The sequence below is a fragment of the Ylistrum balloti genome, unplaced genomic scaffold, assembly GCF_031769215.1.
Source record: "Ylistrum balloti isolate Yb309-2 unplaced genomic scaffold, AGI_CSIRO_Ybal_v1 Utg370370, whole genome shotgun sequence".
NCBI lineage: Eukaryota > Metazoa > Mollusca > Bivalvia > Pectinida > Pectinidae > Ylistrum > Ylistrum balloti.
In genome coordinates, this window is record NW_026782260.1 from 2,100,098 (window position 1) to 2,172,186 (window position 72,089).

The 72,089-nt window shown below is 34.8% G+C and overlaps 1 protein-coding gene across 1 annotated transcript; it reads right to left on the reverse strand.

Moving 5' to 3' along the window:
• Positions 1-25,330: 25,330 nt before the first annotated feature.
• Positions 25,331-50,839, reverse strand: LOC132554028 (protein Wnt-10a-like). Its single transcript, XM_060218325.1, has 5 exons — positions 50,655-50,839; positions 38,143-38,405; positions 28,836-29,101; positions 25,952-26,098; positions 25,331-25,645 (listed from the first exon to the last, which is right to left on the reverse strand). The coding sequence occupies exons 1-5, from the start codon at positions 50,837-50,839 to the stop codon at positions 25,331-25,333; spliced, it is 1,176 nt and encodes a 391-aa protein (XP_060074308.1).
• Between the last annotated feature and the right edge of the window lie 21,250 nt (positions 50,840-72,089).

Below are 72,089 nucleotides of genomic sequence, written 5' to 3' on the forward strand. Positions count from 1 at the left end.
GTATGATAATACTTTGTGATACATGTGCGCGAGTCTGTGACCTCCCTCAGTACTGACCCACTGCGGCGTATCCAGACGGCGCCCTTGACCAGCCGTCTGAAAAAGGTTGTTTTCTCTACTACTTTGGAATTTTGCTGTGTGTAAGTGTCGATTTATTTATCTGGGTCCGAGATGGTTTTCGATCACATATGTTGAATTTTCTGCCTTCATGGGATTACGTGACGATCATTTAGTCGGACCTCGGATCTCCCGCCCCTTTCTCCGATATACAATGTATCCAATTTTATTAACGCAATGTTCCGTGGTCTCTATGGTTACAGTATCCCTAAGATGGACTAGGATATTTCGGAGAATCTTGTATGGTTCATGGCTGTTGCGATAAAATGTCGACGGTGAATCCCATGAATGGGTTCTCTCAAACATTTGATATAAGCTATGACTAAATGTCCTTTCATTTTGTTTCGTTACCTTGGTGTTTCGTCTCTTTGTCTCTTCGTTCCTTTTCCTAAGTTCATTTTTAACTTTCTGAATTGCCTGGTCGGGATATCTACATGGTGACCGCCTTATATTCCGTAGGCCCGATAGTCCGAATTTACCGTGCATGCTTTCTTCTACATTTTTCTCGCGCCATTTCTGTTAACATTCCTGTAGCTTACAAATATAAGACGCCTTTTACTTACCTGTTATCGTACAAGATAAAAGAATAGAGTTATTTTTTTCTCGCGATTTTTTGTGCCAAAACCTGTGATAAATGTTAGGAAGATTTCTGTTATTATTACTTAACTATTTTCTCTCTAAATTTCGTCATTATTTCATTTACAGTTAAATAAGAAACAAAAATACGTAACCATTTTCGGACTATCGGGCCTTCGGACTATCGGGCCTTCGGACTATTAGACCTTCGGACTATCGGGCCTTCGGACTATCGGGCCTTCGGACTATCGGGCCTTCGGACTTTTAGGCCTTTGGAATATAAGGGTGTCACCATCTACATAGCGCTATGAGTGTGATTTTGTTCTCACTTCTTTTCTTTGTTGAGGAGACTTGTACAACGCCCAACTTCCGGTGTAAGGTGTGGCGGAACCGGACGTTCAGGTATTGGCCCGTGTGTGCCTTTTCCCTATAAACAAATCCTTAGATGGCGCTATCACCCTGCTTCACCTTAAGGGTGCCAAGGAATGGCAGAGTGACATCGATTTCCTCTTATCGTTTCGAAGTCGTTGCTATCGACGCTTTCTCCGATGTCTTCATGAATAAGTGGACCACAATCGGACTCACATGACTGCAGCTGACTGTGCGAATTACCAACATGAAGAAAAAGACTTTGCTATGGAAAAGGAATATGTTTTATTATTTTATAGGGACAGACAATTATATTACAGGGTTAGATAAATCGTATTTTGGTAAAGAGGTAGACATAGTGTACCATTACTTCTAGATAGACAGTGTAATATCATATGGAGATAGACAGAGTGTAATATTATAAAAGGATTGACAGAGTGTAATATCATATAGGGATAGACAGAGTGTAATATATAGGGAAAGACAGAGTATAATATTATATAGGGATAGAAAGTGTGTAATATTATATAGAGATAGACAAAGTGTAATATTATATAGGGATAGACAGGGTGTAATATTATATAGGGATAGACAGGGTGTAATATTATAAAGGACAGAATGTAATATTATACAGGGACACAATGTAATATTATATAGGGATAGACAGAGTGTAATATTATATTGAGATAGACAGAGTGTAATATTATATAGGGATAGTCAGAGTGTAATATTATATAGGGATAGACAGAGTGTAATATATAGGGAAAGACAGAGTGTAATATTATATAGGGATTTACAGAGTGTAATATCATATAGGGATAAACAGACTGTAATATTATATAGAGATAGACAAAGTGTAATATCATATAGGGATAGACAGAGTGTAATATTATAAAGGGATTGACAGAATGTAATATTATATAGGGATAGACAGAGTGTAATATTATATAGAGATAGACAGAGTGTAATATTATATAGGGATAGACAGAGTGTAATATTATATAGGGATAGAAAGTGTGTAATATTATATAGGGATAGAAAGAGTGTAATATTATATAGAGATAGACAAAGTGTAATATTATATAGGGATTGACAGAGTGTAATATTATATAGGGATTGACAGAATGTAATGTTATATAGGGATTTACAGAGTGTAATATTATATAGGGATTTACAGAGTGTAATATTATATAGGGATAGACAGGGTGTAATATTATATAGGGATAGACAGGGTGTAATATTATATAGGGATAGACAGGGTGTAATATTATATAGAGATAGACAGAGTGTAATATTATATAGGGATTTACAGAGTGTAATATTATATAGGGATAGACAGTGTGTAATATTATAAAGGATAGACAGAGTGTAATATTATATAGGGATAGACAGAGTGTAATATTATATAGAGAGTGTAATATTATATAGAGATAGACAGAGTGTAATATTATATAGGGATAGACAGAGTGTAATATTATATATGGATAGACAGAGTGTAATATTATGAAGGATAGACAGAGTGTAACATTATATAGGGATAGACAGAGTGTAATATTATATAGGGATAGACAGGGTGTAATATTATATAGGGATTTACAGAGTATAATATTATATAGGGATTTACAGAGTGTAATATTACATAGGGATAGACAGAGTGTAATATTATATAGGGATAGACAGAGTGTAATATTATATAGGGATTGACAGAATGTAATATTATATAGGGATTTACAGAGTGTAATGTTATATAGGGATTTACAGAGTGTAATATTATATAGTGATAGACAATGTGTAATATTATATATAGTTAGACAGAGTGTAATATTATATAGGGATTTACAGAGTGTAATATTATATAGGGATTTACAGAGTGTAATATTATATAGGGATTTACAGAGTGTAATATTATATAGGGATTTACAGAGTGTAATATTATGAAGGATAGACAGAGTGTAATATTATATAGGGATAGACAGTGTGTAATATATATGAAGGATAGACAGAGTGTAATATTATATAGGGATAGACAGGGTGTAATATTATATAGGGATAGACAGAGTGTAATATTATATACGGATTGACAGAGTGTAATATTATACAGGGATTGACAGAGTGTAATATTATATAGGGATAGAAAGAGTGTAATATTATATAGGGATAGAGAGTGTAATATTATATAGAGATAGACAGAGTGTAATATTATATAGGGATAGACAGGGTGTAATATTATATAGGGATAGACAGTGTGTAATATTATGAAGGATAGACAGAGTGTAATATTATATAGGGATAGACAGAGTGTAATATTATATAGGGATAGACAGAGTGTAATATTAATAGGGATAGACAGAGTGTAATATTATATAGGGGTAGACAGAGTGTAATATTATATAGGGATAGACAGGGTGTAATATTATATAGGGATAGACAGGGTGTAATATTATATAGGGATAGACAGAGTGTAATATTATATAGGGATAGACAGGGTGTAATATTATATAGGGATAGACAGGGTGTAATATTATATAGGGATAGACAGGGTGTAATATTATAAAGGGATTGACAGAGTGTAATGTTATATAGGGGTAGACAGAGTGTAATGTTATATAGGGATAGACAGGGTGTAATATTATAAAGGGATTGACAGAGTGTAATATTATATAGGGATAGACAGAATGTAATATTAATAGGGATAGACAGGGTGTAATATTATATAGGGATAGACAGGGTGTAATATTATATAGGGATTGACAGAGTGTAATATTATATAGAGATAGACAGGGTGTAATATTATATAGGGATAGACAGAGTGTAATATTATATAGAGATAGACAGGGTGTAATATTATATAGGGATAGACAGGGTGTAATATTATATAGGGATAGACAGGGTGTAATATTATATAGGGATAGACAGAGTGTAATATTATATAGGGATAGACAGGGTGTAATATTATATACAGATAGACAGAGTGTAATATTATATACAGATAGACAGAGTGTAATATTATATAGGGATTTACAGAGTGTAATATTATATAGAGATAGACAGAGTGTAATATTATATACGGATAGACAAAGTGTAATATTATATAGGGATTGACAGAGTGTAATATTATATAGGGATTGACAGAGTGTAATATTATAAAGGGATTGACAGAGTGTAATATTATATACAGATAGACAGAGTGTAATATTATATAGGGATTTACAGAGTGTAATATTATATAGGGATTGACAGAGTGTAATATTATATAGGGATAGACAGAGTGTAATATTATATAGGGATAGACAGTGTGTAATATTATATACAGATAGACAGAGTGTAATATTATATAGGGATTTACAGAGTGTAATATTATATAGAGATAGACAGAGTGTAATATTATATACGGATAGACAAAGTGTAATATTATATAGGGATTGACAGAGTGTAATATTATATAGGGATTGACAGAGTACAATATTATATGGGGAGAGACAGAGTGTAATATTATATGGGGAGAGACAGAGTGTAATATTATATAGGGGTAGACAGAGTGCAATATTATATGGGGAGAGACAGAGTGTAATATTATATAGGGGTAGACAGAGTACAATATTATTTAGGGAAAGACAGAGTGTAATATTATATACGGATAGACAAAGTGTAATATTATATATTGGTAGACAGAGTAATATCATATACAGATAGTAAGAGTGTGTTATGGTAGAGATATAAATTCTGTCCTTACAATAAAACACTCCATCACTATATAATAATACATTTCGTATATATGAATACTTTTTTATGTGAAACCTAAACCGTATTCAATCAGATCATCTTCGATATCGATTTCCATTGACATTATTTACACTACATCAGCGTATTCTCTTATCCCACCTAGAAATAAATCAACTGAATTCCTGCGTTATTGATCCAGCAGAATAGCTGAATAATTATTATCCAATAAAGCCGCCTTCTACATGGAAATGACTCATTTGTTAGATCTCTGTGTACGTAGGAACCAGTAACACATAGGCATTACCAGAACAAATGAAAACTTCCTGGATATCTGATGATTAAACAAAATAAATGAGCAAATTATTATACTACAATAAAGGAAACCTGATGGACACTGCGCTAGTATTAGATAAATACTAGATACTAGATAGACACTGTATACTAGATACTAGATAGACACTGTATACTAGATACCAGATAGACACTGTATACCAGATAGACACTGTATACCAGATACCAGATAGACACTGTATACTAGATACCAGATAGACACTGTATACCAAATAGACACTGTATACCAGATAGACACTGTATACTAGATAGACACTGTATACTACATACTAGATAGACACTGTATACTAGATACCAGATAGACACAGTATACCAGATACCAGATAGACACTGTATACTAAATACCAGAGAGACACTGTATAGTAGATACTAGATAGACACTGTATACTAGATACCAGATAGACACTGTATACTAGATACCAGATAGACACTGTATAGTAGATACCAGATAGACACTGTATACTAGACACTGTATACTAGATAGATAGATAGACACTGTATACTGATAGACACTGTATACTAGATACCAGATAGACACTAGATATAGACATAGATACAGATAGACACTGTATACTAGATAGACCCTTTATACTTTATACCAGATAGACACTGTATACTAGATACCAGATAGACACTGTATACTAGATACCAGATAGACACTGTATACTAGATACCAGATAGACACTGTATACTAGATACCAGATAGACACTGTATACTAGATACCAGATAGACACTGTATACTAGATACCAGATAGACACTGTATACTAGATAGACACTGTATACTAGATACTAGATAGACACTGTATACCAGATAGACACTGTATACTAGATACCAGATAGACACTGTATACTAGATACCAGATAGACACTGTATACCAGTATAGTAGATACCAGATAGACACTGTATACTAGATACCAGATAGACACTGTATACTAGATACCAGATAGACACTGTATACCAGATAGACACTGTATACTAGATACCAGATAGACACTGTATACCAGATAGACACTGTATACCAGATAGACACTGTATACTAGATACCAGATAGACACTGTATACTAGATACCAGATAGACACTGTATACTAGATACCAGATAGACACTGTATACTAGATACCAGATAGACACTGTATACTAGATACCAGATAGACACTGTATACCAGATAGACACTGTATACTAGATACCAGATAGACACTGTATACTAGATCCATAGCATGAATTTTTTAAAACAATGGGGATATTCTTTATATTTTCACAGCGGGAGGTCTGTTGAGACAAATCAGATTGTTACATTTGAATATTAATTCTGCATTTTACACCCAGTGTTGCTCAGTGGTAGCAGTTTGAAGTTTTCACTAACCACTGGTCAAATCCAACCTTTGAGCACGCCGGACCAGATGGACACTATGCTAACCGAATACATGTGACCATATCAGTACTCAATAATCGATGATCTTTAAGGATGCTTAACTCTTGAGATTCCAGAACTACCGAAGTGTCCACCACGATGACCGATAGACATCAAAGGTGACCTAGACATTGGAAATGTCCACAAGACCGGAAGGTTTTGCTGTTTATAATGCCCGCCACTTGACCTATAAGTAGAGAACCCTTTATCTAACCAACGTCTTAGCCGTGGCTTTTCCTTTAAATTGACCATCTGCCAAAAATCTTATTAGAGATATTTCCAAGTGTGCTTTCGCTGCGGAGATGGTGGCTGATGTAGAGAGCAAGCCATTCCTAGCAAGCTTCCTGCAGTCAGCTTAGAGCCAAACGTCCATACAATTGTGAAGTCACTACAAAATAAACTCGATATATTTGTCTTGCCTCAGTTTTCTAATACTTAATCAAAAACTGTCAGTGTTTTGCTCACAACGTAGGAAATGAATTTGCCCAAGATACATCTTCTTGGAAAGAACCATAAGCTGACTAGTCAAGTAATGTAATCATGACGGATAGTTTAATACTTGTACGAACATTGCCCTGGAAATCATTTAATATCTTGGTGTGAGGCATTGTCCGAATTAAATGCAGAATACTATTACATCGACTTAATTCAGAAAAATTGATTTCTATATTACTTCTTTAGTCATGGCAATAATAAGAAGTAGCTTTTATGACACGCACAGAAAAACCAGATGTAACCATCACGACCTTAACACAGAACTTGAGGCAATCATTACAACACTAACACACAGAGACAGAGTTACGACACTATCACTGAACAAGACGCAACCAACACGACACTAACACAAAACCAGTGTTAACCAACACGACACTAACATGAAACAGAGTTGGCAATCACCGCACAAACACAAAACCGTGTAAAAGAAGTTCTTATAACACAACCAGCAGAAGATTAGTGTGTGACATTTCGATGACAACGTGGTCACCTTCATCTTATAACACAACCAGTAGAAGATTAGAGTGTGACGTTTCGATGACTACGCGGTCCCCTTCATCTTATAACACAACCAGCAGAAGATTAGAGTGTGACGTTTCGATGACTACGCGGTCCCCTTCATCTTATAACACAACCTGCAGAAGATTAGAGTGTGACGTTTCGATGACTACACAATCACCTTCATCTCATAACACAACCAGCAGAAGATTAGAGTGTGACGTTTCGATGACTACACGGTCACCTTCATCTCATAACACAACCAGTAGCATATTATTAGAGAGTGACGTTTCGATGACTACACGGTCACCTCCATCTTATAACACAACCAGTAGAAGATTAGAGAGTGACGTTTCGATGACTACACGGTCACCTTCATCTTATAATACAACCAGTAGAAGATTAGAGTGTGACGTTTCGATGATTACATTGTTATCTTCATCAGACAAATAACCAGTGCGAAGCGTACTACTACTGACGTATTTAGTGTGACGAGATGGTAAAGAATCAACAATCTTTTTCGACTGTATTTATAATCCTATGTACATTATGATCGAAAAACGTGACGAGATGGTAAAGAATCAACCATCTTTTTCGGCTGTACTATAATCCTATGTACAATATGATCGAAAATTGTGACGAGATGGTAAACAGATGATAGGAAAAATGTATTCAATAAGGTACCAATGTACTTTACTGCAGCTTCGTACGTGACACATCTTTATGACAAAGTACGGAAGCTGGAATACATCTTGTGTCGACAGCATATCTGACCAAACTAGAAGTCGTTTCATCGGTCAGTGACTTGTTTCCCAGATAACAATACATGGTGATTGAGGGAGGTAGATTTAAAGGACACCACGAGTGTGTACCGGGATTTAGTCACTATGGCTACTATTTTGTGACGTGGTTGACATTACGATATGGAAAACACCGAAAGGTGTCATTCCAGTTTCATTTATTACAAACTGAAGCCATCCAGCGCTGGAATGTATAGTTACAACGAGGCAGCGGTCAATTTATCCAACAGTGAATTGATTTGTGAACACATTTTGGTCAGACATTGACCGTCTTATCAACTTCCATCTGTGATAAATCGTGTAAGACTACAGAGATTAAATAGGATTTATGTTTCAATAGCGATAATATCTGCGTATTTTAGAGGTGTTTCCCGAACCGAAGAAGTGGTCAAGCTGGACATTGGAAATCTGCTGTGAATATCGGTGTAGTATAGAAACCACCTTGCTACTACAGGGGTTACAATCACGTTCGCTCTCTATACCATTGAAACATGTCATTGCAAAATTGAGGACACAACTGACGTAGTTTGATTGGCTCCAGGAGACAAAAAAATAGCCAATCACAGGCTCCCGTGCTCTTTGAAGATTACAAAAATTCGATACTCAACTTCCAAGCCATTATGATATACCGTTATGCAATCTCGAGATTCGTTGCACATCAACGGATCAAACTAGTCTTTTCGTCTGTCTACAAGGTGTTACGCGGGGAACCTTCAATTTTGCCTTGACATGTTCCAGGGGTGCAGAGAGCGAAAGTGATTGTAACGAAACGTGACCGGAAGTGTTAAAACACGTGCAACCAATAAAAAATAATGTTTTTTACCGTGTTATCCCCTTTAATAATGAGACTTATGTAGAAATGATACAAAGGATTATAAACGGATACAGACAAATTAAACAAAACGAACATGAAATAATTATGGGACATATATAAAATTTAAATACAGATAAATAAAGAAAGGTAAACAAAAGGCAAAAATTCGGGAAAATATAACTTAAGCGGAAAATAGACTATGTACCTCCCTTAATGTAGGGAATAATGAAGAATAGAATAAAACTGAAAGTCAACTAGAGACATATACATCCACAAAGCAATACGTGGGCACGTAATGTTAATATCAAAATAGTGGGAAGAAGGTGTGGAAAAAATACAACATAAAAACTATTTTCTGTCATTAGAGGGAAACTAGACACGCGCAAAAATCAATTTATTACGCATAAACTATATGAAAGATGGAAATATTTTATCACAACAGTCCGATATACAATACAGGGGAAGCGAGTTCTATGAACAATGACATACATCTATAGACCCAGACATACCTCAAATATATTACTACATCAACAAAATAAAGTTGGTGAAATGTTTACCAGAAAAACTGAAGCTAACAACTGCGAAGGATTATAAACAATGAAAGTAAACAAATCACCAGTGTCGGATTGTTTGACAACAAAACATTTTGATCTGATAAGAACTCTATATACCAAATTTGGTCAAAACTCCTTGAAAAAAAATCAATAACAATTGAAAATCAATTTTTGCATTCTCTTCAACCTCTATATACAAATTAAGGTAAAAATCACACTTCATCTAAGTGGTACCCAATAAGAGACCAAAATTTACTTCAGCACAGTTGTCATGACACTGAAACCTATACAGTGATGCTTGGCATCCTTTAAAGCCCCAATAAACCAAATTTGGTCAAAATCAAAATCAATATATAAATTTTGACCAGAGGTCATTATTTGCCTTAGTATGGTTGTCATGGCAATGAAACACATACAGTGATTTTTTGTATCCCCTTATATTCTTTTATCACACACTGGGTCGAAATCGTATAATTTCTAAATTTTGACCAATAAGAAGCCAGGATTGTGTTGCCATAGTAATTTTTTTCTTAAACACGTAATGTAACCAAGTATAGGTTTTAACTAGTTTTATAATTTGGTCATAGTCAAACTATGAAATTTGTTGAATGACCAAGGAGGAATGGTTACGTGTAATCAACTTGTTTACAGTTACCAGTTACCATAGCAACCAAAAAAGCAAAAAAAAAAAATTTTTTTTTTAAATTGATATTCGAAATTGTACTGAACAAAGGTATGAACCAAATTTCAATTGGATGCTAGGGAAATGGTTATTTCTCATAATTCATAGCCATACGAAATCGTATTCATTTCGCACAAAATGGGAATAACCCACTGAAAAGGGGAGGGGGGATGTCTACAGGGGGCAGATCTCCATATCGTGCTGGCTATTTCCACAAGTTTTTAATAAGATCAGATGTAAATTGCAAAAATCGCTCAGGAGGCACATCTCCATATGGTTTTGACCATTCCCAACATTTTTTTTTCAAATCCATTGAAAACTGAGTGAAATGCATAACCGGACAAAACTCATTTTCCATATTGATATAAACGGGGGATAACTCTCTGAAAAGGAATAAAATGTCTACGGACGGACGGACGTACAGGGTGATTCAAGTATACCCCTACCCCTAAACCCATCCCACCCCCAACTTTGTTGCGGAGGGTATAACGATCCATATTATCAAGGTAACTTTCGACCAATTCAGTACTCTTCTAAAAACCGGCTATAAATTAACCTGCTGCCTAACACGAAGAATTTAACCTTTTCCTAAAATGATAAATACAGACCAAAATGGTTTCGTCAAAGGAAGAAAACATTCATTAAAGTATAAGAGTCCTACACGATATAATTGATAGTTTAGAAAATTTTATGTAGGTACAGCTGTATTATTTTTAGATCTCTCGAAAAGCAGTCGATATAGTTGAAATCAATTACATGTTTGCAAGTTTGAATTAGAAGTAGAAAATAAAAGTATTACAGTTAATACGGGAAAATAAAATAAAAGATAGCATCGTTAGATCTCAAGCTTAATGGTTCAAGACGGGGAAAACTTACCAATTTTTTTTCAATTTAGAAAACAGGAATTTTTATTCAGAAATAAAACCTAAATTACAATGAGATGATGGGAAATTTATAACAAACCAGGAGGATATCTTACAAGACGTTTACACATTTTATGAAAGGCTGTATGAATTTGATAGTGAATTAGAATAGTTAACTAAAGTTAATTTTTGGAACCTTTTGATATCAGTAAAATTAATAAGTATGATTCACAGAAGATGGAAGGTCTAAGGAGCGTAGTGTGGCCCTTAGATATAAGTTTAGAGCCAAACTATGGAGAAAGGTGGAAACAGTAGCCGAGTTTGGCTATTCCTTAAGAAGCCTTAAGGGTAAGCACTGTTAGCTTACTCTGAATTGTCTTACACATCTAGAGACTCGGGCAGTAGATCAATCCGTTACTCGGTTAAAGGATTTTGAGACGAGGAAAAAAGTAACCTTCAGTAATCCCGAAACGTCAGATGAAGTCATTTCACCGACTGTAGAAGTTGAGGCAGTGTCAGGTGGCTCAAATGATCTATAACAAGACAGCAAATGCTTTCAGAGAATCAGGGGAGATAACTCCCACAACTGGAACTTGCTATTTGTGTCAGGATATAGGACTTTTACTAAAGGTCTGTGTTAAGTTCAAAATTCTCAGGGAGAGGAAGTAAGAGGTAGGGCTAGAGGCCAAGAGTCCATCCACTGATAAAACTTCTAAAAGTTCGGCAAAAAGTGGAATTCAAAATATGAGCTGCTGATTTAGAAGGTCAGAATCAGACGAAGGTTGTCTTTACGCACATTTGAGGGTGCACAATGTGTTACGTAGAAGACTGATAGACACTAGGTCTCCTATACTGTTCTCTTAAATGCAGAGTTAATGAAGTTAGGGCTATTTAGTCGCTGAAGGGTTTTAAGACAAATCTCGCCACAAATTAGAGGTTAAGGGATGTGTACCCTCAAGTTTTCAAACAGATTTCTATAATTTCGAACAGACTTTTTATTATAGCTACCCCTATTAGTCTGACAGGGATACTGCGAAGAGATTTCTTTTTAGGAAATATCAGTGTTCCATTCAAGTAGGAAAGACATTTCTAGTAACTAGTCAAGTAAATGTTCAACTGAGAACACAAGGAAGTAGTAGTGACAAGGAAGAACCACCTCCGGACAACAAATGCACAGTACCACAAAATCGGAGTCGTAAGTCAAACAGGTTAAAACGAAACCTCAAACAAACCTTAAGCTGCAGACACAGAAAACGATGAGTGTGTAAAAAGTGGTGTGGGAGACAATAGTTTACCGGGTGTATCTAGGATTTCGGGTAAGAGGGGCGCATTTTTCAAACTGAAAAATATATCCACCCCTATTTTAGGACTAAGACGTCGATTAGAAAAAAATACTTTCTGGATTTTTCCTGGATAAACTTTTTGCCGCTATATTTTGGAAGAAACAGAGGAAACCTTCTCAAAACGGGGATTGGTTTTCCTTGGTTCCTGGTGTTTGGTTTTCCAGTTTTGGGTATAATAGACAAAAAATGGCTACAACAGAGTAAATATGTATCAAAATTTCATATGCTAGGTTTTCGTTATGTTTGTTTTGTTTTGAAACTGAATGGAAAAGTAACTTGCGGTCGATATTTCAAAATTATAAATTAAGCTGGAAAAGTTTGCAATTCTAAATTTTAAAAAAATGCAATTCTAAATTATAAAAAAATGCAATTCTAAATAAAAAAGAAAAAGGGACCGTGCTGTGTATGAATAATACGATACCCCTGTCTTTAGATCCATTCTTTCGTATTAAAAAATGAGAACTGCAGAGCATCTTTAGGTAGTGAATGTAAAGAACTGTATTGTTGAAATTACAAATAATAAATTGTCTTTTTTAAAATTTATTTATGAATATTAACATATAATGTCTCCAGTTCGTATGGGATGGAACAAACACAAGGGATAGCTTAGTACTGAAACCTTATGAGAGAACATGCTTGGCTTACAATATTTCTACTCTATTAATAATTTGATTCTTGTGATCATGATTGTAAGGACTGTGACTGTAATGATACTTCTATGTAGGGAGAGGTATAGTCAGATCTGTCGAGTAGTTATGGTAGGAAAGTCAAGGGTTTGGTATCCTCCGTAGCTAAGTACGATTACATATATATATTTCCTAAACAATGTCAGGACGCCCGGGGAATATAGTGTAAATATGTAGTGTAAATGTATAACGTAAATATGTAGTGTAAATATAGTAGTTTAAATATGTAGCGTAAATATAGTAGTGTAAATATAGTAGTGAGCTGTTCGTTGGGTATAGTCAGTGTATCTATCAATCCAAGGGAGATAACCTGTATACAATGTAGAAGCAATCAGCTTTGAACAGGGATTGTGGTGAATCTCCAAGACATGTAATCAGTACTACCGAATTTTGTATCAATAAAATGTTCATGAAGAGTGACCAGACCAGACACTTTCCATTGTTCTTCCAGGGACGGATAGCCGACCGAGAGGGGAGCTCCCCATCTTCCCAACAGCGGACCACACCAAGATGGAGGCCTAACGACAGATCTTAAGGTTTCCCAATGATTAAACGTTGTGCTTTTCAACACACACGGATCAAGCTTTATTCGTGTGTCGGAGCAAATAACATTTGCAAAATATGCGTTAAGCATCATATTTTCATCTTTCATGGAATTAGTCAGTGTTATTGAAATGTTTTTGGACTTGCCATATGGAAATAAACATAAGGATCTGACCTGTGCAAAAAAAACTGTACCACTTTAAGACTAACTAAAAAGGAAAGATATTGCCAAATTTATTGGGGGAATTCTGTTGTATTTCACAGTGCCAATTTAACCATTGTATTACAGAATATTGTTAGGTTAACTGTATGCATACATGAACTTGTATACTTGTATATACACTCTATATGGTTGTCAACTGGTAACGCACTCGCCTTTCACTTAGCAGTCAGAATTCTCCCACATTAAGACCTCTCGCGCGCTTCAATTCGAGCAAACAAGAGTGATTGATAAAAGCTTAAAGCTTGTTTCAAAATTGTTGTAAAATAAATTAAGTTTACATTTTATGTCCGTGAAAGTTATCTGTAGAAACATTAATGTGTTATTCGTTAGTTTTAAACACTCTTGATGTCATTAAATTAAGGCGTTTTCCTTATTTGGAACATGATAATAGTTTGTCTAAAAATTGAGATAAGGAGTACGGTTCTGAGAACGTAATTCTGTGACCGTTTTAGTGTGGTGTCTGTATCCTTTGTTGTATTTCGCAAAGTATGCCAAACTTCTGTATAAACTCTTTGCACAACGAAATTGTCAGTTTTCTGGTTGAAAATATTGACCCACCAGTGCGTGCATTTTTCCCTCTGCGTCTCGTGCTTGCAAAGTTCCATTAACAACTTTCGCGATATCATCATTTGTGTTTTGCTCATAATCGGGCTTATATTCCTCAATATTGACGTCAGCTGGCCCTTCGGGCTCTATCCCGATAGAGTCGGTTTGTTCCATTAAAGCCTTGATAGCACTCTACTCTATATCGCTTGTCATATTGTCGCGAGATCGAGATCTCTCGGAAAACTCAGCCACTTCCTGCTGCCGCCTGAAAATGGTTCTAAGCTACTTCGTAAGGACAATGGAAAAATTCTAGAAGCAGTCAATTTCATCATTTTTTTTTTAAATAATGGTTAAATATGAAATAGGAGTATATTATTGAAATATTCCTATAAATAATGTGTAGAACACTGTTTACAAAAAATCTTAGTAAAAAAAATAGATATACCTCACATACACATCAGACTCTTCCTGTGGTCATGAGCCATGACTTTGTCGGATCAGTGAGTCTAATCTATTTATAGAAAGCAGTGGAATCGCAATCTTATCAGTAGTGAAGAAAACACATCATGACATTAGTTTTATCATACTGACATGGGGAAATCTGGACTGTCAATAACATAAAGCATGCCAAATAACAATAACAAACTGTTACTTGATTAAGCGTTTTTTGATGAACTGTCAAAGTTTTTTTTTTTCGTTAAATAAATCAAACTGATTGCGAAATTAAATTCTGTCAGCGTATATCTGTGTTGTTTCGTTAATAGCGGTCCAAGCAGTTGAAGTCTTTGACTGGCTAGACCAGGAATTGTTTATGAAATATCGACCGACTTAATCAGCTGACGTTGCGTATCCAGTGAACCTTAATATCGCCTGTAAAGACCTGCAGTTAATATTTGTATGTGAGACAGGAATTATTCCTAAAATGTTACATTTAAAAAAATAGACGAACAAATTTGTCTACATAAACGAAAAAGTCAGAGATCACGGAATTAACAAGTGCAACATTTTATTTTGACAGCAGAAATAGACACGATAAAATACCAAAGTTTTAAATCATAAATTATTTTACACTATATTTTAGTATGCAAAACCTTTCTAACCTTTTGGTTTCTCCCCAAAGAAACATGTAATACCAGGAAATGTTTCAGTACGCTTAATTTGGAGGCGGACAACGGCCATCAAATGCATATATCTTCGAGCTTTGAAGTCTTTACTGTAAAGCGTTCTGGTAACGCCCGTTCGGGAGCTTCGTGGCGCGTTCTATTTGGACGTTTTAGTCTTGCGATGTGACCAACATGCAGCGAAAATCTTTTCAGATTTTTTTCTCTGACTATTTTCGGTTGAAAACAACTAGCCAACATCTAATGAAAACGGTCAAATTTGCCAGCGACTGATTGTTATTGAAAACCCTGTTCCATTTGACAGTGAAGTAATTTTCACAATCATTTGTATTATTCTTGAGAAAATGAGTTTCACTTTTCATTGGCTAATGAGGTTGGTCAGTGCTTAGTCTAATGGACAACACTGACTACAGTCTAGAAATGAATGATCTTGAGGATTGTAGTAGCTCATTTGGTCAGACAGAGGATTGGCATGTAGACAATATATAACCAGCTGAATATCTGAGGTGTGTGGTTCGACTGTCAAATACAAAAAAAGCAAGGCTCTACTATGTAGCTACAAAGCCATGTATACATTCCCTTTATTGTACATGGTCGTCTTTGATTTGATGCAAAATAAGTGAGAAAAAATGTCAACTTTAAAATAGTGATACTCTATTCCGTAAAATTTATTCAATTTGTTGTAAATAAGTTCTTGCTAACAATTATCATATCATAGATTATTGACTATATTCACATATACATTGTACCTTGTGTTTGTGTACACAGGTTGTTAAGAATGGTCCTTAGGCCAAAGGTTAATAAAATTAAATGAAACTGACTATTAATCATTTTTAATTGATAAATAAGTAGATTTGATACCAATTACCAGAAATGATATATTTAATGTAAACTTTATTTCATTCCAAACAGAAATATAAAGCAAGTATATCATCGAAGGAACAGGAATTGGAAACAAGTTGATAACAACTTATATAAATCCGTTTCCATAAATGATATATTTTCTAGAATATGAAGATAGGTTAATCTCAGGTAAATCTCAGAAAAAAATCCAGGTAAGAAAAAGATTGCTTATATGACAGAGGGTATGATTGCCTTGTTATATTTCTAATAAAACAACACCATCCTATTGGTTTTTTTTAAATGGCACTCACAGAGCACTTCTTTGGATAGGTCTGATAAGGATGTTTTCCGAGTGCCAACATCCTTCATATTTACTAGTGTTGTTCCGATTTTCAACTTTTCTAGTATAGGTTGGTTATGCTAGTTAACTAATTAAGTGACTACAATCTTTCATGATCAATTGTCTGTAAAATAAAAAGTGACATTCACGTTTCCCCGTCTTCAGAAGAAAAAAGTCTCGAATCTCGATCTTGTCTTCAAACGTTACAAAGTGATCAAGCGTCTGGTTGAACGAGACAGGTCAACATTACCGCTTAAGCGCTTAACAAATATCATGCACTTGTACAGAACACGCTAACTTTAAAATTCTTCATTTGAATATGATGTTATCAATTTATTATTACAGAAGTGGAAATGCATATCCTTCCGATAATCGATTATGAGTCGATCATCGATCGATGGAGATTATATGATGATCTATCATGTAATTGCAACCGATTTCCAGCACACCATCATGACTGTGACTGGGCTAATGAGTGGGTTCTATTGGCGAGGGACCTGAAAACACTGTGTCATTGTTTTATTTCAAAAGTCCCCTGTTATACCTGACATATAGATTTAGCTTCTAGATTTCTCCGAGACAGACAAGCAAAATGACATCAACGAGTTCTTCACTCAACTTTCCAAAATATGTCTGAATATGAGAAATTTCTATTCAGGAACATGAGAGGAAATAACGGAATTATGGGATACCTAGGTATCAATTTTAATCATTAGCTCTTTGCTGGCTCTGAATGCTTGTTCAATATATTTATAATATGTTGTGAGGATCAAGTCTAGTTTCATAATCAATAATTGCCAATAAGTATGATAACTGATCGATTATCAATTACAAAATTGATTTTATGCCTTAACTGCAAAGTAATATGTTATTTCCTTGAAGTTGTTTTTTTAAGATAATTTTTGTAGATGCTGCGTCTGTTACTATCTGTATTACTTTTAAAATTGTCTTTCACCATTTTACAGTTGTAAATGGATGTTGACTTCTACAGAAGAAATTATAATAAAATGATATCTGCATTCGTTAGATCTCCGAGTTCTTCGGGAACTCCACCAATTAATCATCTTTGCAATTTGGCATCAATTAATGTTCTATTTTAGGCCCATCATTGATAACGGTTGTTTCATTGAAAGTTAAATTTTCTAAAGACATATATATATATCTGTCTATGTAGCCGTGTGGTTCGAGGAGGAACAACCAAAATTTGATGGTATTTATGACCATGGTCCGAAGACCTGAAACGACAAATACAGTAATATAACCTTATTTACGAACAGGTATATAATAACTCACACGCTCTATCAAAGTTTACGGCGAAAGTATTAATCGTGGTAACAGAATATGATTAATTTAAAGATAAATAACTTACCAGGGACGCCAGCCTGAGATGATACTGTAAGACAGTGACACTCAACAGGTACGGTGTTGTCCTGTCGAGGCATGAAGTCGGAGTACGCAGTACCAGGTAGGAGATAGCGGGGACTGGACAAAGGGCGTATAGATCGTGATGGACGTGCACACACACACACACACACAAACACACACATATATATATACATCATTCTAACCGACTTACGCATAATTCAAATAGAATGTTTTCATACACCTGACTGTATATATATATTGTCTGTATTTCCGGTTTCTGCTTGAAAAAAATCAGTATCGGTATATTTTTATGTAGGGATCTAGATGTTTGCACGCCTTTTTACTTTTGCATTGACTTCCTAAATATATTGAGATATATTTATTAGGGAATAGTGTCAGGCCAGGCAAAAGAGATGTAAGCTTGTCCAGAATAAGATTTAAGGAAATATATTTGATGTAAGTTGACAACTAAACGAACATGATTTTTTATAAACCAACTAAAATAACAAACTGAACGAAAATTCCAGTAACTTTCCATGGCCTGATGACTTTCATCTTCCCAGTAACTTTACATGGTCTGATGACTTTCATCTTCCCAGTAACTTTACATGGTCTGGTGACTTCCATCTTCCCAGTAACTTTAGATGGTCTGGTGACTTATATCTTCCCAGTAACTTTACATGGTCTGGTGACTTCCATCTTCTCAGTAACGTTACATGGTCTGGTGACTTCCATCTTCCAAGTAATTTTACATGGTCTGGTGACTTCCATCTTCCCAGTAATTTTACATGGTCTGGTGACTTCCATCTTCCCAGTAAGTTTACATGGTATGGTGACTTCCCAGTAACTTTCCATGGTCTTATGACTTCCATCTTCCCAGTAACTTTACATGGTCTGGTGACTTCCATCTTCCCAGTAACTTTACATGGTCTGGTGACTTCCCAGTAACTTTACATGGTCTGGTGACTTCCCAGTAACTTTACATGGTCTGGTGACTTCCATCTTCCCAGTAACTTTACATTCCCAGTAACTTTACATGGTCTGGTGACTTCCATCTTCCCAGTAACTTTACATGGTCTGGTGACTTCCCAGTAACTTTACATGGTCTGGTGACTTCCATCTTCCCAGTAACTTTACATGGTCTGGTGACTTCCATCTTCCCAGTAACTTTACATGGTCTGGTGACTTCCATCTTCCCAGTAACTTTACATGGTCTGGTGACTTCCATCTTCCCAGTAACTTTACATGGTCTGGTGACTTCCATCTTCCCAGTAACTTTACATGGTCTGGTGACTTCCACCTTCCCAGTAACTTTACATGGTCTGGTGACTTTCCAGTAACTTTACATGGTCTGGTGACTTCCATCATCACAGTAACTTTACATGGTCTGATGACTTCCACCTTCCCAGTAACTTTACATGGTCTGGTGACTTTCCAGTAACTTTACATGGTCTGGTGACTTTCATCTTCCCAGTAACTTTACATGGTCTGGTGACTTACATCTTCCCAGTAACTTTACATGGTCTGGTGACTTAACCATCTCCCAGTAACTTTACATGGTCTGGTGACTTCCATCTTCCCAGTAACTTTACATGGTCTGGTGACTTCCCAGTAACTTTACATGGTCTGGTGACTTCCATCTTCCCAGTAACTTTACATGGTCTGGTGACTTCCATCTTCCCAGTAACTTCACATGGTCTGGTCCATCTTCCCAGTAACTTTACATGGTCTGGTGTCTTTCCATCTTCCCAGTAACTTTACATGGTCTGGTGACTTCCATCATCCCAGTAACTTTACATGGTCTGGTGACTTCCATCTTCCCAGTAACTTTACATGGTCTGGTGACTTCCCAGTAACTTTACATGGTCTGGTGACTTTCATCTTCCCAGTAACTTTACATGGTCTGGTGTCTTTCCATCTACCCAGTAACTTTACATGGTCTGGTGACTTCCATCTCCCAGTAACTTTACATGGTCTGGTGACTTCCATCTTCCCATAACTTTACATGGTCTGGTGACTTCCCAGTAACTTTACATGGTCTGGTGACTTTCATCTTCCCAGTAACTTTACATGGTCTGGTGTCTTTCCATCTTCCCAGTAACTTTACATGGTCTGGTGACTTCCATCTCCCAGTAACTTTACATGGTCTGGTGACTTCCATCATCCCAGTAACTTTACATGGTCTGGTGACTTCCCAGTAACTTTACATGGTCTGGTGACTTTCATCTTCCCAGTAACGTTACATGGTCTGGTGACTTCCATCTTCCCAGTAGCTTTACATGTTTTGGTGACTTCCATCTTCCCAGAAAGGCGTGGACAGTTTGTTGGACAAATGTCTGTAGGGGGTTTTCTCTGAATGACAACAGTTTTAGGGAACAATGGCATTTATCTACCATTCTCTATAAACTGTCCTTTTTTCACCAGGATTTTTACATGAGATTTACCTGTGTTTCGCAGAAAACATTTCTTCATATATAATGAATGATGATTTTTAAAACATTTTTGAAATGTTGTTATATATCGTAGTAGATGTTATAAATTTCAAGTTGAAAATTAACAGCCAAATTTGAAGTTTTGAATATATATTTTCCATGAAATTGTCATAGCAAAAGACAATGGCTTGTGCGGAACATTGAAATACATGTTGGTTATATACAGTGTACATATTTTCGACTGTTAAGAAATGACAGGATTCAGTTTGGAGATCACAACAGAGAAGCCATGATGCACACTTGTCCACTTGTGTATTATGCTGAGTCTGCATTGGATCTGATGACTACGAATTTGTTATTCATTAAAATCGGCCTTATTGGTGTTTACTGTGAGTCTAACGATTATATAATTGCTTATTCGTCAAATTTAGGAAAGTCTTCACGCTTTTATCTTATCAAAATGTGTTACTAAGTGCACAAAGTACACTTAGTATTATACTGAAGTGAAGAATTTCATTTCCTCATGTGCAGCAACAAATTTAAAAAGTACTCCTCCGTCGGACTAGTGACCTGGTAAAAAGTACTCGTCCGTCGGACTAGTGACCTTGTAAAAAGTACTCGTCCGTCTGACTAGTGACCTACTAAGTACTCGTCCGTCGGACTAGTGACCTGGTAAAAAGTACACGTCCGTCGGACTAGTGACCTGGTAAAAAGTCCTTTTTTCCGTCGGACTAGTGACCTGTGTAAAAAGTACTTCATATATAATGAATGATGATTTTTAAAACATTTTTGAAATGTTGTTATATCGTAGATGTTATAAATTTCAAGTTGAAAATTAACAGCCGGTTTTGAATATATAAAAAGTTATCGTCTGTCTGACAAGTGACCTGGTAAAAGGTTATCGTCCGTCGGACTACAGAGAAGCCTAGTGCACACTTGTCCCTTGGTAAAAAGTACGAATTTCCTCCGTCGTCTAACGATTATATAATTGCTTATTCGTCAAACTAGTGACCTGCACAAAGTAAAAAGAATTTACTCGTCCGTCTGACTAGTGACCTACTAAGTACTCGTCCGTCGGACTAGTGACCTGGTAAAAAGTACACGTCCGTCGGACTAGTGACCTGGTAAAAAGTACTCGTCCGTCGGACTAGTGACTTGGTAAAAGGTTATCGTCCGTCGGACTACTGACCTGGTAAAAAGTACACGTCCGTCGGACTAGTGACCTGGTAAAAAGTACTCGTCCGTCGGACTAGTGACAAGGTAAAAAGTACTCGTCCGTCGGACTAGTGACCTGGTAAAAAGTACTCGTCCGTCGGACTAGTGACCTGGTAAAAAGTACTCGTCCGTCGGACTAGTGACCTGGTAAAAAGTACTCGTCCGTCGGACTAGTGACCTGGTAAGTACTCGTCCGTCGGACTAGTGACCTGGTAAGTACTCGTCCGTCGGATTAGTGACCTGGTAAAAAGTACACGTGACATGCCACAATTACATTTATCTCAAAAGCATGCGCAGTCACCTGTGACGAGTAATAAACTATATATAACATGTAAGGGATATTGATAAACATATTTTAGAAATGAGAGAAAATTGATTTCATCTTTACATCTTTTAAAATTCTATCTATAACTTATGGGACGAGATAAATTTTATCAACATTGATTACACATGCCTCAGGCAAATCCAGTGCTGTTATGTTTACAAAGTTATCTTATTGGTTGTATAACTAAAAGTGCCAGATAAAAGATACATTAACAATATTAAAAACATTAACAACGATAAAAAAGATATTTTTAATCATTCAAACATTAAAACATTTATCAAATACACAGAAATGTACATCCTATATTGATAATTATTTCATGTACACATTTAAAGTGCAATAACCAATGTAGACCACTTGGAAACAGCACGGTGATAAAGTAATAGTTCTATAACTATCAGAGGAGTAAAGTCATGAAGATTCACCAACAACACATAATTGATAAAAACAGGACACTTGTGCTATCTATTGTTTATTTGAATATGAGAAACTGACGTGGTTGTGCTATACCCCTTTCACCGTGGATAGTTCCGACTGGCCTCCCGTATGTTGTTCATTGAGGTAGTCACCAACTACTGCATAGAGACCCCGTCCCGGAATGACCCTGGCTGTTAAGAGGACGATAAACCCAGGAAACAAATTATTGGTTTGTTTACGTTGATATCACATACTACCGATATTCAATAGTGGATAATATTGAAACAATTATTTTCGTTTGTGTTAACTACCGGTATTTCAATCCCAAAAGGTCACAAGGACATTTTTTTTTTAAACTTTTTAAGTTATTTGAGATTGACCTGCTTTAAAACTGATATTTTTCTAGAATATCCCGGCAGTAAGGTTCTAGGGGAACGATTCAAACGGTTATCTCTGAACAGAAATTTTGACATAATTGCAAATACATTGATGTTTATGCTCGATTTTATCCAGTTCTTGTGCAAACATGTTCACATCTTTGATACTCCAGGGGTTACATTTTCTCTCTCTGCATCCTTGGATCATGTCATGGTAAAATTGAAGGTTCCATGTGCGACATTTTGTGCACAAAAAGAGATTAGTTTGACTCTTTGATGTAAATCAAATGAATCTCGCGGTCGGATAACGGTATGTTGTACTGGCTTTGAAATGGAGTGTCGTTCTTTGTAATTTCCAAAAGGAGCGTATCAACCTGTGATTGGTCAGTCTTTTTCTCCTCGAACCAATCAAATTACTTCGCTTGTACCTTCAATTTTGCTATGACATGTCCCAGGAGTGCAGAAAGCGAAAGTGATGGTTACGCCTGTAGTATCGAGGATGACATGGTCATCACTTATGGACTCTTAAAAAAGCAATATAAACCGTGATTGTTTAAATAAATAAATAATAATAAGGATGATGATAAAAAAAGCCAAATAAACATTTGCTTGAGTGTTGTAACAATATAAAAGTCTGACTGTTTATGTAGCATCACAATGGAAATGTGATGACGAGGTTAGAGAATGACTGTTATATTGTTAAATGGATGTTCAGGAGTCCCGTGTTGTTATATAACACACCGACCAAACATCGTCCAGTCAGGTGGAGGACGTGAAATTCTTATGATTTATAACACAACAATCTACTTTGTATGTCGGTAGATTCGGCATGATAAATTCAAGTATTGTTCAAATTACTACAGTCATAAATTATATCTTGTGAACAATTTATATTATTCAAAAATTTCATAAAATTCATATATTTCTTTAGATATAACATATCTCTGGCCGGGTTAACGTGCGCAACATGAAACGTGCACGCGTATGTAAATACGGGTGGGGTCATTAAAACCCCGAATTACGCGTGAGGGTTTCACTTTTCGTGAAACGTTCCATATTAACGGACAATTCAAACATACTACCAATGTAATAAAGGTTATCAAGTACATTGTATACCATAAACATTAAATAGAGACTAAAATGTACAATCTTCAGATACTGTTTTCGTATCTATGATGTCATTGGGTTAAAGGTTAACTTCCTGGAATGCATCTGTACATTGTGGATTTATCACGTGACTTGATAGGATACATATGTATGTACTAAATTAGGAGTGATCATGACTTAGTACAGTTCATCAACGACTCCCACGTACTTCCTGAAGTGTACATCAGTACATTTCATTTATGTCTCCCGTGTACTTGGTGGACTACACTTAATTGATGACTCCCGTATAATTCGTGAGGTGTAATTTGGAACACTAATTGTTCCTGCTTACTTAGTGAGGATTGACTTGGCACGTACTTCGTGAGGTGTGGCTTAGAAGTTCATTTAGGTGAGTCGTGCTTTGCAAAGTTCACTATTTGCTTCCGTATACATGTGACCTGGAAAAGTTCATTACAGGCTTCCGCGTATTTCCTGAGGTGTGACTTGGTACAATTAGTTGGAGACTCGCCAATTTTGTGAGGTGTGACTTGGTACCATGCATTGTGCACTCCCGCGTAATTCGTGAGGTGTGACTTGGTACAATTAGTTGAAGACTCGCCAATTTTGTGAGGTGTGACTTGGTACCATGCATTGTGCACTCCCGCGTAATTCGTGAGGTGTGACTTGGTACAATTAGTTGAAGACTCGCCAATTTTGTGAGGTGTGACTTGGTACCATGCATTGTGCACTCCCGCGTAATTCGTGAGGTGTGACTTGCTAAGAGTTCATTTATAGCCACTTCCTGCTTCGTGTGGAGTGTTCTTGTCTGGTACTACTTTTTTTTTAATTTTGTCATTGTTGACATCGGCATTTGTGTATTATAATAGCACTTAGAAAGAGTACAAATAGTTTCAGGTAACAAATATTTGTTCCATTTAAAATATCGGCGCCATTTTATTTTCTATAGCATTGATCACCCGATTTCGTTGTTAATATTATATGCGTTCCATAACGTCACAGACCACCTAGGAAACACCAAACGAGAACATTTATCTAAAAATATATCTCGAAGAATTCTTGTCATCTTCGTCATCGATTCTGTCGTGCGATATAACCTTATAACATATGTTATTGCAGTTGATGACGAGTTTCAAAATGTTCACATTTGTATACAAAAATCTCGTTAGGTATTCGTTGTCAGTGCCACAGTTATCACTTACATACTGTCACCCATTCATTGTACGAACAAGTTTTGCACACGACGTAACAACACCAGTGGAACTTGCAGTCGCATCTTTCAGTACGTTTGACTCGGAGGGTGTTGTAGCCACGCCCACAACATAGCGTTTGACAGTTGTTCACACCGGAACTAGTTTTATTACACAGTCGACCAGAGGTTCCTATGGAGTCAACGCGAGGGTTGACGTCACAATAATTAGGGGATCTCTCGTAGAATATCAGATCTGACTTTCGAGTGTTGCGTCTAATTCGACGGTACCTCGCTGCGGCCGCATTGAGAATATTCACCTGGAAAATACAGAACAGGACACTATTGGTAACTGTTATGTACAATTTTGAAAAGTAATAACTTAGAATATTTACAAACAATGAATACACAGGAGATCTCTTATATCAGAGTTTTGATCTTTAATGAAATAAAGAATTTGGTAAGATTAATCCATTCACACAGTAAAATTTCGAGATGTCTTAAAATTCTATAGGAGTTGCCTCCCTTAGACATAAAGATGTAGATTGTAAGCAATGGCATACTCCGTCCGCCCTTTAATTCCCATGAAAGGAAGTGAGAAGATAGAATAATGTCATTCTCTTTACCTTTACCTTTCTCGCGGCGTCATACTTCTTTTTTAGCCGGATTCCAACCTCCCGGAAATCGGGTGTAGATTTCCAACATGTCTGAATCTCACAACTCCCAGACATCCCGTGGCATTTGCACTTCCGGCGAACATTTCTTATAACAGACTGTAATGATGAAAATAATGCTATATAGAATATATTTATCATATCACGGGAATATCGAGTCAACACGAGCTCACATGGACACCAAAATGCAAAATAAATGTCACATCAAGAAAAACGTTATATCATTTTTTAAAACGACTTCACAAAACCAAATAATGACATGACGGCCATCGGAAAGAGCAAAGTGTGGTTAGTACTTAATGAAGGTTTTCATAACAACCTCGCCGGGGTTTGCTATCAGCTGACCACTCATAGCTGGTAGAATGATCTCCATACAGAGGGATTTGGTGGTTAAGAAACGGAACAAAAGATGTTTCGTCCTATATTCATTTAAAATCTTATTTCAAGTGGTTACACCATTTTTAGTTGACTAATGAATTTAGAAATGATTTTTGTACACGATAATTCCTTATCTACATCTACATTTGCTCAAAGCAAAGTTCTTCAAATTGGTTGAACACACCAAAGGACACTAGATTTTAAAAAAAAAGTCTTATCTGACACACGCTGGTTACTAAGTATAAAGGGAGGGCACAGGTTTGATTTTCAAAACATTGTGTCTAAAGCGTACCTTAGTATACATTTATATATTCGTGTTTTGTACGTCCTTTCCGTTAGAGAACTTGTATATACACTATGTTCATGGTTTATATGTACTTTACAATGGTGCGGCTCTTCATGGTCGACCCTACTATATTTATTGTGGAGAAGTAATCTTTAAGATCAAAGTACGGAGAAATTATGTCTACAACGTTCTTATAGTTGTGTAATAGATAGTCCCTGACATTGTAACGCCAAACCTTGAGATGAATTGTGCTCTTTAATACCAAGTAACAACCGACTGCATATATGCGGTTCGGTCAGAAAAACCCTCATAAAATCTCGAATCAAAGAATGGCAAACGAGATTTAGGTAACGTGATAAAGAATCGAGTTACACTGGTATACTTTTCACAGACTACGTTGGCCGTTTTTTGTCGGAACCGTTTATACAAGAGTCTCGATGGTTCTTAAATAAGGTTTGATACATAAACCCCTAGGGGTAATTAGAACGGCACATTACACTCTCCGAACCAACTGCGAGACTTGTAATCCGGCTGTTTTGAAACTGGTATCGATGTAAATATCACAAGTTTGACCGACAACTCGTCCGATTAACGAGAAGCTGGTTCGAGGAGAATGAAATCTTGATTTTTATTATTCCCAATCACCATAGTTTCATCATGGCCTTTCTCATACTCTCAGCTAATTAATAGTCATCGCCGTTTCATCGGCTCCACTTTCCACAATCCATTCTCCATAATCCTTGTTCCCGCTATCCCATATACCTTCAATTGTGCCATTCCCGATGCCCCGTAATTCCCGTTTTCCCATGCATCCTTCGGTGAAATAGCTGTTTGTCCTATGAATCCCGCTGTCACATCACCCTTGCTATCACATAGTTTCTTCAAATTACATATATCACAATATCACCAATTAGTTCAAACTACCAACTATACTTTTTATAGTCCATGCTGTCCTAATGTCCACGCTCTCTCACAGAAATCGCAGTCCAATTGTCCCCGCTTCCCACAGACCTCGCAGTCCAATTGTCCCCGTTTTCCCACAGACCTCGCAGTCCAATTGTCCCCGTTTTCCCACAGACCTAGCAGTCCAATTATCCCCGCTCTCCCACAGACCCTGCGGTCTTGTTTTCCCTTCGCTTTCATATACCCCGTTGTCCTCTTGTCCCCTCTCTTCTCTAGACCCCGTTTTCCTTTTGGAAACAATATCCTCCCTGATCTATAGTAAATGCGATCTACGCCATGTTTACGATGATGGTTCTAAGTTAAGTAAGTGTAAGTATATTTGTGACCATCTGTTAATGAACAGTTGTAAGCACAACCTAACCGCAAAGTGACACAGAATGATGGCAAGGCAAAATTGTCTTAAAACACAACGAAACTCCCTTACAGTAGAATATTTACAGCTTCATATGTTGACAATACGAGTTAACATAAAATGGATTTTGTACGGAAAAGAAAAAAATATAAGAAAGCAGGAAGATTGAAAGAACACTTTCATTCACAGCATGAGCTCTCTCGTCTGCGGTCGCCATATTTGTTGTAGGTTTCCGGCGCGTGACCGTGCTATCACCATAGATACCGCGCGTGCCAGACGGGCGATTTATTGGCCGTATAATTAGCTCAATTTTCTGCAACAGTCTGTTTCTCCAACCTCTTGAGTTTTCATTGATGAAGAGACTACGAGAAACTTTAAACACATTCCGTATGTTCGTCTAACGACTGTTCGGGGAACCGCCTTGCTTTAGGTCTGACGGAAATTCAAGTACATCACACGTAGACAATGTGGCATTTAACTTACGTAGTCATTAAATGTAAATTAAGGTTTGATTTCAAACTTTACGATTCTACTGTTGTTGTATTTTTAGTCTATGGTAATTTGAATATTTCTTGCATCCCGCCAGGAACAGTTGATCGGAATAAAACCTCTTGAGATTCCTGTGTTGTAACCACTAATATACAATTTAAACTCGACTCATGTCGTTCATCTTGCGTTATAACTAACAAGACACTTGTGAGTCTACACATGTAAACACGTAAGATGATGTAGGGTAGGTATTAATCCCTCTCTGATTCAGTGTTGGGCCCTCGGAATCTGTTAAAGCCATTTTGATAAAGTGCTTATTGAGGAAAACCTAGTTCAGGCAATAGAAAATCTTTACATGCTACACTTACCAAACGACCTGCTCTGTTGTTGTGTAAATTTATTTTGGCATGAATGTCCTTTGCTCTTTCCTTCACATCCAAAAATTTGGCGGAAAACTTTTCTCCGAATTCGACGTTGTGACTACAACCGCCCCACTCCCATTTGTCCTTGACCTTCCCGTGTTGCCTCATGTCACATCCACAAGACTGTAACTTCCCCATACTGCAAGCCTTGGCTACCTGATGTGTCACTCCCGCCGCCAAGATGGCATAGGCGAAAGCTGATTCCCGAAAACCTGGGAGATGAAATTGTTCAAAATTAATTTCAGTTCAAAATTAATTTAAATTCAAAATTAAAACAATGATGTTTGTATTACCTAAACAGACGTAACTGGGGGAAAGGAAGGATTAAAAATTGTCAACTTCCGGAAATGTTGAGAATAAAAAGATACGAAACTACGTCTGATATAGTTATTGTGCTAGTACATAACGTAATAGTAAATGATGCCATACCAGAGCGTTGACTATAGGGGGTATGATACTTATATGTACATATACACACATTGTATACAGCGGTAATTCAATAATTTAAACAAAAATTAAATTTAGGAGAAAACAAACTTAACACATCTTCTGAAAACAAAAGATGTAGACCTGTATAAAGTATATTATGTTTGTATACAAATTACATTGTGACATTGTGCTCAAAACCGAAGCTGTCTCCTTTGTTATTACAATATACACGAATTACTACAAAAGTGATCATTAAATAACAGAACTAATAACAATGGATAGAATTTTTTCATTTAATTTTTTTAAAAAATAGAAAGAGTCAGAAATTTGTTCTCGAAAAGTGCATTTAGTGACTTAATTCTTTAAAATATGATTTATTTTCACAAAAGAACCCCGAAATAACAGCAGTATATAAATCACGAGGCCAACCTAATGAGGTATAGACCAATAAATCAATTTATTGGAAATATTTTAAATGATAAAGCGATAACGGTGATAGATTGTCATTCCCTTATAACAATCAATAAATATCCAAATCCGTATAAATTATCCGTGACTGACTTATCATTATATATCATTTTAGAATTTATATGTAAAGGCGGTTAAGGTAGACACTGTTGTATTTAACATCTGGAATGTGACATACTTCCAAATCTTTCGTCATCATGCATTGTATCAAAGGCATGACTTTTGATCTTTGCAGGTGCAAATTACGCAATATCTCAATTTTTTTCCTTGCATTTTTACCTAGTGCAGATTTAGAATTCGTAAATTTTTTTCTTCCATCGAATTTCCTGCCAAAGGTATATGTTCTAACTTGTCTGCCATTTATCTCTATCATTCGATGACAAATATGTAATTTTTTTATGAAATAATATTAGTGATTTGATTAATATGCTATATAAAATTTAACACTAGATACATGTAATGATAAAATCAATGGTTTTGGATCACAGATCCGCACCACACTAATTTTAAGACCTCTGATTGGCTGATGGATTTGACATTACCACATTACAACCGCAATCATCTTTCACCGAGACAATATCTCGTCCAATCTCGTAGAGATCGTAAAGGGTCAAGGATCAAAATTACTGCTAGCACGTATCTGTAAAAATACCTGCTATACAGATAGTTAGATAGCCCACTAGCACACTGAGATACTCATCACTTGACCAAAACTCTACCTCGTAAGTCAAACCATTCACCTCCTAAATGTCTCAGTCGGTTAAAAGAAATCTTAATTTATCTAAAATTAGCGGGAATATCAAAGGAAGTTATGAAGAAGTTCTTTGTCCTAAATACAGACATTTAAATGATTTTCTATTTAAGTATGTTTGTGTACATAGAGTCATTGTAACATTGCACGTACTTGTTTTAAATACTTCACATCTTTTTTTTTCCAAAACTAAAATTTTCATTCACAACATTTTCATCAATAGGCCTCGGTTCTGCATTTATTTTGAAGTGTCGGTATATCAAGATAAGTTTTCTTTGTGATATATTTGAGAAGGTTGAAATAATTTGTCTGTCTTATGTCACAAACGACTATCAAAATTCAATAGTTATCGAGGTTTGTAAAGTTTTGATAATTAAAGCATAGACAGAAATATGAATATCTTGACATGCCCATTGACCATGATGATTTTACTATTTTGTATCGTGTTATGTGATAACATTGTACACATGTTGGAATTATCTAGTTATAAAAGTGCCGTTGGAAAATGCTTTTCTTTTTTTTTTTCTGGGATTGAAGCTGGATGGTTCGATGCTTATTGGTGTGTCTGGTGGTTGTGTTCTCATTTGAGAAGAGACATTACTTGTTTGGATTGACCAAACTTTACATGACGGGTGTGGTCGATGAAGCAGAAGACGCTTACCCATCCGTAACACCTGGACTTATTCTCCTTGTCTTTATATAGACCAATATGTATAGAGTTTATATAGACCTCACTGTATAGACTTTATATAGACCTCCCTTTATAGACTTTATATAGACCTCTGTAAACAGACTTTATATAGATCTCTCTATACAGACTTTATACAGACCTCTATACCGTCTTTATATAGACCTCTCTGTACCGACTTCATATAGACCTCTCTGTATAGACTTCATATTGACATTTATGTATAGACTTTATATAGACCTTTATGTATATACTTTATATAGACCTCTCTGTATAGACTTTATATAGACCTTTATGTATAGACTTTATATAGACCTTTATGTATATACTTTATATAGACCTCTCTGTATAGACTTTATATAGACCTTTATGTATAGACTTTATATAGACCTCTCTGTATATACTTTATATAGACCTCTCTGTATAGACTTTATATATACCTCTCTGTATAGTCTTTATATAGACCTCTCTGTTTAGACTTTATATAGACCTCTCTGTATAGACTTTATATAGACCTCTCTGTATAGACTTTATATAGACCTCTCTGTATAGACTTTATATAGACCTCTCTGTTTAGACTTTATATAGACCTCTCTGTATAGACTTTATATGGACCTCTCTGTATAGACTTCATATAGTTTAGACTTTATATAGACCTCTCTGTTTAGACTTTATATAGACCTCTCTGTATAGACTTTATATGGACCTCTCTGTATAGACTTTATATAGACCTTTATGTATAAACTTTATATAGACCTCTCTGTATAGACTTTATATAGACCTCTCTGTAAACAGACTTTTTATAGACCTCTCTGCACAGACTTTATATATACCTCTCTGTACATACTTTATATAGACCTCTCTGTACAGACTTTATATAGACCTCTTTGTATAGACTTTACATAGACCTCTCTGTATAGATTTTATATATACCTCCCTGTATAGACTTTATATATACCTCCCTGTATAGACTTTATATAGACCTCTCTGTATAGACTTTTTATAGATCTCTCTGTATAGACTTTATATAGATCTGTTTGTATAGACTTTATATAGACCTGTCTGTACAGACTTCATATATATTTCTTATAGACTTTATATAGACTTCTTTGTATAGACTTTTTATAGACCTCTCTGCACAGACTTTATATAGACATTTTCGTACAGACTTTATATAGTATAGACCTCTCTGTATAGACTTTATATAGACCTCTCTGTATGACTTTATATAGACCTTATTGTACAGACTTTATATGGACCTCTCTGTATAGACTTTATATGGACCTCTCTGTATAGACTTTACATATACCTTTTTTTATAGACTTTATATATACCTCTATGTACAGACTTTATATATATAGACTGTAGCTCATCTGATTTTTAATCATTAAATCTGGACTTATTCTCCTTGTCTTTATATAGACCAATATGTATAGAGTTTATATAGACCTCACTGTATAGACTTTATATAGACCTCCCTTTATAGACTTTATATAGACCTCTAAACAGACTTTATATAGATCTCTCTATATATAGACCTCTATGTCTTTATATAGACCTCTCTTTATATACCTCTCTGTATAGACTCATATTGACATTTATGTATAGACTTTATATAGACCTTTATGTATATACTTTATATAGACCTCTCTGTATAGACTTTATATAGACCTTTATGTATAGACTTTATATAGACCTGTATGTAATACTTTATATAGACCTCTCTGTATAGACTTTATATAGACCTTTATGTATAGACTTTATATAGACCTCTCTGCACAGACTTTATATAGACCTCTCTGTATAGACTTTATATAGACCTCTCTGTATATACTTTATATAGACCTCTCTGTATAGACTTTATATAGACCTCTCTGTATAGGCTTTATATAGACCTCTCTGTTTAGACTTTATATAGACCTCTCTGTATAGACTTCATATGGACCTTTATGTATAGACTTTATATAGACCTCTCTGTTTAGACTTTATATAGACCTTTATGTATAAACTTTATATATACCTCTCTGTATAGGCTTTATATAGACCTCTCTGTATAGACTTTATATATACCTCTCTGTATAGACTTTATATGGACCTCTCTGTATAGACTTTATATAGACCTTTATGTATAAACTTTATATAGACCTCTCTGTATAGACTTTATATAGACCTCTCTGTAAACAGACTTTTTATAGACCTCTCTGCACAGACTTTATATATACCTCTCTGAACATACTTTATATATACCTCTCTGTATAGGCTTTATATATACCTCTCTGTATAGACTTTACATAGACCTCTCTGTATAGATTTTATATATACCTCACTGTATAGACTTTATATAGACCTCCCTGTATAGACTTTATATAGACCTCTCTGTATAGACTTTTTATAGATCTCTCTGTATAGACTTTATATAGATCTGTTTGTATAGACTTTATATAGACCTGTCTGTACAGACTTCATATATATTTCTTATAGACTTTATATAGACTTCTTTGTATAGACTTTTTATAGACCTCTCTGCACAGACTTTATATAGACATTTTTGTACAGACTTTATATAGAATAGACCTCTCTGTATAGACTTTATATAGACCTCTCTGTATAGACCTATATCTCTGTATAGACTTTATATATACCTCTCTGTATAGGCTTTATATAGACCTCTCTGTATAGACTTTATATATACCTCTCTGTATAGACTTTATATAGACCTCTCTGTATAGACTTTATATAGACCTTATTGTACAGACTTTATATGGACCTCTCTGTACAGACTTTATATGGACCTCTCTGTATAGACTTTATATAGACCTCTCTGTATAGACTTTACATATACCTTTTTTTATAGACTTTATATATACCTCTATGTACAGACTTTATATACACTTTTGTGTTTGGACATTCTGAGACTGTAGCTGCCATCTGTTATCGATTTTTAATCATTAAATGATTTCAATTATACACAAGATTCCTAAATTCTAGATTTACAGCTTCATCATTCCTAAACAAAAAACATCCGTCATAATGACTACCAGATTCTAGCAGGATTACTAATTGTTCACCAGACGGTATCGAATTAGGTGTTTAACGGCAATTAACAGTTCCTAACATCACATTTGGTAGCAACACGTTTAGGGTTTAGAAATCCAAGCTGACATCAGACGGATTCGGTAACCACATGGCCTGCGTGTTTTACGTGTTGTGTGAAGGCAAAATGTAACAACAAGTCCGTTATATTCGCGCATGCGTATTTGTGTAAAAAATATAGTCATAGTGACACGGTAACAAATGACCCAATAAAAAAGCTCCAATATTTAAAATATAATCCTGAAACATACAACGATAAAAATTTCTTGTGAATATAGTAACCGAACTACACATAGATATATTTATTTTTGAAGCCTGCCATTTATAACGTATGTATGTTAAGCAGTTTTAAAACAAATTATACTGATAACATACCTCAAAAAGTTTGGCATTTTTATCAAAAGCTTGAAGCTAAAGAAACTGTTATAAAATGGACCCTAGATTTCTTTATAGATTTTAATTTCAAATTACAAGATTTTTCTAATTTTTGTAACTTCGTTCCATCCTTAAATCTAGCGAATAAATTACATCTAAGAAATAACAATTGTACAGTATTGAACTGCTGCTTACAGATAAAATATTCACAAAACATTTAGGCCCTTAGCATCGCCGACGAGTCCTAAAATGACGAACTAGTATAGAATGCAGCATATATAATTATTAAGATCTACAGTATCCGATTCTTAATTTGTATTAAAAGGTGTTATCAACTTTTTTTTTACCTTTTTGTACAATCTTTATTTAGGTTTCCGGATACTACTAACCAATGATTCCCAAACGCCATTAAGATACAACTACATATGTAAAAAAAACTTGGAAGCTATATTTTATCAACCCGTCTCGTTAACATTTTTATTAATTAGAATTGAACTGAGTGTCACGTGATCATGCCAATATGTCCCTGGTATGTGTCTCTCTGTAAGCGGTCCAAGAATCTCTAACCTTCATATCGATACATAGACGTATATTTGACATTCCTAAGAGTACAAATAGTAAAGAAATATCAACACACCATATTTACTTGGCTGGAATTCCACACGATAGATAACCAGGGTCGTGTTAATGATGGTATTGTCACTGTATAACTGACACAGCATGCGCCCTAATATCCACTTGTTACCACAAAATATCGATATATATAAATAGTGTAATGGACTAGGAATGCAAGGGTCATCCCATCAGGCCATGTATAATGGATTCCTTGCCGTTTCTCACTTTTCTCTTTTCTATGCAAATGTTTATTGAAGTGGCTACAATGACAATTTGTTAAAATATCAAAAACATTTTTCTCATTCTATAACTGACATCCAAGCTTGTTTGAACCTTCTTATCGAACATTCAATATTTGTCCAACGTGAATGGACATCTTGTTCCCCGGTATTTAAGTTTGCTCCATTAGATGCGTAAGAGATTTGTACCCTATGACGTTTTCATTTAGCAAGTCCACGCTAACTTAGCACCATCACGACAAAGCAAAGCAAAGTTAGCTTTAGACCAATATTCTATGAAAACACTAAATGGGGAAAATGTCATTCATATTAAGAAAAGAATGATTATTTAATTAAGGATAAAATATTCCTAAAGTCTTTCTCAATTATACGTCAGTACTAATATATTGTTGTCTACAATGTACACAACAGTACACCTCTCTTTCATGGTAAAGGGATTTTGATACAAGTAAACATTTTCAGTCAGTTGACGTTAATGATACAAGCATATTGTATTCACATAACAGTCAATTTATACAAATGAGATTTTTACACATTATAAGTTCCTGTACTGTGACAAAATGTGGACATTGGATGGCTTTGACCCTGTGTTTATTTTTCAATCCCAATTGAAGATATCAACGGGGAATTTCTATTTACGAAATGATCAATGTGAGGTTATTTATCCATCTGGATACTTGTGGTTTACCAATTAATTGACTGTATGTTGTATTACCTGTAGAGTGTTGAGATCAAAGAAATCCGCTGTACAGGTGTGACAGCTAGGTCTTTTATATTTTGATAAACATTGGTATAATGATTAGCAATGCGTAGTTGATACGTTGCTGCCATTCAGACACAAAAGTGCCGAGATCCACACGCCGATATACGGGGAACACTGGGGATTGGTGAGTGGGTTGTAAACCCACAGGTATCACCTTCATTGAAATAAACTTTTATAACATTTCATGTTTACTGCTTTTATTTACAATCATTCACTTTAAAATCCTAATTGTACTTCGACTGTAAACAGAAAGATAAAACCATTCAACCGTGACCCCATTGACAAAAATCAGGTAAAAGATTCTATAAACTGGGTAAACCGAGGTGTTGTAGAACTATTTGTACTAAACCCTAATCTGATATATGTTATTACTTGAAAATTCAATTCCTTGTGTACTAATTTCTGTATTCATAAGAAAGGCATTTATCTTTGTTTTTGGAAATCTTAATTCCAAACACAAAGTCACTGGTGCTTGGAAATTCTCGGATAAATATAAGTCTAGACAAGTTTCCCCATTGGCTCCTCCACATCATAGTTAAAATAGGGGCTGTTACCATATAAAAGTATTTTGTCATACCTTCGGAATGTTTTGGTCGGAACTTTCCGATTTAGACATTTGAAATTACATGGTAGTTGGTGTCGATTTCGTCCCTGTTTAACACAACCCGGTTTCAGGTATTAGTTTCAAAATGAAGCCGTCAACGGTGTGAATTAGCTGTTTATTTACAATAGACACACTACTATAAATTCTACCGATTACCACTACAAACCCGTCTGTATTTGAAGCATTAAGAAATGGGAATATATATGTACATATTTTTCAACTGTTTAATTCAAAATGATGTTGAAGTTTATGATCAAACTCTACAAAAATGCGTTATATTTTACATTCCACAAAATAGTTAGAGTATTAATTGTCACATTCCACTTACTTGATGTTTTAAAAATTAAATTGTTAACCATCTTTACGATTACATCAGCTCGTCAGCGCGTGTGCAAGATAAACAACGTTCTTTTCTTTGTGAAACAATATTATATTATAAGTTTTGATATCGAGTTTATGTTGAAATGTCGCTAGGATATAGATCTTTTAAATATACCTATTTGTACTCGATATATATTATTATGCACTAAATAATGTCAGGGACTTAACTCAAAAGTCTTTGACTGCCTGGTAGTAGAAGACACAAAATTGTACGAAAGACGTAGAGCTGATAAGCAAAATTTAATACAAATTCAACATTTGATACCGTAACTGTTGTATATTAAAGTATAACAGCATTTTCTGTGATTACATAACTATGAAGTTTCAGTGTGACAAAACTTTTTTTATTTTTTTTTTCAGACAAGAACAGGGAACGATGTTTGGTAAAGAAGGCGGATTTTATTCCGTGCTTATGGCAACGTCTTGAATGTCTTTTTAAAATGGCTACTCTTTAAGATTTCCTACTCTCATTAGACTATATTGTCGAAAGAGACTAATGATAAAGCTGCGAATTAACATCTTCTCAATTGTCTTTTTTATGGTTTAAGGAAGGTGTCGTGTTGTTTGCATTACCAAAGGATTTAATCAATAAATCGATAAAATGTGATTGATTGTCAAAAAGAAATAAAATCATAATTGTTTTTTTCTAGACGAGAAAAAAATAATACCTGACAAGAGACAGAACCGCTGATAATTTGAAGCTATACACTTAAAATACCCATTTATGGGCTTCTTGAATTATTTCTAATTCCAGTTCAACAAATAGATTTAGTGGGAACCAACATAAATGTCGAGCAATGTAGTAGAATGCAGTGTGCTTCTATACAAATATAATTTGGTAAGTTACCTTTTCCGAGGATAGGGCTTGCGTGAGGGTTCTTATTTTTCTTTTCCAATGTAGAACAGTTCCATCGATGGTCTTTTAGCTGGTGCTGGCATTCGTGGATCGCGACCTGAATGCCTTGAATGGCTGATGCTGTCACATCCGGGTGCTGGAAGCAGTGTTCATACTGACGGGAAGTCAAGGCTGGGTATGTTTTACAGACAGTGTTAGGGTCGAGGTTAGGTTCCGGAGGTAGATTTAACCGTAGGATATCGTTACTCATGCCCCTGTGAAGAGAAAATGTAGCATTTTGAAGACAAGGTTGAGACGTTTTACAGGGTGTGTAAGGGTCGAGGACAAGATCTCAGGGTAGACTTATCTGGAGAATATTGTTACTCATGCCCCTGTGAAGAGAAAATGCAGCATATCTAAGACAAGGTTTGGTGTGTTTTACAGACTGTGTTATGATCGAGGACAGGATCTTAGGGTAGACTTAACTGTAGAATGTCGTTACTCATGCCCCTGTGAAGGAAAATTGTAGCGTTGTTATGACAAAATATAACCTTACGAAAATCCGTGTTAATTACGCCACATAACGTTATTAATCGAAGTGAATTTCAAAAATTGATTACTTTACACAAGTCCTTGTGAGATACATGATATAACTTTACACAAGTCCTTGTGAGATACATAATATAACTTTGCCCATGTCCTTGTGAGATACATAATTTCTTTCACATATGTCCTTGTGACATACAAAACTGACTTTACATAAGTCGTTGTGAAAAACATAATATAACGTTACCGAAGTCCGTGTGGTGAAAAATCGTAATTAACAGAAGCTCAAGGATGATTTAAGTACATATCGTTTTTCCTAACAGAAGAAACTGTTCTAGTAAGTCCTCCAGCAGACCACGATCATAGTCCGATAGCTGCATTTTCAACTTGATGTCCGCAAGAGTTTGTAATAAGAATGATTGGTAATAATTTTTTATACGTTTTCGGAAATTCATAAATATATTTCTAAAAATGTATCTTGAGTGAGCTAGGGCAGTATCAGTACAATAATACCAAAAATGGTTGTCTCCTATCAATTTCTGTGTAATCTTCTAAATCAACAAGGACGTAGCAGAGAGAGAGAGAGAGAGAGAGAGAGAGAGAGAGAGAGAGAGAGAGAGAGAGAGAGAGAGAGAGAGAGAGAGAGCCTGACATCCTGACAGACAGAGAAACAAAATATAAGTGAAAATTATTTTTGAAGAGTTCCGTTTATAGGGTCAGAAAACAAATCATTTCTCTTTTTACCAACAACACGTATAAGTGTGTTATTTCGTCCTTGTCCAAGTCATGTGGAATTTCCAATGAGCGGTTCAAATCTTTGTTAGCAGTTATCTTTTTAATGGAGTTTCTTTTTCTCTGCCTACAAACGTGAGATGTTTGAACAAGCCCACTGGTGTGCTTTAGTCAAAGTACTGTGTAAAATCTCTGTTGAATGAGATGCTCTGAAATGCAGGATTTGACTTCTTAAATCATAAATAAACGGAACGATTATAAAGTCAACATACCGTTTTAATTAAGTGATGTCTAAAAGCACGAAAGCGCCCTTCAGATGGGCACAATTCTTTTTCAAATCAATTAAATGTAAATTACATATAAAGATTTTGCTTTCTTGTTTGATCAACTGATTTTCTGTCGAGGACAATATTCATATCTGAAGGAATGTGTTTGTCAAACCTCTTACGAAGCTCTTGTCATGGAACCTGATCTGCGGAAAATTCGTGAATTCACTAATTTGCGATTTAAGTCATGTCTCCTATTTCAGAATGAGGCAAGGAAAAAAGCGTCTTCACGGGTATCATTGGCCTTTTCAGTGATATTATCAGCAACGGTTAATATCTATGTTTCCAGTATGATAGCAATGCATGTGTTTTTTTTTTTGTATACATAACAAGTGGATTATTTTCTCTTTAAAGCTGTTCGATATGAGAAATGGAGATTTAAAATAAGAGAATTGAAGAAAATTCAAATTATATTAACTGAGTATTTTTTTCTTACAGCCTTGTTTAAGAAAATGAAATTTAAAAGGAATCTTTGTATTTAATTTATCTACTAATTAAGCCTCCGCACTGTTATAACGATTAAAGTTCTTTGCTTAGACATTATATCATTTTATCCTGCGCTTCGGGCCAGCCACTTTTGTCTTTCTGTCTCGAGCAAAAACGCAGTTTATGTTTCATGACATTGACTATGTATTCCTTTTATCCTGCAACATTGATTGGAAATCACTCACCATCAAAACTTCAACTATTTTGTTGTCCCTTCTTTGTTTACCTGACGTTAACGTTTTGCTGAATTTTGCCTGATGACGTACGCCAAAATAATAGCTCCGCTCAAAAATATAGTTCCACACTTGAACGAATATAACAGCAATTTTATTAATTTTATCACATATAAAATCGCTTATTTAAAAAGTTATTTTTATTATTAAACGTCTTTTTAAGTAATTTCAGAAAGTAATTCTGTCGAATCTTTTATCTTCACCCTTGCCAAAAGACAGCATATATTTTAAGATCATATATTCTCTATATATTTACCACGCTTTATAAATGTGCAGTCTCGAAAGATCCCTCACGAATAAATGAATACATATATATGTTATTGTTTCATTAATGTTTATTTGTGTTTGTTGCTAAATGTTTGATTCATGCCAAACTTTTTCTGTCTAGTTTCCTTACTGTTATATTCTTTCATTAGATGCATGATCAATATATTTCTGCTCTTATTATCAATTATCGTTATTGTAATGATGTTGTCTCTGTTGTTCAATGTTACCTAAATTTCCAAAGTAGTGCTGGGCCTAACCTTTCTATAGATGATTGTAGCAACCAACCGTCGTTTTTTATTTTATTTATTTCTTTACACAGGATTGGTAATGAATTTACCGAATAGAAATGAGAAAAAAACGGGGTAAACAGTCTTTGTGAGTTTTTACAAATATATATTAAGTGTCGACATCAACATGTCGTTACAAGCTGACAATAAATGTGTTACTCATTTCCTGTTGGTCAGAAAATGGTCACCCAAGTGTGTGGGCTGGTCCACATAACACCATAAAGGTTTAACGTTATAGAGGAAATAAAACTATAATGTCCACACAAACATGTGGTTTCAATGTTTGGTGTAAAGTACATAAACAGAATGTCGCGTCATCATTGACACTGCCTTCATTATAACCCGTGACGAAACTTAACTTCACCGTTGTTGTATTTGCTTGACAAGTGATGACCAAGATACAGAAATCGAGATTTTAATATAACATGATTAAATACTAGAAACATGTTAATATATTTCATTTATGTAATGATTCTATGAAACATATTAATTATAGAATAACTCTTTAAAACATATCAATTAAAGACTGACTCTATTAAACATATTAATTATAGATTGACTCTATTAAACATATTAATTATAGATTGACTCTATTAAACATATTAATTATAGATTGACTCTATTAAACATATTAATTATAGATTGACTCTATTAAACGTATTAATTATAGATTGACTCTATTAAACGCATTATTTAAAGGATGGTTCTATATAACGCTGATTTATTTTCCTGTTATGTGAAATATCGCTTTTATTATATTGATATATATTTACACGTATTCAAGCTCATAGTTTGAATAAATGAAAGATATTCCAGAATTTAAAACCAAAAGCGTTACACAATGTATACATGTAAAAAAAATAAAACTAATCTGCATCGTTTCACCCTCCCCTCCCTATTCTTAAAGCGAAATCAAACTTCATTGAATAAAAACTAATATAAAAATGTCACCACTGTTCACATTATGAAATGTGAACACCACCCAATCAACTGGTGTCAACTTTACTGGTAAAGTCATTCACCAAAAGATGACAGATTTTTATATTATCATCAATGTATTCATATATATAGGGTGATACACCAGAGCCTGCTGATGTGTGATCTTTAGTAATAGTAAGAAATTAAGTTTTTCAATCCAAATACAAAGTGCACTCAGTAAATTACAAGTAACTATATTTCATGACCGAGACATGATGGAATGGTATAGATAACATGTTTACTTGTTTATAGGTACAGAAACCTTTAAGTCATATCAGTGTGTCAACAAGAACATGTTTTATACATAATTAGTAAATAGAAGACTTTACAGTATCTAGTGACAACTTTAATTTCATAGAAATCTTATCCTAAATTGTAATGATGATAAAGAAAAAGGTAACCTGCAAACGATGTTGAGATATCATTCTTCAGTTAAACTGACAAAATAGCGTTGAGTTGAGAAATCTGTTTGTGTCAGGAGTTGGCCGTGTACACAATATAGACGGGCCATCAGTTATCAGTGAACCGTGACCTCCTTATGTGTCATCATTCAGGGACAGTAGGGGATACTGGTTTGCACTGAGTATCAGCCATTATGTAGCTGACCGTCCCAATACAGTGTTAACGACCCCACAAAACTCCCACACTCACCTGTACAGGTGATTCCATACCTAAACACTACTTTTTACAAATAGGAGATAATTTAGTTTTACCAGTTTCTATACATCGATAGCCTAATTTGTTAAATGGACAAGATGAGATTTGGATACGATCTGTGTAGCACCTGAGTGGGTTATCATTCCCCTTGTTTACCAGTATCTACTGCTTGTTTAAGGGGTATGTGTCCCCATGTTTATGGTCCCATTGTCATATCTCTCCGTTAGTCACACATGAGGGAGTCATCGAAATGATTTCTCATCAAAGGCCACCCACCCTGGGTACCTTCTTGTCCTATCTGAGGAACCAATATATGTCAGCCAAGGAGTAAATTGGGTGTTTAACGGTCCAACAACGCTAATCCTATTAGGGTAATGGTTGAAGGGGGCTGGGCCACCTTAAATTGGATTTCTATCATTAGCATTGATTAGATTAACAACGGGGTGTTTTTATAATGAGTGTTATTATCTGATGGCCTATAACACTATCGGTATCATGCGCAGCTCGACTGACTTGTCATCTTGTGCCCCCTGGAATTACATAAATTTCACTATTGCATTCCGAGAATAAACAATATACATTATTTCCATACCATTCCATACCTTACTTGAGTATTTAAAGAATTTTCAGTACTTTAAATTAATTTTGTTGACGGTCTTGTTTTTGATATCAGTGTTTTGTCTGACTTTTACTTCCCTAAACTCATCCACTCCAGGACTTTCATGTTTTCCACCCCTACCATCACTGGCGAGTCCGAGTAGTCGAAATCTTTGTATAATGCACCATAATTACTAACTCGACGTGAAATGTATCTTTTAAGATTATACAAAAGACGAATAATATTTTTTTTCTAACAAATTTAGAATGAGGTAAAGTAGAGCTAATTAACCTACACCACACACGTTTCGTTGTCTTACGACTCGCCAGTGATGTTAAGGGCCCAAAATTGAAACCAGCATGCAATTAAGGAAAATGATCAAGGTACATACAAATGTCATGCACCATACGGAACCAAAATTTGATTAATCAATTCATTTTTGCTATGCTTAGTTTTGAAAGAATGTCAAGAACATGGGTACATTTTAAACTGCATCACTAAGTTAATTGAATCAAAAAGTGACATTCATTCAAAAATGTTCTTAATAAAAAGTGTTATTCACTTGAATGTGTCTTTATGTTTTGTTTATTACATTACAAAGCATGCGAGATTAATCCATTATTTTCAATACTTATCTACGTTTGTATCAAATGGACATTTACGTGTTCTCATTTGTCTTGCATGGAAAACAATTTGATAATATGAAATTTAAAAAAAACGTCTTGTCTTATATTGATAACATTTGCTTAAGAAGGATAAAGAATTGACTATGCGTTGCCCTTTGTCTCAGTTTGCATCAAACATTTCCTTAGTCCTGTATTTCAGAATTTTGTTCTTGATAATTCTGTTTGTCAAATTTGAGCTTCGGGTTTCAGCGAATAAAACAGTACATGGAAGTCAAATATCTTTAATGTATAGTTTTCCGTTTCCGATATTTAGTCTTTAGTTTAGAATCAAGAGGCTTTCATAGCAAGTGCTGGGTCTTTAGTTATCAACACAGGTATTGAAAACATAACATGGAATATGATAAGCTCTAGCTAGAATCTGGTTTACAAAAAGATATAAAATGTTCTGTCAGAAACCGCAATAGCAAAGTGATGCTTGAATTTGAATTAGGAATTAAAATTCCGGGGCTTAACTTTACAGTGCGAAATTTGTAATTGGGATTATGCATTATGGGCTCCACTGTATGAATGAGGTTCTTGAAATTACCACGTAGATCTGGTCGAATGATATTTAAAATCTAAGGAAAGACTTTATGAGGTTCCGTCAATTGTTTTATCTAAACCATGGTTTAACTAAGTTTATCAAACGACTACTTACAAATATCCTTATTTCTCGTCAGCAGTTTATCTTCTTCACCTAAAATGCACCTGATATATATCTATCTTAGCGTTTTTTATTCCGCTGAAACAGTGAGACCATCTTTTTTTTTTACTTATATTTGAATTTCAATCAAGATCAGGAATGACGATGGACAACGTTGTGTGCTATACTGTAAACTGCTAGACACTGATATTTATGAAAAATATCAATTTCATCTAGATATTTCGGTATTGTATAGTCACCTCACAGCATCCTATTTATCACGTCATCGATCAAAGTTTCTCAAAACCGGAAGTATATTTTTATGAAAGAAGATCGCCCTCACGGACTTTCATGTTTTCAAAAGGAAGGGCAATATTAAAAACGCGCTTTTGTGTTTATCGCACATTCCGGTAACACAGAGTTGATTTACAAAATATGAATATTATCAATTACAAATTTTAATCATTTTCCGTGTAATTGAAAATGTATTCATCCATTCGTGTTGGTGCTCCCAGCGTGTGGGTCGCGTGAGTGGGTGGGTATATGTTGATATCATTGATACACTCACCGCATGGTTGGTGAGTAGTCAATTTCACGTGCTATCATTTTATATTCACAACATATGTGCTATTATACCTCCTTGTGCAAACAGTTGTTCATGTGGTTACATGAGGTCGTTCAGGACATCCCTCCATCTTTAGAACCAAAATCTTCCCCTCTCATAAAACACCTACATAACTGTATCAAGTAAACCTATTCATCGGTATTACGTTCTACCATAGTATGATAAAGTTTTGTAAAAAGAAAAACAGCTAGAAAAGACAAACATGTCAACATAATCATAATCCAAACTCAAATTCAATGAGGCAAAATATGAACAAGCGAAAGATTTACACGGAAAATCATGAAAAAGTACAAAGAGAATAAGACCAAAAAAAAGGGTTTTGCTATTTCACTGTTTAGATGACATAATAACAAAGAAATAAACCGAAAACTTTGTAACATGTAGTAGTAGACCCGGCGTTATAAACACATACATCGTCTAATCCCCTGAAATATATGTTTCTGCTGTCGCGAAAACTTACGCGGTGCATATCCACGAAATAGACATGACCCTGATAAGCAATATAATTTTGGTACAGATCCATCTTTAACAATATAAAAGAATTATTCTATCCCGGCGAAATATCGCAATACATATGGTCATATGGTCACTGTTTCAAGAATGCAATACAGCTGACGCGATTTGTAATTTCAATCTGTGGATTTGGAAATCCTAAAGATTGTCACTGTCTTCGTCTGTTATCTGTGGATAACTTGAAATAAAAGACTTGTAACATGACCTGAAGCAAAATAAATCTGTTATTTCACAGAAATGATTCAGCAGTATGTATAAAAACCACAGTGACAAGAACTGTCTGTTGGTGGCTACAGGTGCGAAAACAATCCATTACCCCAGAAATTACATACCTGTATATGTCTCTGATTACATTTAAGTTTAGACACATCAAGATCAAATATATGTACACCTAATCCAGGACTACACCATAATGAACAGCCCGAAGCAAAAACAAACTAGATGAAAATAAGACCGAAAGAGAATTCAAAGAAAGCAAACGAAACAGGGATAGTAATGTTGATTTGTAACTGAAAATGAATTTATAACACAAGTTTAGAAATCCAAAGAATACGACAAATTTACCAAAAATACTTCATGACAAGATATAGAAATATCATATCTGGTGTTCATTTTACCACATATGAAGTACGCATTATATATATGTACAATTCAAAGTTGATACCTTGATACCCACATCTAACTTTACCTATTAAAGTTTTTAACAAAACTGTAAAGTAGCAATATATGTAACATTTCTGAATATAATTGGGATTCAAAATGGATATGAAATCAAAAACATTAGATTCGTATTGACTAAAATTCAATATGATAAGACAGTTTTTGCCTCTCCTCTTAAAGTTACAGTATTGAGTGTGATATGCCGTCCGCACAGATGTTGGACACCAAAAAGGTAACAGTAAACAGTATACAAGTATCAATACACCTACTGTAAAATCGTGGAACTAAAATTTCGTGGTCTTCCATGAATGATTATTTTCGATGGCACTTGATTTCCAAGTCAAATCTTGCTTGCATTTAATGTTTCGTTTACACATAAATTCGCGGATTAAGAGTACCATGGAATTCACCTAAAATAAATCTCTCTAGAAAATTAATGATTGTACAGTGCTTTATCAGTAAATAAAAAATGCTACCCCGTGACTTGACATGTTCATCCCCACTCTAGTGAACATATACCTCCTGTTTACACCATATTGTATTTAAGCTAAATAAAACGCCTATAATTATAACATCTCGTTCCCACTGATATAAACACACGATTACATATCTATTTTAGAATCCAAAGTCGTGTCGATGTCATTTTGAATTAGAGATTTTTCTACGGCATAAGGGATTGGTAAGGCGATATGGCCCCGTACGTGTCAGTAGTGAGAGAAATGGAGAAGAATAATGTTCCCTAAAATGTTTAACGCTATCTGTATTACACAAGGCAGTGAAACAAATCATTATGGTGTTTATATCGACATTTTCAACTCGAAACTAAAACCATCTTATATAAAACGTAATTGTGAAATTATTTTATGTTCTTAACTGTAGGGGAACTCTAATCACTTTTGCATGCAAAGAAACACATGCACTTTCTTGCACCCACAGATCGTTTATCAGCCCCATACACACGATATGTGTTACGCATAAGCCAAGGGTAAAGATTTTACTACACGACAAAAATGCATACAATTTCCTCATCTTCAGACCAAAATCTTCACCTATAATTCCTCATTGTGTCCACAAACTACAGGAAATAATACACAAATACAAGGAACACACGAACAAAACTCACACATACATAAATAAGTAAATAAATAAATAAATAAATCGACATTCAATAAGTCTACTGTACTTTATAGTAAATAATCGATTGACTCAGTGGATAACTTAATCGTTTTCACGGTGAGAATCAACGATTTATATCCCCTTATCGAATTCAACTAATATCATGACATTTCTATCAACGGAACTGACCTATTTCATCATTTTTAGTTTTACAATAATATTACAACCATTTTGATAAAACTTGAAAACCTTCCTCTATGCACTACATGGCAGTATCTTAAATCTTGAGCACATCCCACTTCTATTCAATCTCCGAAATAATCTGCACTCTTTCTCCTCCTCAAGATTAGCCATTGTTACACTTGGTATTCTGGTCCGCAACACTTCATCTTACAATGTGACCCTTTATATTGTCTACTGACCATTGATATTGTTGTCCCTTTATAACGCCATACAACGTAATGCGTATGAAAACTCTTGTCTATTATTTCTTTTATGAAACATCTTTACCCTTTACTTGTTTAAACTTGTAACAGAAGATCCAAAACAACGATAAAATATTCACATTATATATAGGCTTAAACTTACAGCATGATTTAAAATCAAACCTTGTATCAAGCAGATGTGCCAACATCAGTGCGTGCGTATGATACATGGTGGTCTAGCCATGCTATTACAAGAGTCAAATAGAGGTATTCCGAAGGATAAAGGTAAAAGTTCCATCAATGATGTAGGCAGTGATAACGACATCTGATAAAGGGTACCCCTCACGAAGACTCTTGTGCTTTACAACAATTTTGATGTTGTAGATAGACCGAAACGATGTCCTTATGTATCAGAGTTTGCATCTGACCGTTTCCTAAGCCTTTTTTCTCTGATGCAAGGCCTTACATTAAAAGAAAAAAATATCAAATTGTCGTTCTTAAAAAAGCTGCACCATCTAATGCGAACGTTCTCTTTATTGTTTTAAATTAGGTTCATAATAATTAAAACGATCAATAAGATAAGGTCATATCAACTTTAAAAGTACACTAACATGTAACGTTTTAGTAAACATTCAGATACTTTCCTGTACTGACATAGTTACCCTGTATGCTCTATAATTTATGATGCTGTTCTTCATTAATGCTGGTTACCTACCATAGAAAATCATTAACTGCTGCCTGTGTCCTGATACACATATAATCACATACCAGATACACGTTTCTGATAATAGGTTTGTGATAATAGTCGACTTAATATAGACGTATCCTCCCATCAAACGATATGATCACCTCCAAAATTATTACCTACCTTTTCTTGTTCCCTGATGAACAAAAATTATTGTTAAAACCCCTCAATCGACTCTACAAAACGTTTATGACACCGTTATGTACTAAACTATAAGGCTTTATGTTTACGAATACTGACGCGGTGGTATATATATGTCCTGTTGTGTTTTGAAGTTAAGTTAGTCATATGTCTTTCTAGGAATCGTCAGTGATGCTACATCATACATGGTTTTGTCCTTCTATGACTCGTCAGTGATGATACATCAAACATCTGTTCGGTCTTTTTAGGACTCGTCAGTGACGCTATATCATACAGATGTTTCGTCTTCCTAGGTCTCGTAAGTAATGCTATATCAAACAACTGTTTCGTCCTTCTAGAACTCGTCAGTGATACTACATCACATCATACAGCTTGTTCGTCCTTCTAGGACTCGTAAGTAATACTTAGGGATTATACCGTTGAAATATAGCAGACAACTAAGGGATATCCCAATCAATCAACAGCATAGTGACAAACCAGATGGGGAGAATAACTTATCCTAAAATGAATAAAATTCATAATTTCCTATGCAGAATACTTTCAAAATAATATTAAGCATATTCTGAACTATGTCATTCTTTGAATGAATCAAAACGTGGGATGCAGTTTATTGCAAACCCCGCTTGCTAAAGTTCACCAGCAGTATCTACCACCTGCGATCATCTCGAATTTTGCAAAAATAGCATCTTTCATTTTAGAGTTATATAACCTTAAATCTCGAAGACTGTAAAAAAAGACACATAAGTCAATAAAACCTTTCATTACAAAGAAAGACATAAACTCCCTGGTCGTATCACTACTAGTACTAAAAATTTTCCGCATGAATATAGTTCTGGCAATATCTGAATATTAGCATGCACACAATCAAATATTAGGAGTATATTTTGTACTGTTTGCGTTAAAGTCAATGTATAAAGACCTTTCGATCCTTTACAACAGAGCTTTAATTACATAAAAAAGAAAAAAACCTGGTCTGAACGTCGGAGAATGATACACCCAAACGACTTTTTATTTAGAACAAAAGACGAGAAATTTGAAAACTTTTTCTATGCTCACGTTGACTATCTTAATTATAAATCAAAAGATATTTCCTTTCCGATCATCAATTGCATTGCCCATTATGTTTATTATAATTGCCATGACGTAACTGAATGCTTAAGTTAAATTGTTTGGCTGTCATCCATGAGACGGTTGTATATTCAAATAGTAAAAGAAACAGGAACGAACACTCTCACCAACAAAATTTTAAAATGTTCACAAGTAAATACATTGTAACAACACCACTGAGACGTTTAAATTGCATTCCACATCATATGAAATTATTTAGGAAGCTATGAAACCAGCAATATTAACATACTTAACGGAAATGTGAAATAAAAAATAAAACACGTTCCAGAGAGAGAACTTAAGGTACTATAAGGTGAGAAGAGACACGTACAAAGAAGCTGAACAGTATTAATTTTCCAAAACGTACTATTATATATTTGACAAAATCCAAGAGCACCGACAAATATGCCTGTCAAACAATAACTAAAATTAATTAAGGTATAAAAATCAAATCAAAAGAAATACTAATGCTGAATGAATAATAGAGATAAAAACCAACGATACTGCTTCATCATCAAAAAGAGTCGTTCATAGGTAATCACATAGTTAGCAAAGCTTTATCACGTGGCAATTAATATTCGATAAATTACAAAAGTTCTCACTGAAAAACATTTCCATTGAATACAAAGTTTTTCACCTGGAATATTTCAGATAAATTGTAAGAAAGAATTTTTTCTTTTGATTGAAATGAATTTCACCAAGAATTGTTTAGATATTTAAAAAATCACGGCGATGCATACTAAGGATATTTCAATAAATTACAGATGTACTCACCAGGAATACTGTATGAACAGCAAAAGTATTAGAGTTAGAGTCCTCCCCGTATTGGAATGGTATAAAGACTGAGTGATGTTTGTTCGGCCACAGCGGTCAGATGTCCATCGACGACCCTCCGGATTTATATTGCTACAATGCATTGTTTTACATCTGCTACATGTACCTGTATTGGTTACATCCATTGTTTCACAATAGGTACTGTATAACTGTTGTTATCTCACCAAGGGTCTGCCTAACTACTCGAATAGTACTCGTTAAGCAACACTTTGTCCTCACCAATATTTCTTAAGCAAGTCACACAAACTGATGATATTAAACAAACTGCTGTTGGTCCCAATAATTCAAAAGGTTAGACTGGTCACATAACGTTACATACGTGCAACAATCCACCTTCATCTCAATTTTCATTATTCTCTCCAACATCTGGAAAAGTAAACATTAAATAAGATTTAATCTAACATTTATTTACTTCTCATAATATATATTGTAACTAAATAAAAAACCAGGAAGAAATTTAAATAAGATCGGTTAAGTTAATACGTGTGAAGCAGTAGTTAGGAAGGTGTTATATAGGTATCAGTGTATCATATGATACACAGGTTACATAACCTCGTGATGTTATCTAATTGACACGATTAAATTCATGCATACATTTACACACTCGTGCTTCCAAGCGATCTTAAATACAAAACATAAAACCAGCTTCATCACACTAGCATATCTATTACAGAGTTACGATGTTCTGTAATTTCATATTGTAAAAACCCTTTCGCAAACCCATTGAATCGATTAAGTATTCCACGTGGTATAGTCAGGAATGTGTGTGTGTAAATCATTGCATCAACATATACAAATTCTCACAAACAATCAATTTATTGTAAATAACGAGTGTTCATTACTTACCTATAGGTGTGTTTACGTGCAGGAATCTCGGCAGAAACACATGACACTAATACAACCCATTATAATGCAACGAAAACCTTCTGTAATCAGTAACTAATGTAGTACACATCTAAATTTCACAAATTCAAGAATACGTGTTTACTAGATTTATTTCAATTACTTTCGCCGTAGCCAAACTCTGTTGGTTCTGTTCCAAGTCAGATGAATTTAAAAACCGTCTCTAGGTTTTCATATCATTAATCCAGTAACGTCTACAAGATAAGTATACAGTCCTCTGTTCAATCGGCTAGTATATGTGTTCGTTGATATCTCGTCTTCTTCTATTCTTGATATTGAAGCCCAATATAACTTATCCAATTTGTTTGAAATATAAATGCAAGTATTTGCCAAGCTACCGAGTACATCCGAGGTAAACTTGGCCACTACGTGTCCGGGATCAGCACGAGAAGCTATGCCCCTCCAAATCGGTTTTTAAATCTGTTTGTCATAGTTTGTAAGAGAGACGGCTCAGTAAGCGTTGTAACACCCACGTTTTGTGTTCGGGGATGGGTAGTTTAGGGGGTGTGGTCAGTGCTGAACAACGCTTTAACGTGTGAAGTCTGTCATTGTATATGTTAACATGGTGACTTACTAGTCATATTCTACATCCGAAGCAAGCATTTAGCAGACACAGAGATTCGTAAATACATTTCCCCTTCATTCAGCCGACTGTGAACACAAACTGAAAGCCCTATCGACCGACACCGGGGGATCTAACCTAAACAACCAATTGAGAATCAAAGGAGAAGACTGTTATCTCGGCATTTTGTCCCGTTACTATTGGTATCACATACACACTCCTATACTCCAAACCTAATGACTTTGTATACAAAAGAGGGGAAACCATCATCATGTTTTATCTCACCGCGTCCTATACAAGGGATTCTCTATATAAATCATGTGTATGGTAAATTTTTCATCAGTCAAATCTGAATCACGATAACTGAGTCAGTATACTCTGCCCCAAACTAATCTAATTAACGCAAAGTGTAGTTATTGCCCTTGATTCTAGCTCTTTCATGAATTAAAATAATATGGTTTGAATTAGATTCTATCTATCACGCCAGAGATACGTTTACTTTATTACTACTCTACTAATGGTGTAAAGGTGGCGGGATGGCCCTAGATTATTACCACTATTACCACACAATCTCCTATCAATCATACTGGTCAGACAGTCAGCAGTCAACGTTTTTCTATAACAAAGTCACTCATTAATATATAAAAAACATGAAGGATTAAACAAGGGAAATTGCACGTGCGAATAATTAAGTTCTAATTAAGTATTCATATCGACCTAGTGTTAGATCTGGTTACAATAATGTTCTTGCTATCATTTGTTATAGACAAAATACAAAAAAAAAAAACACATGTTGAGAGAACCATATCATAAACACAATGTCGAAGAAACTAGGGTAAAATATGAACTGTTATCACAGCGAGGCTAAGGTGTGTTCAATTCAAACATATTACTACCTTATTACGTCAATAATTGTCTCAGTCACAGCAATTTTTGTTCAAATCAAATAAACTCTTGTCATTACTGCAGTAACAACCATCAGTCACACAGATATTTGTTAAATATACAAATACTTGTCACATGCCCATTCGTGTCAAAGCCACCACCACAGAGTTACTTCCTATTCTTTATTTGTTTTCAGTACACATGGTAAAACTACAAACTGCATGAGGTAAAGTTTTCCCTCTAACTCATATGAAACAATATTAGCTTGTAATCTCTCAACATCTTACTTAACATCACACATGTACAACTACGTTTTGTCAATATTATATTATTTAATCTTCAGATAATACAAGTTCATGTTTGATCTTCCGTCTAGATATCATTCTAAATTATGGTTATCCCCTGTAAAAACATTATTTTTACCGAAAAATCTTAAAAATCAGGTCAGTACCGATCATTACGATTGGCTGACTTTTATAATCAACTTTATATTCATTTGTGACCTGTTATGTGAAAATGTATTGTTAAGAACCTTCCAGCTGATGAAAGGACCCGGTTTCGTTCACACACCGATAAGTCTTTATCACAGTATCTTAGAGAGTCTTACGCACAGTGCCATTCAAAGAGCCTTAAACACCACGTCTTACAACATATAATATTTGTGAGTAAATACCATGAATTCGAAACAAATGATCAAATTCATAGTAAGATTATAAGATGGCGTCCTTCAGAGGTCTTAAAGCGTTATGAAACAACAGCGTTCTTCAGATGGGAACGAAAACCTGCGGGAAAATGACATTCTTTACAAATCGGAACGGGTTCTATACATATTACATTAAGCCTCAAAGAAATCGGGGATAGTTATGTCCTTAAAATATGAAAAAGTGTAGTCATTAGAATAAAGAAAAACTATTCCAGATGAACTGTCGGTCGACGAAGACATCGAATAAAGCATTTGCATCTAATCTCGATATAAAAGAAGAAAATCATCCAGATGTAAATAAGCAGTTCACCTCATCATATGGAAAACTCATCCAACCCTCACAAAAACAGGGTCTAGTTATATCTTTTCAGAGAAAAAGTGTCATCTACATTATCACCATGAAAACAAAGTAATCTTCACAGAAATAGAAAATAATGATTATTCCGAGAAATATCGTCATCATCATTGGTTTAGCGAAGCAAAAATATAAGAAAAACTAACAAGGAGGCCTTTGAAACGTATAATGATAATACCAGGTGTTCAAGAAGGATAACCAGCTTTTGCTTCATCAACGAGACCATCAATCAAGCAAGTAATCTTACGTTTTCAATAAGAACCAGGTTTATAACAACACCATCAACACAACCAGCACAAAAAGCTTCATATGACATCAAGGACCAATTGTAACAGCAACATACATCCTCCTGTATGACAGGCTGTTTTTTTTTTTTTTTACTGAATTCACAGTAGAACTTATCCAAACAGGCTTTCCCAAATCCTTCAAGATCACTTATAAAACATATTGATTATGTCTTGGTTTCATCTTCATTTTCATGTTTAGGTAACTTGAAATATCTATAGACCATGTATAGTTTATACACCAGTAAAAACTGAAATCAAAGGCATGACGGGCTCTTCTTCAACACAACTAACAAGAATAGTTTCCCGAAATGGTAAATGATAAGCGCGATGATTTTTAACTTCTCGATTGTGAATTTTTCATATGTTAAAGTGATATTCCTACTCTCCTATCCCAGTGGAAAATAAAATGCTGTTTATAACATATATGACCATTAGCATTTTGATGGCCTTAATACTCTTCAATACATGGCCAAACGAATGTCTTATTTGCCAAACACTGTGTAAATACATTTGAACATGGCCAGACGTATGTCTTATTTGTCAAGCACTGTGCCAATAACTTCAAACATGGCCAGACGTGTGTCTTAATTACCAAGCACTGTGTAAATACATTTGAACATGGCCAGACGTATGTCTTATTTGCCAGCAGTGTGCAAATAACTTTAAACATGGCCAGACGTATGTCTTATTTGTCAAGCACTGTGCCAATAACTTCAAACATGGCCAGACGTGTGTCTTAATTACCAAGTACTGTGTAAATACATTTGAACATGGCCAGACGTATGTCTTATTTGCCAGCAGTGTGCAAATAACTTTAAACATGGCCAGACGTATGTCTTATTTGCCAAACACTGTGCAAATAACTTCAAACATGGCCAGACCTGTGTCTTATTTGCCAAGCACTGTGCAAATAACTTCAAACATTGAGGCGTTTGCAATAAGGAGCATCGTGCATGATTTTAAAGCTTGTTAGCCATGTAAATGATTTCCTTCCTCACTTATTCAAAATGAATTGCTTCGGTGTCAATTTCCTGCTCTTAGTAAAAAGGTAGCTGTGACTTCACACGGACGTCTAAGAAAGCACCACTTATAGCGGAACATTCATAAACCCCTCTGCAGTTATTTTGGCTGATGATGATATAGCTCTTTTCATAAAAAGGGGTTGAATCCGAGCATGAAATCAAATACAATCCATTTTGCTCCTTTCAGCACCAGTTTAGAATCAGAGTAAGATATAGAGTATTGTAACAATAGGTAGTAAGTCTTGTCCATTATCTCAAATCCTGGGAATGGATGTGGACTCAATTATATAATTATGATAAGACGTGAAAAGTCGTCCTGCTTAGTTAAAGAAAAAGGTATAAAATCATATAAAATTATGATGTACAATTAGGCGTTTCTCAAGGTCAATATCGTACGTATTGCACGTAGTCACCTACAGACTCCAGCAGACAAGGGTGGATAGAGTTTCTCTCATCATCCTGGCCTAATACGTTACAGATTCAGAAGCAGCGGTAGACACTGACAATAGGAGATTAAGGGACCCTTCAAACACGACGAGACACATGTTAACACACAATCATATTGTCGCTGCTATTCACCGTAAAGTGTTTTATACAATCACAAAAAAAACATACAAAGACGGATCCGATAGCATTACTGAAGAGCAGACTTGTTAAATAGATTTTGAATAAACATAAGATGACATAATATATGTGTTATGTTTGAATAGATATCCAGATAATGCTTGGTACCCTATCCTGTTTCTTTTGATGTCAGTTATTGAAGGTATGTAATCCGGATGTTTGGATACCTATCAGTGAACGAGAAGGAATATTGCGCTGTGAGATAATTCCAAAAAGGTCTATTACTTTGATTTTTAATCGCACAATGAAAAAATATTGTCAAATATTAACGTGATCAGAGTATAAAGTTTTCAAAAATAAATATTCGTTCAGTGAAACTACAGAAACTGTAATAAAGGAAGATTGTTCACGGCGTGACAAATAATCATAGAACTTATGAAAATATCGATATGTTGAAATGTTCTCCAGACTAAATTCAGTGAAGGATTGTTACAAAGACTAAAGACTTTTCCTTTTTTATCGTTGTATTCATAAGAACATATTTCTCAAAAATTCACATAAATTAGACCAATAGATGAAAACAATAAAAACAATCTTAAAAACGAGTGAAAGACCATTAAATCAAATATCTTATATTTATCTGATTAATTTTCAATGGTTTATATGCTGTGATACCAACGGCAAAGCAATTGAATTAGCAAAGTACCTTGATGAGGCTTACAAAATATTTCCTATCATATCAAACTGATAATTATTGTACAGCAGAACCAAATATTGAACTTCTCCGATATCGAACATTGAGCTGAAAACATTCTTCTAAAAATCCTGATTATCCTTTTTTCAAAAAATTGTAAAAAGTTTTCCATCAAAATTTATTTAGAAAAATGGCAACCAATAGCATTACCTGAGCTGGTATTTGTTCATCGGCTGCTAATTGACCTGCTGTTGACCTTGGATGTTTAAACTTTCTTGCCATAACTGATAGAATCAGGGTCTCCTCTGACTTCCACTTACAAGATTGTAGGAGGAGGAAGTAGGACTAGATATGGTGCCAGGAGGAGTTTTAATCTGATCTCACAGCCGAACTATCTTATCATGGCATCTGATATAGTACTACAAAGTCGTCTTTGTCTTACCCGCTTCCTTCCCGACATTAGACACTGGTTAGGGTGTGCAAATAAACAAGGTCTTCTGTATGTTTGACTATCACCTGCACCACGGTATCGCATTTAAGTGTCTGTCGCGTCAGACAGTGTGATTTGAAACAGCCTCTACTTTATTACACACATGTTTTTGGATATTGATTGAAAATACATGCTATCTAAAATGTTTACATCCCTTTTGTTTGAGAAATGTTATAATTCCTTTAAACAAACAGTTTATTCAACCGACATAAATAATGGTATGTTACTTTTTGGTCAAAAAAGCATAATTTATAACATGGATGTGTGTGTTAAATACATTTGGTAAGACGTGTTTCTAGGATTTTCCTTAGATTAAAGAAAATCTCGTTTAAGTCTTATGTAAACAAAAGAAAATGAAATAAAATCACGCATTCCCGCAGGTTTTATATATAAAACAAACAATTCTCCATTGGACAATACGATATATTTCAAGACTCAATAAAACGATATTCAATTTAGTTTTAAGAAATTCATTACTTTCTCTGGAGGACCTGTAATGACCTGTCGTGCTCATTGACAAAAGATTTCTATTCCTAACCAGTGGAGAACGAGGCACTGCCGTCGGTAGATTGATTCTGATTTATCGCGTTGTAACAGGAGATTTGGATACAATCAAAGATGGCGATCGTTAGGTTGGTACCTCGTGCGTATCTTTGCCTGTTCTTTTGTCGAGTCTTTCGGATCAATACTCGCTAACCCTTTGATGTGGCAAAGCCTGGTAAGACGGCAAATCATATAATTATGGGAAAATCCAACCAGAAACAACTAATTCTTTAAACCATTTTGATACGCGAGGTAAACAATTAGTATGTCACCTCATCTTTTCTTCTTCATACAAGGGTAGTGGAATGACTGCCGTTAAAGCACAGTAATAGTCCTGATATCAACCCTTCCTAGTACTAAATCACTGCTAACTATGAGAAGGGTGAGCTCATAGTATCCCGAAGAATCACAAGCTGTCTCTAAGGTAAACTAACATCTAATTACAGGCCTTAATATATTTCTCCCTGACCTAGGGTGCTTTCCTAATGAGCCATTTACCAGCAAAGGTGGCTTTAAGAAAGGGATTGCCGTTTGCATAATTAATTTGCGAAAAGGGTAGGTTTGTCACTCTGTGTTGAGTGCATCATCGCGACATCGTTTGATGTTGTCATTGCACATATGATACATTCTTTACCAACAAGTCATACCTTGATCAAGATTCTGAGAATTCGTAAAACGATTTCATTTACGTAATCAATTGACGCACGTTTGTGTCCATGGTTCAGACTCTTTGGTCACTTTGGTCAGTCAAGTAAATAAAATCGAGAGTTAATGAAATCGTAAAACTTTTCCATTTACGTAATCAATCGACGTTCCTGGCTTCAGTTCAGATTCTTTGGTCATTTTGGTCAGAGTTAAATAAATAAAATCGAACAATAACGTCTTTTACACAGAACCCGAATTAAAGAAATTAGGATAATAAACTTCATTACATGTAAAACAAATTCTCAAATGGAATACGGTCTGTTCTTTCTGCTAAGCATGAGATTTGTACTTTTCTCTGGAAGGACTCGGGAAGATTTTAAAAAAAACTATGCCTAAGTGTTTGAACTAATGTTAGGAATCCTGCTACGAATACCAATGTCTGTAGTCATGATACTTTTTAAAGTTAAGATAAGAATACAAATACTATGACTATGAATATCCTTCACCAATGGTTGTTTTTGTTAGATTTAGTTATTTCGTTATGTTATACGGAGTAAAGAGGAAAACAAGACACTATGTTTTGCATGTTCGTAAGACGTAGAATCTTAATGTGCTAATGAACATTATAACATGACGTTATTGCCAGTTATGAGAAGAAGACTTTGTTGCTCGACGCGTATCATCAATGATGGTACAATAAAAACTGCATTAAAAATGAAGCCAAACTGGAAGAAATAAACACCACGAATGTGAAGTGGGTAAGAAATCTGTGGAATTCCACGCGGCAGCTGTGAAGGACCCTAGTAATAAAACATGTAGGATAACGTACTGGGTGTATATATATAATAGTAGATATAAAGCTATATCGAAGTAAGACGAGTTATATTGTATGACAACATTCTCCCCGACTTAACACCAGCCCACCCCTGTCAGTGTTAACTAGCTATCAGTTGTGGAGGGTGTAGTTACGGAGACCCAAACCTATAATTAACTTTAGGTTTGGTCTACAATTCTTTCCAGTGACATCACAGATCCGTTTAGGTGTACTGATGGCGGGGTCTGTAGTAATAACGGACAATTCAACCCACTATTGTCGTAGCCATTCACAAAGTTTAATCAAAAGATAAAGGAATGTTTGTTTTGTAAAGTCGACGAGAGTTATTTTGCCATGATTGGACACAATTAGACCAAGCAATGTTTTGTAACACCCTATCCAGATAGCCCTTCTTCAGCGTTCGTTCCATGTGTGGTCCCTCACATTCCAAACCATTAATTTGTACACTTTATAACAAAATTACAAACAAGTTACTTTAAATGTGATATTTTAACCACAAATTTGAATACATTTTTTACATTTTGCAAATTTCGCTAAAAAAATATATTTTGCAACATGATATTGTTGCAAAAAGTACTGTTATTTTGCAGTATTGAAAACGTGATATTGAATATGCATGTCGTTTAACCTAAAAAAGGAAAATTACTCTAATAACGCCAATTAGGCTTACTGTTGAATTAAATGGCATATATATCTGAGACATGAACCGATAAATCAAGTCAGCACAAATGGCCATCTGCTTATCAAGATCATAGTAAAGTTGGATAGAATTTCCACTTCAAAGATATTTATTTATAATTGATCCGACCCTCCTAGGAGGTTTTTTTTTAAATACTACTTAATTTTGCATACGAATGAAAGCAATTTTAAAATAACGTACCATTTTCATAATGTCTCTATTAGCTTTACGTAAGTATAAGTATTTCTGTATTCAATCTCGGTGTTATGGTTATTTAGCTAACAAGTGGCTGGTTAATTGAATGTGTTACAGGGAAGCCTGACATCATGTCCGAATAGCCTTTTTAGGTGATCTGTGCACCACATAGAAATGAGTTTCATGGAGTACCTGATTTCTCGCCAGGACTAGGCACTGCTATCGCCGCTGTCAATTTAAACTGTTCTTCTAAAGTATACACAGACGACTTTTTATTGAGTAAACCTCTTGAAAAACGGAATACAAAAGATTATTCGTAAATTGAGATGTTAAGTGTTCAATATTGGTTCTATAACTACGAGGTCACTGGCTGGGCGATAACCATTTTATATTTACAAAAAGTGAACAAATATTTTACTAAAATCAATTTAAACTTCAAAAACTAAATTTTGAATGGTTTTACCTCTTGTGTTGAACAAGATATCCTCCCCTTCAATCGGCAAAGTAATTCAATAAAGTTCGTATTCAGCCCCTTTCCTTCGAAATAACACTTCACTCTTCTCTAATTGGAGGTAAAATAATGCTAAACAACCTTCCGGTATCTCCCGCCTTTTAGATGTGAATGTATCTATTCTATTATCTGTGAACAAGACTATTCGGTAAACTGACTTAGTAATATTTATTTTGGACTTGTAAAGTACAGGCGGGGACGAGGATAGAATTTCAATGATATTTGTTAATAGGTACAACCTGTATAAGATGAAAGGGTTTCCGAATGTACTTACTTATAAATATATAAATCAATTACGAAATATTTATGAAATGATTAATCATTAAACGGGGTCAAAAATGATGAAACACTGAATTTAATTTGACTTTTGGAATAGAAATATAACTTCCAGATGATAAGGTTTATTATCCTTTTGATAAAATGTTCCTAGCTTATCATTATTCAGGATACGTCTAATAGATCTGCTGCCACTTGGAATCTTGATATTCCTTTCTTTACTATCTTACGCATTGCGCTATTTCCGTTTCTGTTTTGCTTTCCATCCTTAGTGTCCTATTGATATATATACCCCTAAAGACATTGGCTGTTGTGAGGACGTTAACACCGTAAAAACAAAATAAACACTTATATACACGTCTCTGGTAGCAATTTCGCAATATCCCCATGTCTATGGCAGAAACTTCGGCGCATTTTGTGCCAACTGCGATACGTTGCCACCGTCTGTGTCTACCATTGAAACTTTCAAACTTTTGCATCTATGAATCTATGACAGAAAGTTCGTAGCGACATAATATCTAAGTCAGACATTTTTTAAAACATTGTCCCTGTCAGAGACTTTGCAGTCTACCTATGTCTTTAGTAGATTGTTGATGGTAGAAAGGTCTGCAGTCCTATATCTAGAGTAGAAACCTTGATGTCTGTCTAAATTTATAGTAGATTGTTGATGGTAGAAAGGTCTGCAGTCCTATATCTAGAGTAGAAACCTTGATGTCTGTCTAAATTTATAGTAGATTGTTGATGGTAGAAAGGTCTGCAGTCCTATATCTAGAGTAGAAACCTTGATGTCTGCCTATATCTATAGTAGATTGTTGATGGTAGAAAGGCCTGCAGTCATCCTATATCTAGAGTAGAAACCTTGATGTCTGTCTAAATTTATAGTAGATTGTTGATGGTAGAAAGGCCTGCAGTCATCCTATATCTAGAGTAGAAACCTTGATGTCTGTCTAAATTTATAGTAGATTGTTGATGGTAGAAAGGTCTGCAGTCCTATATCTAGAGTAGAAACCTTGATGTCTGTCTAAATTTATAGTAGATTGTTGATGGTAGAAAGGTCTGCAGTCCTATATCTAGAGTAGAAACCTTGATGTCTGCCTATATCTATAGTAGATTGTTGATGGTAGAAAGGCCTGCAGTCATCCTATATCTAGAGTAGAAACCTTGATGTCTGTCTAAATTTATAGTAGATTGTTGATGGTAGAAAGGCCTGCAGTCATCCTATATCTAGAGTAGAAACCTTGATGTCTGTCTAAATTTATAGTAGATTGTTGATGGTAGAAAGGCCTGCAGTCATCCTATATCTAGAGTAGAAACTTCGATGTCTGCCTATATCTATAGTAGATTGTTGCAGGAAGAAAGGCCTGCAGTCATCCTATATCTAGAGTAGAAACCTTGATGTCTGTCTAAATTTATAGTAGATTGTTGATGGTAGAAAGGTCTGCAGTCCTATATCTAGAGTAGAAACCTTGATGTCTGTCTAAATTTATAGTAGATTGTTGATGGTAGAAAGGTCTGCAGTCCTATATCTAGAGTAGAAACCTTGATGTCTGCCTATATCTATAGTAGATTGTTGATGGTAGAAAGGCCTGCAGTCATCCTATATCTAGAGTAGAAACCTTGATGTCTGCCTATATCTATAGTAGATTGTTGATGGTAGAAAGGCCTGCAGTCATCCTATATCTAGAGTAGAAACCTTGATGTCTGTCTAAATTTATAGTAGATTGTTGATGGTAGAAAGGTCTGCAGTCCTATATCTAGAGTAGAAACCTTGATGTCTGTCTAAATTTATAGTAGATTGTTGATGGTAGAAAGGTCTGCAGTCCTATATCTAGAGTAGAAACCTTGATGTCTGCCTATATCTATAGTAGATTGTTGATGGTAGAAAGGCCTGCAGTCATCCTATATCTAGAGTAGAAACCTTGATGTCTGTCTAAATTTATAGTAGATTGTTGATGGTAGAAAGGCCTGCAGTCATCCTATATCTAGAGTAGAAACCTTGATGTCTGTCTAAATTTATAGTAGATTGTTGATGGTAGAAAGGCCTGCAGTCATCCTATATCTAGAGTATAAACTTGATGTCTGCCTATATCTATAGTAGATTGTTGCAGGAAGAAAGGCCTGTAGTCATCCTATATCTAGAGTAGAAACCTTGATGTCTGTCTAAATTTATAGTAGATTGTTGATGGTAGAAAGGTCTGCAGTCCTATATCTAGAGTAGAAACCTTGATGTCTGTCTAAATTTATAGTAGATTGTTGATGGTAGAAAGGTCTGCAGTCCTATATCTAGAGTAGAAACCTTGATGTCTGCCTATATCTATAGTAGATTGTTGATGGTAGAAAGGCCTGCAGTCATCCTATATCTAGAGTAGAAACCTTGATGTCTGTCTAAATTTATAGTAGATTGTTGATGGTAGAAAGGTCTGCAGTCCTATATCTAGAGTAGAAACCTTGATGTCTGTCTAAATTTATAGTAGATTGTTGATGGTAGAAAGGTCTGCAGTCCTATATCTAGAGTAGAAACCTTGATGTCTGCCTATATCTATAGTAGATTGTTGATGGTAGAAAGGCCTGCAGTCATCCTATATCTAGAGTAGAAACCTTGATGTCTGTCTAAATTTATAGTAGATTGTTGATGGTAGAAAGGTCTGCAGTCCTATATCTAGAGTAGAAACCTTGATGTCTGCCTATATCTATAGTAGATTGTTGATGGTAGAAAGGCCTGCAGTCATCCTATATCTAGAGTAGAAACCTTGATGTCTGCCTATATCTATAGTAGATTGTTGATGGTAGAAAGGCCTGCAGTCATCCTATATCTAGAGAAGAAACCTTGATGTCTGCCTATATCTATAGTAGATTGTTGATGGTAGAAAGGCCTGCAGTCATCCTATATCTAGAGTAGAAACCTCGATGTCTGCCTATATCTATAGTAGTAACAGAACTGTCTCTTCCTTTTGCAGAAACTTTAATGTTTGCCTATGGCTCTTGTAAAACTTTCAGAGCTATTTTATATCTATTGTAAAAGTCTTTGCAGTCTCCCTATCTATTACAGAAACTTTATATTCTCTCTATATATTGTAGAATCTTTACAGTCTCTCTATATATATTGTAGAATCTTTACAGTCTCCCTATATATATTGTAGAATCTTTACACTCTTCCTATCGTTTTTATAGAATCTTAACAGTCTCTCCCTATATATATTGTAGATTCTTTATAGTCTCTCTATATATATCGAGAATCTTTGCAGTCTCTGTCTCTATATATATTGTAAATTCTTTACAGTCTCTCTCTGTATATTGTATAATCTTTACAGTCTCTCTATAAATATTGTATAATCTTTACAGTCTCTCTATAAATATTGTAGAATCTTTACAGGCTCTCTATATATATTGTAGAATCTTTACAGTCTCTCTCTATATATTATAGAATCTTTACAGCCTCCCTATATATATTGTAGAATCTTTACAGTCTCTCTCTATATATTGTAGAATCTTTACAGTCTCTCTATATATATTGTAGAATCTCTCTCTATATATTACAGTCTCTCTATACATTGTATAATCTTTACAGTCTCTCTCTCTATATATTGTAGAATCTTTACAGTCTCTCTCTATATATTTTATAATCTTTACAGTCTCTCTATATATATTGTAGAATCTTTACAGACTCTCTCTATATATTGTAGAATCTTTACAGTCTCTCTATATATATTGTAGAATCTTTACAGTCTCTCTCTATATATATTGTAGAATCTTTACAGTCTCTCTATATATATTGTAGAATCTTTACAGTCTCTCTATATATATTGTAGAATCTTTACAGTCTCTCTATATATATTGTATAATCTTTACAGTCTCTCTATAAATATTGTAGAATCTTTACAGTCTCTCTATATATATTGTAGAATCTTTACAGTCTCTCTATATATATTGTAGAATCTTTACAGTCTCTCTATATATATTGTAGAATCTTTACAGTCTCTCTATAGATATTGTAGAATCTTTACAGTCTCTCTCTATATATTGTAGAATCTTTACAGTCTCTCTATATATATTATAGAATCTTTACAGACTCTCTCTATATATTGTAGAATCCTTACAGTATCTCTATATATATTGTAGAATCTTTACAGTCTCTCTATTAATATTGTAGAATCTTTACAGTCTGTCTATATATTGTAGAATCTTTACAGAGTCCCTATCAATTCTAGAGACTCCAGTCTGAGTCTTTGTGGTTTTAATCTCTCAGTCTCACTGTGTCTATAGTAGAATCATCGACTGGCTGTAAGGAAGTCGCAACACTGTCCTCTTATAAACGTGAAAAGGGAATGCTTTCAAATAGCAGGAACAGATCTTGACCGAATATTACAACCTGAGTATTTTCACAGGAAATTACTACGATATTTTGACCATGAAAACAGTGACAAGAGGTTTGATCACAAGTTTCAACATTAACGCTCCTCAGGTCTTTTTCTTTGCCAAATGGTCCAATGGAAACTTCGAGAACATTGTTTGTCAAAATGTCTGATATCAAATTATTAGACTTCGATCGCATGTTACTTTAGAAAATTACCAGGCATGCACCGAATGACAAATAGTTCTCGGGGAAAAGTATAACAAAAAATATTCTCTGTAATTCGAAATAGAAATAAACTCGTCTCCTCAAAACAAATAGTTCCCTCCAACATTATCAATTCTGTGTCTAAGATTTATATATATATACGCAATAACGCAAATGATTTTATTTTGCAATACAGTGCACATGGTTGTTAAATGGTAAGCTGTTAGTGTGTGGTCCCAGACAAAATCAGAACAACGCAATTCAAATTTTAAAAAAAACCAGGATGTCAAGCATTTTGGTGAAGCTGATTACGGAGCGTACGTGAGTGGAATGTAGTAACAGGCAGCATTTCATTACTTACAACAGAGAAAATCTGGCAGACAAATTTAACGACGCTAAAACTTTGAAATTATCCATTACACGATGAGGATACTACAGGACAGACGGACGACACGAGAGGAGAATTCATACAGGAAACAGTCAGCTTTTAAATATGTCGGTTAACTGTCTTTGGAAATTTCACAAATTATGACATATACCTCGCAAAGCCATTCAAATACCTTCAGAACATAAAATCTATATACAAATGTACATTTTAATTACCATAACATATTAGAAAAATTATAAACTTGAATGAGTTATGTCATAAACATATCTCTCCATTTCTACGTTAACCATTTAAGTATGGTTGTCCTGATGTTCCCGCCGAATTCCCAGACTTTCTAGTATCACTGATTGGTCGTAATAGAATAGACCGGATGTACAATATCCTGATCATCTTCAAATTCTTATTAAAATATATTGGTTTTTGTCTCAAAGTGTCAAGTAAAAATAAATTTCCACTAAAAAGCAATACCATTGGTTCATTGAGTCACGTGTCGATTTTTTTTGCAACACAAAATTGTGCCTTAAAATACCATCATAACAGTAAAATCATCTTTACTAGTTAACATTAAATTGATACTGTATTATAATTCTACGTACATCTTGTCGCTCTATTTTCGGTCTTTGTGTACATAGGATTATAGTACAGCCGAAAGAGTTGGTGGACTCCTTACAATCTCGGACACTATTTTATATCCTAGTGTACATAGGATTAAGAGTACAGGCGAAAAAGTTGATGGATTCCTTACAATCTCGGACACTATTTTATATCTTGGTGTACATGGGATTAAGAGTACAGCCGAAAAAGTTGGTCGATTCCTTACAATCTCGGACACTACTACATATGTCAGTGCTAGTACTCTTTACCTTAATGTCACACTCGAATCTTCTACTGGTTGTGTTATAAGAAATGCTATTCTGTTTATTCGAATAATTTGTAATAATTATAAGATAGATAAACTGTGTTGAAAATGTGTACCCAGTTTCGTATGGAAAAGCATACGCGTCATATTGAATTTTCATATCGTTATACACGTAAAGGCTTCCATAGTTATGTAAACTTACATACAAATTAACCGTATTACTTTTGTCTTGTTATCAGTTCGTTGAGTGCGAGATGTGAGAAATATGAATATTTCCATAAGTTTAAAGCATTAATGACTCAACATTTACCTGGACGTGTCACAGAAAAGTGTTACATATAATCCCGTTCTGTAAGGCAGATAAAACGGACCCACGTGTAATCCTGTACAAATATTTGGTCATCGGTCTCATCAGGACAGTGTATACCTCTTCCACATTCCAGACTGGCCAATCTCACTGTCACACATGGCTGTGAAGATACTCCTATCGACAAAATGTCACATGAAATACGTCACAAAGGGACTTCGTATAAGGACACACCGTCGATATCATGTGAATGAAGTGCGAAAAAATGTCAGAACGTTGTGAAACATTTATGGCTATAAGTAACACGGAGATATTGATTAAAACTTATTTGTACGTGAGGTAGATATTGCATTATCAAATATCATGTTCTAACTTCATGTACAGTGTGAGGATACACATTAAAGTGCCGTGATAAAGTATTTATATGGCGATGTGTAACCCCATGGTCAGTTTATGGAACTATCTTAAGAACGCTCGGATGGGTATAATTTGGCTCCCAGATCCGATGTTTCTTCTTCGTCGTCAAAAATTCGATAAGTGTTCCATATCGGTGTCTAATCATCGCTCCTGCGTGATATTCGTTTGGTACATACAGTAAAAATTCGATGAGTTGAACTTCGATGATTCGAATTTCTCGATGTTTCGAATTTTTTGCCAAGTCCCGATTTTTTCCCCTATACAATACTACTAATTTCACATTTATGACTCGAACTTTTATGAATCGATGTTCTCGCTGTTTCGAACTTTTTTTGCTTATCTGTATGTACTTAATATATTCTTACTCAATACAATAAGTATTTAATCAACGAACTAGACTTCGTGACGTTGTTTTTACAAAGAAATTTCAAAATATCTCTGGCTTGCCGAATAGTTGATATGACGATAGTTTGTCTAAACATTTTCAGTTTGTTTGGGATTACAAGTTTAGTTTATGGGTCCATAAACAAGATTAAGGTGATTCCTCGGACGCTGCAACAATATTGAATGTTGACATTGAGACAATTTACTCACTAAACCGGCGAAGTTATTTCTAAAATCCCATTCCAATCTATGGTAAGGTCGGATATAATCACATTTCATTAATACCTAGCAACCACCTATCGTATGTAACATATTACTTTCCGTTATTTATCGACGTCCTGGCCAATCAAAGTTCACTAATATAGACGTTAAAATGTTACAACTCTTTTGTTATTTTCGGTTGAGGTAGACCTTCAGATTCCAAATAAAAGAGGTCCCTGAACTTCAATCAACCCCGAATTTTTGTGACTTAATTTAATTATGAAAATATGTGAAACAGGTGTAATTAGGAATATGTATACGGACAGGAATTTTGACAAAAGGGTTAATGTTTTGTTTGATGACTAACATTTACTTTTCCTGCTGATTGGTCAAAACACCTGCCATAGATCGAAATATTTAGCTATGTTACACGAAACAAGCAGATTTCACGCGCATGAAGTCAGAAACTCCGCCGGGCATGTTTTATGTGAATAGACTATGTAACAATAAAGTAACTTCTGTTGTATTTTTTCATCGAGCCAGGGTTGTCGTCAAATTATCAAACATTTATTGACCTATCCTGTCTCGAGAGATATCGCTTTCTTGGGTTAATAAATTCTCGTATTCACCCGAAAATAGGTCAATAATTGTACAATATTTCAGTGACTTTTTAGACACTGTAGACGATGTAATTATTTTTTATATCAAATTTTTGATTAGGTGTCATGAAATCAATATATTACATCAGCTTTATATTTATAAAACAATGTAATAGCTAAATAGAGAATTTAACCTATAATTATGTATAATTACAAGCTGCTACATCACGATGTTTACATCCGGGTTACTTAGCATCGCGATCTTCGGATTAATTTTAAAACATTTTTGAATTAAGCGACGGAGGATCATCGGTTAATTGTGAATTAATTTTACTGTTATTTAATTATTCAAGTGTGAAACAGTACCTAGGTTCGTCGAAAGTCTGAAGCTCCCCTGCCGGAATATCGTTTTGAAACATTACTAAGTTATTTACGCTTCAGGAATCTTTATGTAATGAGACCTGTTGTCGTAAATGTCACCTTACAAATATATTTACTATAGAATCGGAAATAAAATATGTTTTCTATTAAACAAAGCATGCAACTTGCCCGAAAGCATATGGAATAGCCATCTGTCTATAAATGCTATGTAGGCCTACATTTCATTTAGAATAAAAGAGAAGAGATTTACGGAGTATACAATGTGTGCTGAGCTGTGCTTAATGAAAAGTAGAAACATTTTAGAATAACACCATAAAAGGTAGTGAAGTTGAGATTTTAAATTATCGTTTTTTGAAAGAAATGAAAAAAAATTAGAATGAAATCAGAATTATTTGTACATACCTGCCGAACAGTGTCTCCGCCCCGGTTGTATAGATTCTATCCTATCTCACACCTGGACCACGAACTGACAACACATTGATAACTGAGTATAGCACTGCGTTAATAATTGAGGCTCAAAATGCCAGTCATTGTGGTGTGGACACTTGGAGAAAAATAAACATCTGGCTATATTTCTATTCCGTGTAAACGTTTAACTGATCTAGTTTGGAATTTAATGTCAATTTCCAATAGACAAGCGCCGAGATGACACAGAGGAGCTTGGGTGGAGGCTTCATCTTATCATTTGTTTCACACTTAACAAACAAACACATAAACGAACTGATCACAGAACAGACAGTGATGAGAGTCACATCGACAGAATCAGTGGTCTGTAATGCCATAAAGATTCGTCTGTAGCACGTGCTAGTATTACATACACTGGTAACGGACGGTATAGTTGATGTCTTCTAAGTTGTCTGTCTCGATGTCATTCTCTCTTTTTAAAATCTGGACCAGTTTTCATTTTACTGTGATGTAAATACGGAATTCATCAGCAACATTAACCGACGTAATGATTTTATACAAGACAGATCAGTTTTAAACTTTGTATGCATCATACTCTAGATAAATTGGGGTGGGGTGGGGGGGAGGGGGGAGTTGTATATTTTCTTATAATATCAAACTTCTTTGATAAAAATGTTACATTGTTTATAAACCCTATATTCCACAAAAAGAAGTTACCGGTAGTGAAACCCAAGTGAAATTTTAAACATGTCGGATTGTTTCGTCAATTCAAAGTTTTTTGTTTAATTTTTGTTTGTTTGTTTGATTTTTTGTTTTGTTTTGTTTTGTTTTTGTTTTTTTTTTGTTGCATTTTTCTTGTTTTGTTAGTTGGGTTGGTTTTTTTTCTTCTTTTTTAATTTGTTTTATTCGTTTTGTTTTTTGTTTTGTTTTCTAATTATTTTTAAAAAAATCTGGTGAAATAGACGCCTGTTATAAACTTTGGTATACGTCAGTATGTGACAATCTCCGACTATGACCTTTGGCATATGACTGAGCAATCCATGTGTTTAACTTTCAAATTCTTGGGATTTATATATTGTGATAAAACGGCCCGCGTTCTTAGTCGTGACACCTGTAAGCTACCTTATCAATGATTTAACCTATTTGATTCAGGTAAGATTTGAATGTTTTATCCTATGTGCATATAATTCCGAGCAAATGACTTCCTTTGATATAGTCCTACTGTTAGGTAGGTATGTAATCTACACTAGACATAATAGGGGACATCGTGTTACTTGACCCGGGTATGTGTTGGTACATTTGTATAATGGTAGTTATTCCACTGGTTCACTGTACTAATTATTCCGCACGTGCAACTATTTCGTATTTGACATATTAGAAACAAATTACTTAGTATAAATGTAATTTATTTCCTTAAGTGACACGGCGCAAAACTTCATCGACGAAAAAAACCCCAAATGTTTATCACAATAAAAAACATACATTTACAAAATGGCTGTTAGAAAGAATATTCAAAACCCAAAATTCCTGTTGGTAAAACAGGAAAAACTACCTGTATTTTGCAATGTGAAGAAATGCACACAAACTCAAGATCTATCTCCCGAAACTCGAAGGACGACAGAGAAAAACACAGCCGACCACCGACTCGAGATTGTTCTGTCTTATAGCAATTCTCATAAATACCATCAGCGTAATTAATAGAATATTTACAACGTGTTCTTTAAAAATCATCAATCTAGTCCAAATATTGAACTTGTTTAAAATACATTTTTCGCTATCATATGAACACCAGCGTTTGTCCTTTTTATACTTATTTATGTCCTTTTGAAAGTTATCAATATTTGAATAATAAACTACAGAGTTAAGAGTTCGCAGTGGTTTCATTTAAATAATTTTAATGGCGGAGATCAGGTTTAAACGAAGTTAAGTGATAATTTGACTTAAAAACATGACTGCCAAGCATGCTATTCTTAGCGCCGGGAATAAGAATTCGAAATTGCAGTTAAACGTAAGTTGGATGATATGTATAGCGGTATGGCGACAAAAGAGCGAATTTAAATTGTTTTTACCATCATAATCCAAAGTAGTTTTATTTTTAAGAACGAAAAAAAAGAGGAAAAATTAATTATAAAAATAACGTTTTTCAAACCCTGGTAGAAACATTGTGTAAACGAACAAAACCCAAACCTCGGTAATTATACTTACATGTGTCACTCGATAACGGTTTGAAATATTCTTCTTGTACTTATATATTTAATATGAAGTTATATTATGCTGTATATCGCATTGTGAACACGTGAGAAGCACGTGGAATAGGTATGATGGATGGAACAGCCACAAACTGGAACACCGTATCAAGATATCGAAATGTAAATTATCTTTGATAAAACATGGTTTGTGATCCGTAACAGTATTTGCTATTTATTGTATCGCAATTGTTCTCTGCCTGTTTGGAGAATAATGATGTTTTGTTTTGTGCTCATACTACTTCTTTTTCAATGAATGAATGTAAGTAAAAGGCGAAAGCATCTTTTCATACTTATTGTGCGAGTTATCTCCCTTCCAATGCTAAATAGTTAAAAATTTTAATTGCAATGATTTTTTTCATAGCTACAAGACCCGACAAAACCATGGTGACAAATGGAACAACGGGGACGGAAAAACATCAGGGACCAATGCACTAAGGTGACAACGAAAACCACGGGGACCACGGGGACATACAATTAA

Coding starts and splice junctions, on each gene's coding strand:
- LOC132554028 (XM_060218325.1), bottom strand. CDS start 50,839: ATGGATGTAACCAATACAGGTACATGTAGCAGATGTAAAACAATGCAT. Junction 38,406..50,654: donor CTGTTCATACAGTATTCCTG/GTGAGTACATCT, acceptor TTCTCTTCACAG/GGGCATGAGTAACGATATCC. Junction 29,102..38,142: donor AAGCCCTATCCTCGGAAAAG/GTAACTTACCAA, acceptor TTCATCTCCCAG/GTTTTCGGGAATCAGCTTTC.